The following is a 72,089-nucleotide window of genomic DNA, read 5'->3' on the forward strand; positions in this document are numbered from 1 at the left end:
TGATTGATGGAAATTGCCAATGAAGTAACTCGTCTGTCACCGATTCATTAATTGAATTGACTAGATACTTGTGTGCTGATATGTGAGGAATTTAATATAAAAATGTAGTGTTTCAATAGAATGTGAACACTGAGGAAGGTCCTGCGTGTCCTTCCAAAAAGTGCTCAGTGCATGTTAAAATCAACATTGATTTTAACATGCACTGAGCACTTTTTTAACTTTAGAAGAATAAAGAATACTTGTATCTCGGGATGAAAACCTTTTATTTGGATACATAGCAAACGAATTTCAATAATTGAGTGTTTTTGGTGTCTTTGGTGGATTCTATTATTGACTTGAAATCATGTTACATGTGAATGGAACCAAGTGCATTTTTCTCTTTTGACACTAAATCTCATTTAAGCACATTTACTGAACAACTGTTTCATTTAAACATCAACATGTGTGCGATTTGTTTCAACGGACCAGTTTTGATGTTAACACTAAAAATGTTAGCACAAAACCAGTCATAAGTAGCACGATATATTTGCAGCAATAGCCAACAATACATTGTATGGGTCGAAATTATCGATTTTTCTTTTATGCCAAAAATCATTAGGATATTAAGTACAGATCATGTTCCATGAAGATATTTTGTAAATTTCCTACCGTAAATATCTCAAAACTTAATTTTTGCATAGTAATATGCATGGCTAAGAACTTCATTTGGACAACTTTAAAGGCGATTTTCTCAATATTTTGATTTATTTATTTTTTTTGCACCCTCAGATTCCAGATTTTCAAATAGTTGCATCTCGGCCAAATATTGTCCTAGCAAACCATACATCAATGGAAAGCTTATCTATTCAGCTTTCAGATGATGTTTAAATCTCAATTTCAAAAAATTGACCCTTATGACTGGTTTTGTGGTCCAGGGTCACAAATAGTCAACCCAGGCTCATTGGAAATATGTGCCTCTACATACATTTCTGCAACACCGTAATTATGTACCTTACTGCACGTTTTGCGGCAGTTTCAAAGTGAAATGTTCAGAGAGTGGCGCTAAAACACACGTTTAATACCCCTGCTAAAAAAACAATAGAAATCCAATAGAAACCATCACAGGAATTCCAATGGTTTCCATTAAAATACCATTATAAACCATTAGCATTTTCCAGTAAAACCATTACAAAATTCCTTTTTGTAGTGTGTTTTGGGCATTTTTCCAATAGCGATTTAACATCCCACCAATAGAATCCATCACATACCAGTAGACACCATGTTTCCATTAAAACCAATACAATTCCCATTATAACCAGTAAATCCATTACATTTTCTATTGTGTTTTGGGCAGGGTTCTATTGTTTTTTTTGTTTGTTTTTTCCAGCAGGGACGTGACCGTGGCACGTTTTTATTACGTTGGTACAGGCACGTATTGCAGCGTTTTTATTATGATGATTAATTATGATTTAAGTTTTGCGGTCGTATAGAATTTAAATATCCAGTGAGTGTCGCTAAAGATTAATGCTCTATCATGTTGGAAATGTCCCCTATACCAAACCTAAACCTGCCCAATAGTGATAACAAAAGCAAAAGTAATATAAAAACGGATTCGCTGCTGCAGCCATGCTATTTTAACTTCCTTCTGCGGAAGAACCGTTTTGATGAACCGTAGTTTCACGGGATTCGTTCTGGAACTTTTCAACGCCGTATCGCGTGAGCTACCGAGTAAACTTACTGAATTAGAAAACTCATACATATGAAGCTGTATATGTGACATACATGTGAAATGTATGTAGAGGCATGTATTTCCAATGAGCCTAGGTTGCAACTAGTCTAATTTAAAATTGCAGCCTATTTATAGTGATAATAATAAAATAATTATAATATAAACAATTTAAAATAATTAATAATAATAAAAATGATTCATAATCAGAATCTATATAATAAAATAATATTTTGTCATTGCATATATTTCATGTTGAACATGAAAATGTATGTTGTCATAGAGAGATAGTTGTCAATGGAGATTTGTGGACACAGTTAACTTTTTATAATTGTAGCTTTAAAAAAGATTGTTTTTACTTTAAAGTAAAATGGTTAGACCTTTGAGGCTTAATGATCCACTCTGTATAGGGAAGATAGGTCCTCAGTGGTATGTGGTTTTGCATGTTTGCTGGTGTACGTATTATTTAATTTTATTGAATAATTCCATATCACATTACAGACGTTTTCATTATTTTCCATTACCTATAGGTCAACTGAGTGGAATCATTCAATATGAATTGATTTTTTATTACTATTATGACATCCTTTTAATTTAAATATTTGCCTATATGGATATTCATATCTTTCAGATCTATTTTATTTTGACAGGTACTTGATTAAATTGTCAAAATGAATAAAATGCTGAATTATACAATGTAACCTTTAAATAAATAAATCAATTATGATATTATATGTATTTCTACATTACATATATTTACATCATCCTGTACATGTTAAAGTCATTTCTAAATATGTTGTATTTAAAAAGTAAATGCATATTGGGGCTTTTTTTTTTTTTTTTTTTTGCATTTTTTGCATTTTTTGTGCAAGTAACATTTCTATAAAAGTAGTTTGAATCTCATATAATTCCACCATACACAAACCCTGGGTTACAGTAAGCGGTTGTGTATACATAAAATGATAGATAGATAGATAGATAGATAGATAGATAGATAGATAGATAGATAGATAGATAGATAGATAGATAGATAGATAGATAGATAGATCCTTGAGCTTCTAGAGAGTCTAGTGAGATTGATTTATAAGCAGCTAGACTTCATTAAAAATCAGAAAGTGTTTTGGCATCACTCATGCTACAGGCTGCACCATTACAAGCCAAACATGAACATGTTCTTTCAACTCATCTCCAAAAACCTAAACTTAAGACTGCTTCTAACATTAACATTAACGTAACATTAAGACTGAAAATGTTAGTGAATGAATTTCAGTTGTATAGACAATATATTCTCCACATAGACACACAGACCTGCCCACTGCACCCTGTTCAGGACAGTGTGTGCTGTGTGTGCCTTTATGGTTACAGGTGGAGGGTTTCTGTGCTGAGGGGAAAAGGGCAGCAGTCAGCAGTTACTGTCAATATCAGCGGTCAGTCGTTAAAGGTCAGCCTTACCCGTTCCAATCTATCTCTTCTTTTAAGCCAGATCATAGCAGAGTAGTCCTGCTGCTGGACGCCGCTGAAGATGATGTTACCCTGCCGGGCGAGAGGCGTGGAGAAGAACCCTGTTTCGGGTGGAGCCTTCATCACTGGACCCTCTGAAACAAATCTCCTATCTTGCATTTTTCCTCTTCGTCAAGTATCCAAATACTCCTACCTTCTCTCCATAAGATGTTCACCCCAAGTAGTTCGGTCCCCGAGGAAAAGACTCTAAGCCAGTGCTAGCAGCAAACGCTGTTGGAGTCTGTGCTAGACTGAGCCGTGTCTTGCAGAGAGCCTGATTTCTTTGGATTTCATCCACACACAAGCAGAAAGGGGTCTCCCTGTCCTGTTGGGAGGGGCTGGCAAAGTCTGGGTGGGCATAGTGACTGAGAAAGTGTGTGGGAGTGGATGCATAGACCCCACATCCTGCACCTGGTACCCTCCCCTCCACTCAGTGCGTTCGTGGTGCTCTGATGCATGACTGTGAGTCCAACACACTCACTCGCAAGTAAAAGCATCAGTGCATATTAAGTCAGAAGTGCTGCGGGCAAACTCAATAAAGTATTCATTTGACATCACCCAGAAGTTCACAGCCGTCTGCCTGTGTGCTGCACACTCATTCAAAAAACAAATACCCATCCGTATTATTGGGTGATGAGAGGAAATGATTTTGTAATAAAACTCTACACTGGAGGAAGCAGTTGTGATTGCTTTTGATTGCTTCATATTTCCTCATTTGTTTCATGCGCATTTCTCCCCGGTGATCAATGAAGTACTTCAATCTATTATGATCCTTGAGATAAGCAATATGTCAATGCAATACTAATGAAACTCATAATGTAAGCAGCAGTCGTGTTGTGAAGCAGAGTCCATCAATAGAAACAGATAAAAACAAACAACACTGACAAAAATTTGTGTATGGACAATTTTCACTCAGAAACTGCCAGAAGATTTCACACATAATTACAAAGAAACGACAACATTGAAAACATATAGTAAATTTTGAAGTTTGTGGTAAAATGTACTCCAATAACTATATAACAATAACTTGAAAACTCATTTTGTACCACTGATAGAAAAGACCAAGACTGTTTCTAGAATCATAAAAAGTAGTGTAGACATCTAGAAATTGATTTTTGTAGTATTTATCATTCAGGCCTTAAAACAACTGTATTTAAGTTCTCCCCTTGAAATATGAGTTTCAAAATCATTCAGGTGGTACACTTACTTTTAATGAAGTGAATGGCTTCACTTTCTTTCATTAGCTCCTGCAAAAACGTTCTGAGAGTTCCAAGTTTGGTGAGCGGGTACGAAATTCCGCGAAAAGTTAGGATTGCTTTACGGCAGCAACAGCTATAGGACAGTCCTATTTTTACGACAATGCATTTCACTTAACTCTAGGGGGCTCCAAAGTCGCAAATATAGACAGAACTACACTCGGTTGCTTTAAAATCAACATCAAGCTACATTCACAACCGATTGAACTTCGATAGTTTGGTGTATTTCTGAGTAAAACAGGACATTCAACAAGCGAAATGTATGGCGGCACAGTAAATTGTGCATTAGAAAATGAATAATAGTTCATTTTCATGTCATGTTTGACTTGAAAAGATAAGATCAGAGCTTATTCCGAATATTTTCTGTGATCTCTGCTTTATACTTAGCTTTCTAACTAATTTCTTCAGGCTGTGGTCTTTCCCACATGCTCTACCATGAATACTAATTCCTCCTCCCTCGGTCCGTTAGCATAATTAAACCAATGACTCAGCACTTTTTTCCCACTCTCTGTTCTCCTGAAACACAATCAGACCCTCAGCAATAACTGCCCATCGACCAAATGCACAGAATATGTAAATGTACTGTCCCTCTGCTCTGTGTAACCGAAATCCTCCGGGAAGACGTGTGTCTTTGTGAGCTGCTGTTTGAATGATTTGTCGTCGTGATTATCAAACACTGCGGAAAAGCTGTTATGTAACAAACATAAAAAAATAAAACATAGGCCTACTCTGCGCAGTCCGTTTTCACACATTTCTCTTTATGAATGTAAAATAAGACTCTATGAGCTACAGTATAAAGGGCTATGCTTTACTCTGAGATATTAGCAAAAAGTCAGTTAACATCCTTTTTTGCTCCAGCACCTTTCTGTCAAATGCAGGGCTAGAACAAAAGAGAGGATTAAGGAGTGCTATATATCAGGACTACATTACCTGAACTAAAGCCTCATGGGATTTTAAACTTAATTTATTTTAATAGTCTTCACAGAGCACGACGTGCAAATCGGTCTTGCCTTATCTGTGAATGTGAAGTGAATGTGTGTGTGTTTATAGGGTCAAGACTAGGATAAAGAGGCCAAGCAGCTTTATGTGCTATCACTTATGCTTTAACCCATTCAAATGTGACTTAGTTTTGAACTATGCATATAGATAAGACAGTTGTCTAATTCATTAATAGGTTCATTATTAAAGTCAATTTATTTCCTTAATGCAACAGTTCCAAGCAAAACAGAAATATATATATATATATACATATACCTGCATGTGTGTGTGTGCAAAATTCTCTAATTAGGAAAAGGTTGAATCTTATATAAATAAATTATGACATATATAAATAAATTATAAAGCGTCCAGGGATATGAAAGTTCTTTATTAAATCAATATTATTAGTTTTACATTCATGTGTAAACACCACTGGTATGAGGCAGACGGAAGCTAAAAGGAGAGAAAAATTACCATGCTACCTACCTAACCAGATGGCCTGCAAAGACATTTGACATAAAATGAGCCGTTTTTCAATCTGTCAAAAGTACCCAGTTCACAACACTCATTTGAACAGGTTGATTCATTGGCATGTGCAAAATAACATGATGTTTAACATCTACATCATCGGATAATGACCTTGATAATGGGCACTTCGTGACATAACAAGCTTGATCGACATCTGGGTAAATCCAGGCCCTCCTATTGGCTATCACATGGCAGAGACAACTTGTGTATTCCTAATTGGTTATTGTATATTCCCATATATGAAGAGGGTATCGGAGGAACATGGCAACTGTTATAAGGACTATAGGTATGCAGTAACATTATAATCTTAGGTAATGAAAGGTATGCAGAGGAATGTTTTACGATTAAGTTTACAAAAAATAATCAAAGTGCTAAAGATCAAATTGAAGGACTGGTCCAAATAACAATGCTTGATTTTTACACTTCACAAATTAGACTGGGTTGTTTCTAAGACTGCAAAAGAAGAAACATTAAAAAATGTATCAAATATAAAGGCCAGTGTAATACACAGTTTAGCTTTGTCTTGACATATCAGTGTTCTCATAAATCACAAATTCACTGCAGCAAAACAACTGCGAAATTGTTTTTTAGATGATCATTTTCGGTTAGTCAACCTCAATGTCTAAAGATCTGATTACACAGCAGGTGTATTTAAATATTTGGCAGAAATTGGCTTTAAATATTTTGAATTAAATATGTAAAATATTGGTTTTTGGTTCACTGCTATGTAAACAGGGTCCAAAAATTTGATCACACTTAGTACCAATGGCAAAATGCCGCCATGGAAATGTTTGCATTATTTTTTATTCAAATATACACTATTATGTTCAAAAGTTTGAGGTCAGTTAGATTTTTTTTTCTGCAAGAAATTAATACTTTTACTAAGCTAGGATGCATTAAATTTATCAAAAATGACAGTAAAGTATCTATTTCAACTAAACACTGTTCTTTTAAACTTTCTATTAATCAAAGAATGCTTAAAAATGTATAACAGTTTTCACAAAAATAATAAGCAGCACAACTGTTTTCAACATTAATATATTAAGAATAAGAAATGTTTCTTGAGAATCAAATCCACACATTGATTTTTTTTTCTGAAGGATCATGTGACACTATAGAAGACTAAATTAATGGCTGCTCAAAATTCAGCTTTGCCGTCAAAGGAATAAATTACTTTTTAAAATATATTACAATAGAAAAGAGTTATTTTATATTCTAATATTTTATATATGTTTTACTGTATTTTCGATCAAATAAATGCAGTCTTAGTGAGCATGCATCTGTCAAAAACATTCAACAATCTTTATGACCCCAAACTTTTGATTGGTATAGTGCCTATTGACAATGGGATTTCACTGCATATTTGTGACAGAGAGCACAGGCCATTGTGTCACTTTGCTTCTTAGTTTAGGTTTAAATATTCCACATATGTGTCTCCACATGGAGTTCTAGAAAAACAAGAACTCTATGCATCCTAGATAAACTTAAGATGGAAAATTCTCCACTGAGGTAAAAGTTGTCTGACACGTTTCTTTAGTACATGGTTTGATTTGAATTACATATTTTGTTGCCGTCCAACTGGTCAATTTAATGCTTGGAGAGTGTTAATTTTGAACCATTTGAATAAGGAGTTTGGCTCAATATGTGACAATACACAGCATGACCTCAGTTTTGAGTAAATCATAGCTCAGCGCTTTCGCATTTCACTTCCTGTTCAACAGTCATGTGCTCAGTATCTTCCATGGGCACATCTACAGTACTGCCGATTATTAAAACGGACACTCACAATAATTAATACTTGTGTGCAGTAATTCTGGCTATGGGGTGTTACAGTTGACTGATATTTCAAAATATTTTCTTTAATTATTGAAAATACGTACAAGGATACATAGAATTTATGAAGCAAACTTTTAAATGCAGTGCCATATAGGAAGTTTTACAGCATACCTCACATTATTCACATAAAAGATCTCAGTGTAAACTGTTCAGAGTAATTTAGCTTTGATCAGCAGTGTTCTGCTCTTTGCTCCTCTCCTGCAGGCCAAGATCTCGTTCTGCGACCTCTGAATAGGCAGAGGGCAGTGCTGCCGTACTGGTGGATACATCCACAGCCTGGTTGCCAGCTGGACCTTGCGAGCCAGGACTAACTCTGTTCTCAGCCATCAGTGGACTGGTCAGACCCAGACTGCTCAGAGCATCCAGTGTGCCATCAGGGTCCACCATTATATCAATCACTGGGGATTGAAAGTTAAAGATAAAGATATTTAGTGAGCATCTTTTCTGATATATAGTCATTTACCAAGACAACTAAGGACAATTAATCATTCAGTCAAATAATCAATAAATATACAAACAACAATCCATGGATTTATACTCCTTGGAACTTTTCAGGATTGAGACTCTCGATGGAGAACAGTATTTAACAGCTTTTAAATTCAAGCACTTTATATGTTTATACTCTAGTGTGCATACAAAAAATAAGCGCAAAACCTAAAGATTGTATCTTTCCTTCCTTGTCCATGTCTTCATAGTAAATCATGTATATAAACTCAAATGCTACATGCTAAAATACTTATTACTTTTAAATTACTGTTTCTCTAAAAGTGTCATTACCATTGCAGATTAACTAGCAGTCAATAAACTACATAAGAAAGTTTTTTTTATTTTTTTTTTAAGAAATTTTAAATTCTAGTTTTAAACATTGCAACTGTTAAAATAGAATGATTTCTGAAGGATCATGTGACACTGAAGATAGGAGTAACAGTTACTAAAAATTCAGTTTTACCATTTTAAAATGTATTCAAACAGAAAACAGTTCTTTCAAATTGTAATATTTCCCAGTATTATTTTTTTACTGTAATTTTAATCAAATAAATTCAGCCTTGGTGGGCAAAAGAGTCTTCTTTCAAAAACAATAATCTTACCCACTCCAAACTTTTGAACGGTAGATTTTAATAATAATAATAATAATAATTTATTTATTAATAAATGTTTTACAGTTAACAAAAACTTAGTGGTTTGGAAATGATGCCAAATAAAGCTCTCTAAAGGCTGGAATAAGCAGAATGACTCAAAATCTGAACAGATTTCAGAACACTAGGCATCATGCACCTGCTGACTTTGTAAATGGTTGCAGAGAAAAACTGGGCAACATTCACAAAAAAATCGAGGATCACACACTAGCAGACTTTCAAGTAAACACTTTCAAATGAGGAAAAGGTTTATTATAGTCTACCTTTATATATATATATATATATATATATATATATTTATTTCAAAAATAGAAAGAAAGAAAAAACACTTTTTCACATCACGCTAGTTCACAAAGTTACATGACGCTAAATACAAAAACATTTTTTTGTTGGGTCTCATGAGGATATTGCATGGCAGACATTAAAAGTATGAACAAGACCAGAACACCTCAGTACTGCTTACCTAGCAGCTGTCGTTCCACTCTCTTCAGATTCTGGAGTATGGAGGAAATCTCCTGAGAGTGATCAAATAAACATGACTCAATAGAAAACCATCAATGGTTGCCAGAACGAACATATAAGGAAATCAACTTTTTAAAACTTTTTATGAACTTTTTTTTTCTTCTTTTTTTTTTTTAGTAATGTAGCTGTAGCTTTTCATTTCAGTTTCATAACACTGAGGTGATTTTGGTTAAAATCATTAAATAAATATTATAGTGGTGTAACTCGAGAATGTTCAATGTTCAGTTGAATGTTCAGTCCAACTACTTAACAGCTTCTTTATTTCAGAGGTTCCAAGAGTTCAGTTCAGGCCAGCCTGCATTACAGCATTAGATTTACTGGCCTGTCACCGAGCAGAGGTGCACCTCAGGCCTAATCTGAACGGTGACAAACCATGAGTCAAAAGCTCAGTCTAATTAAACTGAGACATCCTCAGCTGAAGCGGCTGTGATGTATGAACTCTGAAATCTACCAAAACATCAGGACAGCTTCACCGTCAATGGATGAAAAATCAATGTCGTTCCAAGAAAAACAACAACACCTGTGCAAGTCCTCAGACCTTTACGTTTAAATGGATGTGTAAATGTCTATCTATCTATCTATCTATCTATCTACCTATATGTGTATGTATACATTTTCATTCTATTTATTAGCCTGAATTTGCAACCATGTTACTTGCAACACACTCAATTCAAGAAAAATTATTTTTCTTCTTTAATTTTATTCATTGTACCCAAAACGACTTACAGTGACTTACTTTTATCTAAAACAACAAACGAGAAAGGTAATTCTAAGATAGATTTATGTATCCTATGACCTATTTTTCTTTCATTTTTGGGATTATTTCAAACTAATTAAATATTTTATTTGATGTCCTCAGTTTGATGATCAGTGGCTTCTGCTTTCTCACCTGATTAGAGGTCTTGAGGAGAGGCACCTCATTCTCCGCCTGCAGTTTGCTTTCAATCTCTTCCCACTTTCGGTCTTTGTCTTTGAATAAAATCCTGCATGAACAGTAATAAATCAAAATGTGGCCTTCCAAAAGACCTTCCAGAACTAAAACTATGAATGCTGCACATAATAAAAACATATCAAGTCAAGGTCAAAGATGCAAATTATCATTGTCATAAATATTCCCTGAAGACAATTTTAACTTGCACATAAAATGCATAAAAAATTTAAATCATTAAAATATTTGTAAAAATTATTGCATAATCTTTTTTAAAAATAATTGATGATAGTAAATTAAGGTTACATTCACAGTCTTTATAAAAACTAAAGCTATGCACATTTTGTGGGGTGCAAGAGCAGTGTACCTGATTTTGTTGGCTGTTTTTTCCATGGCCTGTTTGATTTTTGCTGAGAGCTGGAAGACCGATGCCAACAGCAAACTGTCCAGCACACCCTGTGAATACAGAATAAGCAGAGAGTGGCACTTTTGTTATGCTGTCACTGTAAGAAATAAGATACATTAAGAGACAAGTGTCAAGACACCGCTTTCTAATATAACAAAAAAAATAAACACAGCGCCCCCTTGTGGAACATAAGTGACAAAATAAATTGGAGCTTCCACTAACAGATATAATCATGATGTTAACCAACAGGGTACAAGCTGTAAGATTTTTGAGATTCAGAAGATTTACCTCCTCTCTGCTCCAGGTCCTGCGGCGGATGGCGCGGGAATCCTGACTGCTGATAGCACCGCGAGATCTTAGTTCCACACCTCTACCACTGATCTCTGGAGCACTGCCCAGAACATCCTCAAACCCACGGTCCTCAACCTGAGAGAGGCAGCAAGATGATCACTTATATCACTGATTACACACTGTAGTGGTATTTATTTATTTTCAATATTAAAAACGTCAAATATACATCTGAAAATCCAGTGTTTAAACAACGTTTGAATGCACTGCTGCTAAAGCATGTCCACATGCATGCATTATTGTCCTCTATTCTCAAAATAACAGCATTGAATCATGATCTCTTAAACCATCAACATGCCAGCACACATTTAATTAAATATTGAATTAATTCTGTGAACAATGCACAGTATGCAAAACCAAAATTCTTTCATAGCCTTGTCGATATGTATTGATATGGATCTCTTCAGGCACCAAATAATTAAATGGTCCATATAAATATAGAAGGCTCTGGTAATGATGTTGTTGTATTCTCACTGAAGCTGCGGGAGCAGAGGAAGGACTAACGGAGTCAATCTCTCCAGCAACGTCATGGATCTCACGCGCTAACATGGCCAGATCCTTAGCCAGGTCTTGACTGATTCTGTAACAATCAAAAGAATCCAAAGATTAATGATCTATATCAATCATTTACTAGATCAGTTCTTTGTATTATGAGTAAATGTAGATTTTGCCTGTAATACAAAGGTAGTTGCAGTAGCATCACTAAAGGTGAAGAAGCTATTAGTGGTATTTGGAGAGGAGAGAGCAGAACAGGATCAGGAAAGGACCTGCAGTGCTGCTGCACCATATGTCGGATCGCTGCCCACAAGGCTACAGATCTGATACAAGCTATTAGTTTGAGTTTGAATCAGCTGAAGTTGATCCAACATACACTGCTGTTCAAAAGTTTGGGGTTAATAAGATTTTTTTTTGGTAACACTTTGCAAAAGGGTTTATTAGGTAATGCTAATTATTGCAACGATAATTAACTAACAATGAGCAATACAACTGTTACAGTATTTATTCATCTTTCTTAACATTAATTAAAAAAGTACAACTGTTCATTCATGTTAGCTCAGGTCCATTAATTAAAATCAACAAGACAAAACTTTGGATTTGAATAATGTATAAGTAAATGTTGCAGTTAATATGAACTGAGATTAATAAATACTTTGCCAGTATTTTTCATTGTTAATTCATTCAACTAATGTAGTTCACTAATGTTAACTAATGTAACCTTAAAGTGTTACCAATTTTTTAAAGACATTAAAAGCAAAGATGTGTTAAATTGTGTGACAAAAGTGACAGCAAAAACGTTTATAATGTTAAAAACATTTCTATTTCAAATAAATGCTTTCTAATCATCTAATAATCCTGATAAAAATGTATCACTGTTTCCACAAAAATATTAAAGGTGCCATAGAATGGAAAACTGTATTTACCTTGGCATAGTTTAATAATAAGCTTTCTGTACATGGAAATGACATACCGTGAGCCCCAAACACCATTGTTTCCTCCTTCTTATGTAAATATCGTGAATAAAAAAGACCACTGAAAAATAGGCGAATCAGAACATAACACTGACTGTGACGTAACAGTCGGGATCACTAATAGTTACGCCCCCAACATTTGCATATACCCAACCATATTCTAGGCCAGCCGCCAGCCGCCAGCCGCACAATCAGAAGTTCTGTAGGTAACGTTATTGTGAAGAAACAAGCGAGGACAACAGCGAAAATGGCAGATCATAGAAATAAATGTTATGTTCCAGGCTGTGCAGGGGATGTGAAGTGCAGGGATGGGTTGGTGTCTGTATTCAGAAAGGCACGGAAAGCAAATAACACGTTCTAATAAAATAATGCGAGCCACTAAAGGGACATGGTTAGCTACATTGCAGAACATAAGATTTCACATAAACAGAGTAAGGAGAGATGACTGAGGATGATGGCTTGATGATTTGCAGATCCTGAGCACCACTGACAAGCATCTGATCTTGTCAAATGTGTGGTAATTACTGCCGCTCCATAGTATAAACAGAGTTCGTGCAATCGCGAATCTCGAAAGCGAAAAGTGAAAGTAAAAAGCGATCATGCATTTGAAAGCGGTTTCAGTGCCCAGCATATTAATAGTGGCTCCCTGATGCCCGCATTTTATATACAGTATAATTACCTGACGATATAACTGCGAGAGAAAGTATTGAAATATATATTTTCCTCCCTGTGTTTCCTTCCTTTGGGCTACTGAAATGAGCCGTACTGTGAAACAGCCAATCAGAGCAGAGCTGAACATTATTATTCATGACCCTTCCAAATGAGCCAATAACAGACCATTTCATTCTAGGGAGAAATCCTAGGGTTGTAAATGCACATGTAAAACCATTTCTGGTTTTCATTTGCCCTTACCTAAGCCACACACCTTCTATGTAGATATCAGAGAACAATTTAAAATATTGTATCAATGCATTCTATGGCAGCACAACCAAGACACCAAAATGAGAACCAAATCAGCATTAGAATGATTTATGAATGATCGTGTGATACTGAAGAATGATTTATGAATTATCATGTGATACTGAAGACTTGAGTAACGGCTGCTGAAAATTCCATTTTAAAATATGTTAAAATAAAAAAAATAGTTATTTTAAATTGTAATAATATTTTACAACTGCCGTTACTGTATTTTCAATAAATGCAGCCTTGGTGCGCATTAGAAACTTCTTTCCAAAACATGACAAATCTTACTGACCCCAAAAGTTTTTTTTTAATAAACAGGCAATTGAACAAATCACTTTTTATGTAGGCCTATCATTGTATTTGAAGCTAGTTCTAGCTTCATCTTAGCTTATCAAATTTTTGTGGTTTGTAGCTATTTTTGAGTAGCTTGCCCAGCACTTGCTGTTATTACCTGGCAATTTCCTCACTGTGGGCGGTCCAATCTCTCATGTAATCATCCTGTTCTCTGCTAGACTGGTGTCGTAACATGGAGATCCCTCCAGGGCTGGGTGTTGCAGGGGCTGAACCCCCTAGCTGTGTCACCCGTGGAGCCATTGGACGCAGGCGAGTGTGTTGAGTGGGGTGACGGTTGGATCCATACTCATCCTCTGAGGTAGAAGCGTATTCGATAGGTACCCTGCGCCACCTTCCACCAGCTATAAGGAAGACGTATAACAGAACAAGATTGTTTAATTTGAAACATTTTCAGCCAATTATCCTTTCTAGTACATTTTTACCCAAAAGTCTGACCTGCAGGTGTACTTTGAACATATGGAGTACCAGGACACTTATCGGGCAGTTTGGAAGCACTATTAGCTCTTGCTCTGGGGACTGCAACAGAGGAAGAGGACGCTGTAGAGCGGAGACCAAGCCGTAGTGCACTCTCTGGGGCAGGGCGTGGGACGAAGCCCCTAATCTTGCCTGATGTAGCCTCTGAGTCACTCCGAGCTGAAGGAGAGCCCACTCGTGGCCTCCGTGGCTGGGCAAGGGCTTCAATTCGAGAGAGGGTCCTGCGCCCAGCTGAAGGCCTCGATGCAGAACTGGCAGTAGAGGCCTCTGAAGCAACAGACATACGATCGACATCAGCGAGGTCGGTGTCAGAAGCTTCGCCCAGTCGTGCACGGCGAAGAAGGGAAGCACGTGTGGGTCTGGGTCGTGGAAGAGTGGTTGGTTTAGAGCTGGCAGGTGCAGGAGCTACAGTAGTCTTTGCTCCTCTGGTTTTGCCACTTGTTGTCTCTGCCTTAGAGCTGGTATTACCCCGGCCCTGAGGTCGTTTCACCGAAGCGTCCTGGGTAAGAGAAGAGCTCAAGTCATCGTCTGTCAGGTCAAGAGACGTCCAAGCCCTGGAACTAGAGGTTTGAGCTTTGCCTTTTCTTTCTGTGGCGCTGGTGTTTTTATTGGTTGTTTCACGGCCCGGACCTCCGGCTGATCGTTTCCTTTGGGCTGTCTTACGCCCTCCTTCGCCTCCGGCTTGGCTGACCGTACTTGTCGTATCAATGTCAGATTCAGGTGATACAGACCCCTCCAGGGAGTAGCTCAGTGGATCTGCTAGGTCTGATAAAGTGGTTTCCAGAAAAGCAGCCACAGCCTCTGAGTCTTTTAGCATGGTGGCAGCATCAATTCCCTCATTGATGACTCCCATTTCCCTGGGCTGGGTTGAGGCACTGGGCCCATCGATGCAAGGTATGAGCTCTAGGGGAACATTAGCACTCGGCCGCTCCACTGTAAAGCTCTCTTGCCTCAGTAGCGGCTTCCCTGTCTTCTCTCTGTCCTCATCTGCTTTCTTTCGTCTCCCATCATCTTGTTTCTTCTCGATATGTCTAGCTTGAGCTCCTTGTTGACCAGCTTTACTTGGGATTCTGGGGGGAGTTGGCTTGTTCACTTTGGACCGATCTATGTCTGTGCTCGCTGAGGTCATTCCTGAAACTCTTTGCCCCATTTTAGAGATTCTATTGAGCTGATCTACTTTCTCCTGAAGTTCTAGATCCTGTTTCTCTGCTGAAGGGACTTTCTGCCTTGATTGGCTCCGTGTGCCCTCAGGAGCAAGTGGATCCATAGCAGAGTCTTCAGAGGGGAGCTGTGGGAGGGTCCTTCTTTTACGTTCAGATGCACTTATATCAGCTGTTGAAACAAAAGAAAGTCTGTCAAAATCTAACTGTAATACAAAACCAAAGTGTTTTAGATGTTTGACAGCCCTTAAACCTTTTTCATCTGAGGAAAGCATGGTGGGTTCAGCCCCAGATCCCTCAGGATCAGTCCGTATATGACTTGCAGCTAGACTAGCCCACTGTGAGACCCACCTTGGACCTCCTACTACAACCAAGTCATCTGGTAGCACCTTAAAATAAGAATGGACAGCAAATGTAATTTTTTATTTTTTATTTTAATCTGAGAAAAAAATGATTGAGACAACTTAGAAAGCTTTGTTGTTCCAAGAAGACTACTTGTGTCTTTTGAAACAGATATCGATGACAGTTACAGAATATCTTCAAGGATTTTATAATGTCTTCAGAAAAGTCCAGTTATTACTGATGTACCTCTGCACCGACATAACCAGCTTGTCTGGTTTCCATTGCTCCAGATCTTGGACAGATGGTTCCTCTATCTCTCTGGTGTTTTGGAAAACGCAGTTTAGTCAGGGCTTGGTTATCCTCCACCCCAAAAACCTAAAACATTGCACACAGCATCATTATTGCATATCAGCAACTGACTGAATGCTGTTTTAAAAAGGATTACAAGTCTTATCACTTTTGACATCTTCAAGCATAAAAGAAAACATAATTTCTAAGCTTCTGCAGGTCTACCTTATCAATCATACGCCTGGCCTCTTCCTCCTCAGCATTGCCATTTTCCAGCTCAATGGTGTAGGTCCCTCTATCGCTTTGGTCATCTATATGTCCCCTATTTGGAGTCTCTTGAGACCCAGTGCTTTGCTCTTTGGGCACGTTGGCTTTCTGTGGCGAAGAACGGTGAGCTCTTTTGCCAACTTCACCCCCTACTGGTGCCATCTTTTTAGCTGCAGATGATGGTTTGTGCTGGAAGAGATCTTCCCTCCCACAGAAAGGCCCTTCTGTCCTCTGCACGCCCTGCCTTCCTCGGTAAAGCTCCTGCAGGAACGCCCTCCGGCTACTGACCTGCTCTCCCAGTGCATTCTCTGAGTCACTCTGTGTGCCATCCTCATGTTTACTGCCTGAAAAGAGGAAGAGAAACATACAGAAGGATGGTCGAAAGCACGTGACCAATCGCTTGTGACTGCAGGCAATGGCATCTAGAAGGCATTTCGTCATTCATAGGTCAAAGATATTCCTCTCATTTTTTGTCAGAATCTATTAATTTATTCAAAAACACACAAAAATGCAATTCTTTCATGCAATAAATTATTCCTCATTTCTGAACAAAAATTTATTTATCTTTTTAAAGGGTGTCATTTAGTAAAAAAAAAAAAAAACTGTAAAGTGACACAACTGTCCTGATATTGATAAAGAATGCTTCATAAAAATTAAAATAAAATAAAAATAAGTAAGGAAGTAAGTTGTTTTTATTATTTTTTAGGAAAAACAAAACTGTTAGACTATTAACTACTGTACAGAGGACACCTGCAGACCTTCGTGGCTCTGTGTTAAAGTCACATAAAGTGACACATTTCAGTCTCTTAAAATATAAAGAAATAATATCCGTGACATTTATGGTAAAATTGCGGCAGCCGTGGTTAAACTTTACCATAAAAAATATGGTAGCAACATTTTAGGTTTTACAGACTTAACTTAAAATCACATTTAAAAAACAGTATTTCATTTACTGATATAATATTAATATACCAACGTACTGAAGTACCAAACCCTATTTTGTACCAATGCAATACACTGACAACCACCAAAAGAAGGCAGTGATGATAAAGTCACATGATAAATCAAAGCTCATCACAAGCAGCTCTTTTACAAGCTGAGAAGGGAAATATTTATATATAGAAGGTGCACAGTGTCATTCTGAATGACTCATTCACACAAATACTAAACACCATCATGGTGAAATAATGAAATAAACATGCATTTAACGACATTAGATGTAAGATAAAAACCTAATAGTACACAGCTGATAAGAAAAAACTAAGGGGAAAGTTATTTCGACGGAAAAACATCAAATATGTCATGCAGGAAATTGTGGGAATGTCAGTTTATGGTTTTTCACTGTAAATTATACAATGACTTCCTTTTCACTTCCAAAAACTGTTTTAACAGTATCTTGCTGTAAAATTACATTAAATATAATTACAGTTATTCACTACAGAAACTTACTGTTAACCAATTAATAGGTTTTTACTGTAGCATTTTTACAGTCTTTTTACAATCATTTTTTTACAGAGTATCAGATCATTTGACTTTTTTTAATGACAAGACAAGGTTATTTCCAGTTGTAAAATGTCATGTGGTGCAACTCATCAGACAAGGTAATGATATTTATGTTATAAATTGGTATTATGTATTATATTATACATTATGTTACATATTATATTTAAAATTTATCATATTTGATGAAATATGTGTTTTAAAACATCTAAATACTTTTATTATTAATTTCTCACCCTTATACACAGCATCATACAAATAGACTCAACAGTAACTCCTCACTCCTTCACCTTACCTCTAAGACTCCTCAGCTGAACCGGCACATCACTCTTCACGCTGTCTCCATCATCCTCAGCAACGGATTCCGAGCGAGCCAGTGGCAGCTCATTCTGTGCCAGCCAGTCTGCCACCTTTACCTCCGCTGCCACCATGGCAGCCTGCAAGGCACTCAGCTCCTCCCCTGCCCCCGATTTCGGCCGCTGTCGATGGTCTTGAGATCCCTTTGAATTTCGCTCTTTGCCCTTCCCCGAAGCCATTGTGTCAAACTCTATAGTGAAGGAGGCATGTCCATGTGCTCCGCCCTCTGACGCAGGGATTGTGGAAGCTGAGGCAACTGCCTCTAAACTAGTAGGAAGGCTTTCGCCAGTGTCTCCCCCTACTGGAGGAGTCTCCTTACAGGGGATCTCAAAGTAGCTTGGTTCCTGGGTCCCTAAATTCTGCATTGTAGATCCTGGCCCTACCTGCGGCTTTGTTGCAGTGTCCTTATGGCCTGCATGAACGCATAGTAAAATCAAATTCATGAAATCTGACCAAATGAACTTGACAACAATGTACACTCTTTTAGAAAAAAGGTACAAATGCTGTCACTAAGCCAGTACCTTTTCAAATGGTGCACCTTTGTGCCATATGTCCCCCTAAAAGGTGCATATTAGTACATTACAGGTACATATTAGTACCTCAAGTGCACATTATTATGTTAAAGTGTTAGTTCACCCAAAAATGAAAATTGGCCTGTGTTTTACTCACCCTCGAGGCATCCTAGGTGTATATGACTTTATTCTCTCAGACTAATCCAATCGGAGTAATATTAAAAATTGCCCTGCCACTTCTAAGCTCTATCATTGCAGTCGGCGGGTGTTTCTGTTCCACAGTCCAAGAGATGTTAAATAAATCGTGTGCATCCACAATAAATGTGCCTCATATGACTCCGGGACATGAATAAAGGCCTCCTGTAGCGAATCCACGCGTTTTTGTAAGAAAAATATCCATATTTCAAACGTAATAAACACTTTTCTCTCACTTCTGCTGACTGTGGTACGCGGGAGCCATTCTGGGCAGATGACGTAGAACGTATGCGTCGCGCACCTCTGAGATAGTCTGAGATAGTTTGTACTTCTAATCCGTGACCGGCATTTTGTTTTTTTCTCTCTCTCCGCGTTGGTCACTAATCATGCAACGCCGACGTCCTACGTCATCCGACCGGAGCGGCTTCCGCGTACCACAGTCAGCAGAAGTGAGAGAAAAGTGGACTTTCTACAGGAGGCCTTTATTCACGTCCGGGAGCCGTGTGAGGCACGTTTTATTGTGGATGCGGGCGCTTTATTTAACATCTTCTGGACTGTGGAACAGAAACACCCGCCGACTGCAATGATAGAGCTTAGAAGTGCCAGGACAATTTTTAATGTAACTCCGATTGGATTCGTCTGAAATAAGTCAAGTCAAGTCAAGTCAAGTCACCTTTATTTATATAGCGCTTTTAACAGTACAGATTGTGTCAAAGCACTACACAGTATCAAATTGGAGGATAGAGTGTGTCAGTAATGTACAAGATTAAACACTCAATTTTCAGTTAAAGGCATTTCATTATTGAATTCAGAGATGTCATTGTCTAGCTCAGTTTAGTTTAAATAGTATATGTGCAATCAAATCGACGATAATCGCTCAAAATTAAGTAAGTCATATACATCTAGGAGTAAAACACAGGATAATTTTTTATTTCTGGGTGAACTAACCCTTTAATACTACATAGTAGCTTTTAAAAGGGTACCAGACCAGTGACACCTTTTGTCCCTTCTTTGAGAGTGTATCTTACCTGCTTCACATCTAGCTTGTTTTTGCTCAGAGGCCTTTGCATCGTGCTTCCCAGAATTTTCATCATCTGCGTCCCCGTCACCCCACCAAGATGGCTGTCCATAAAGAGGGGTTCCTCTGTGGACCACAGCTATGTCTCCTGTTGAAATTTTGAGTTTGATAAGCTACGTGTAACTATTTGTGAACTCACATACAACCCATCTTCTACTCACCTGGCACTTTCTCTTCTGGTTTTGGTGGTGGTTCTGAAGGTCTAGCCTCAGCATCTTTTCCTCCCTCTGCCCCTTTGACCTCTGGGCTTTTAGTAGTTTCCCCTGATGGCGAAGGCTTCTTGGTTAGCTGAAGCTGACTGGTGAACTTTTCGTGCTGTCCATGAAGGTGAAAGTAAGGAAGTCAAGACAGAATATTAGATACTGTCCTATAGGCCTGACTCATATTAATCACAATTTGACAGAGATTATATCAAGCCTTGAGTCTGTAAAATGTTTTTGAAATAAATCTTATATGCTCACCAAGGCTGTATTAATTTGATAAGATACAGTCAAAACATTAATATTGTGAAATATTATTACAATTTAAAATAACTATTTTGCATTTTAATATATTTTAAAATGCAATTTATTCTTTTGATGGCAAAGATAAATCTCAGCATTATTGCTCCAGTCTTCAGTGTCACATGAAGTGTCACAAAACCCCCCTCCCAGCATTTATTTAAAATAAAAAAGTTTTTGAATATTATAAATGTCTTAATGTCACTTTGGAACAGTTTAATGCATCATTGCAGAATGAAAGCTATTAATTTCTTTAACTTAAACCTCAAATTTTTGAATGCTTCTGTATTACTGCATTTTTATTACCTTCAGTGCTTCCTCTGGAACATGTAACTCCCCACGCACAACGGTAAATAGGTTGGTATGTAAGTTGGGTTAAGGAGAAAACAATGTATACAGTATATAGAAATGCAAATGCATCAATATAATTGGCCCAACCATTATTACACAGTACACTATATAGGCTACTTTTGTCTTTGCATAGCCAATATGTTATATTGTGTAACAAATCAAACCAAACAATCAAAATGTGATTTATTTCGCACATGAAAGGATATCATAGCCAAACCGTAGCTTGTCACCCATTTTCAAAGTAATATACTGCTGTTCCTGTATACGTACATCATTAACAAATGTCTACAGAAGAGAAAAGGAGGTCAGCTTTCACCATATGTTTCCATCACACCAGCGAAGACAAAATGAATATCTATTATGAATGGACACATTTCTCACCCCATTCAAGCTTCCCAGGTCTTTAACTTTATGTTCATCCGTAGCTACTTCATAATTGATGACAGCATGCTGTTTGTCTACACTACGAGACTGGAATTTAAAGAAAAGATAACACATTATGGGAATAAATAATATACTGTATAACAGATTCATGGATGCTGGTTGTAGGTGAAGGTGGGCTGGAGGAAATTATGTTTGAATTCTGAGTCTAAAATAAATGATCACTTAACTTGTTTGGCATCAGTTTTCTCATAAATTAAAGAAAAAACTGTTTTAGTAACAAGATTGATTGGGAGTGCATGACACATTTGACTGGTTTGCCTACTTTTCATGGTATGTTCATTTTATCTTAGATAATGTGATATGTTAGATAAAAGCTTCAGAACACAAAAGTCATGGGTGACACCAAAGTGTACCCTGTTTGAGGAATATATGCACAGTTATGGATCCAGGGAGAGCTGACTCTAACTTTGAAAGGACAATGACATGATTCTCCTGCTTGTGTATGAGTAACAGTGATCAAGTTACCTGTAGCATAAGCTCACAGTCGTCCCGTCCCACGAAGATCATTTCCCGGGGAAGGCGGTGCCTTGTTCCCCCACCACTCACCAAAAACCAGGATGTCAAACTCATCTTGACTTAACCAGGCCTCCTCTTTTCCTCCTGATCTCTCTTTAGGTCATTCTGTTGACAGGTCATAGAATAACCGTTGCCAACATTGACCAGTAAATGAATTAGACAAGCTCAACTCAACTTGCGTTAGGTGAATATAGAGGAAATAAAGTAATGTACACTATATTGCCAAAAGTATTGGGTCACCCCCATCTAATGAACAGGTTTGACTACTTTAGTAATTTCCATGAGTACAAATCTTAATGTTTAAGCATATAATGATATTCTAGGGAATTGTGTGCTTCTAATTTTAAAGCAACAGTTTGGACAGGACCCTTTTCTGTTCTAACATGACAATGCCTCTGTGTATAAGGCAAGGTTCAAAAAGAAATGATTGATTTAGTCAGTGTGGAAGAACTTGACTGGTCTGCAGAAAGCCAAGTCCTAATCTGTTTGGTGTTTGGTAAAAAAAACTCTTTATCAAACACCAATGACTTGTCCATACACTATATGGACAAACGTATTGGGACACCCCCTTCTTTAGAACAGAAAAAGGCACTTCCAAAACTGTGGCAACAAAGATGGAAACATAATTCATGTATTTAAAAATTGTATTTCCATCTCTGTTGCAACCGTTTTGGAAGTGTCTAAAATGACTGTACCCATATGTACAAGTCATTGGTGTTTGGTAAAGAGTTTTTGGCTCAAGATCTGCATTTAAAGTCACACCAGAGGTGTTCAGCTTGGATTAGGACTTGGCTTTCTGCAGACCAGTCAAGTTCTTCCACACTGACTAAATCAATCATTTCTTTTTGAACCTTGCCTTATACACAGAGGCATTGTCATGTTAGAATAGAAAAGGGTCCTGTCCAAACTGTTGCTTTCAAATTAGAAGCACACAATTGCCTAGAATATCATTATATGCTTATACATTAAGATTTGTACTCATGGAAATTACTAAAGTAGTCAAACCTGTTCATTAGAAGGGGCTGACCCAATACTTTTGGCAATATAGTGTATCTACTGTACAACACCAACACCATCAACTACATATGAGCCTAGTCTTAACTATAAGACAATAATGGAACCATACATAAGTTTGTTTTATTTAAAGAGTAGTCTATGAGGCTAAATACACCCCGTGGAAGTGAATTCCTCCGTTCCTGAAAAAAATTGGATAATTTATTGCCCAGCACCAGACAAGCAGCTGACTCCTCTAACAACTTAAACAATGCACCTCTCTCTTCTTTATGGCTTTAAATATTTTGAGCAATTATAAATGTGCCTTTCAACCAGTGAAGGGGAATGAAGAGAAACTAAAATTAGTGGTGCTTACCTAAACCCAATAACAACGTGCTTAGTAACAAAACCACCCCGAGAATCATTTTCCCAAACGATATTTCAGCAATCACATCACCTGTTGTTTATCTAGAATCAAAACGTTGGGAATGGAACTTGTTATGAAACTGCAGTTGAATTAGCCTACTTTCCACAGAATTCTAATTCAACTTCCTGTTGGATGAGGCCGGTTCAATTTAAATTCCAAAATCATGTTTTGAAAGGGAGCCACCAATAGCCTACTGCAGGCTGACCAACCCTGGGACACTGCATAGTGAAAAGTGATATGACCCAATATGACTGTATCAATCCACAAGGGACAAATAAGTGAGCATGTCAAGAAGATGATGCATCAGAAAAATTAGACCAATTATCAATACATTTTCATTACATATTCCCGTTGCTGTAATGACAGAACTTCCATTCTCATTTCTGTAATGCTAAAAATGTATAAATAAATATAAAATATAAATATCACATAAAAAAGCTTCGTACGTCTGATTTTCTTTTATTGAAATGTAGCGTGGTTTTTTAGCCTTTGAGCGTAAATATTTAGGTTAGAATCACCTTATATGCATATGTGCACCATCATCATCATCATCATCTAAAGAAGCAGCGCATCGTTTGCGTGTGAGCGGAGCGTCAGTCTCCGCCTCTGTCTTCAAGTATTGGCCTTGTTCTGCACCGGTAATGACAGATCTGATGTTTATTCTAAGAGACAGTCCCTCCCCATACACCCAGCGCATATTTTAATATACGCTTCTCATAACGGTGCGCTTTTATTTACACTATAACGCTCGTGAAGAGAGGTAGCCCATATATCGACGCAAGTATAGGCCTAAATATTTTTAAATAAGCGTGCTGCTCTTTTCATCACGCATCAGACGCCGTTAGAGACCTCAGTCCGTAATAGGCCGGATCGCTCGCCTCTAAAGCTCATGACAGCCAATTACTCATTTCCATCATGCAAAATATTTGCTCTTAAAATTAAAACCGTATATGTTCATTAAAATTGTGGTTAGTGTATAAAACACGGTGCATCACTTACCTAATAAATCCCAATGTATTTATTCCATAAATGACATCCGTCTGCTCTTGTGCGCGGAGCAGCGCTGCTCTGCCCATCCCAGTCTGAGGTGCAGCTGCGCGTCTTGACGCACGGTGGCGCTGCGGTGTCAAGAAAGAACAAGATGACAAGCGCTCCTTGTGGTCAGCATGGATGATTTTAATCATATGGTTATGCTCACTTGTGTGTATGCGTTTGTCAGTGTTTAGACATAAGAAATTCATGCAGAATTATAGACGGATGTTTTATTATTTCAACAATTTTTCAATGTATTATAAACAAGACCTAGAGACTTGAATAACAACGCCAATAAATAAACAAACAAATAAATAATAATAAATATATACAATTAAACAAATACAACACGTTTATAAATAAAAAGTAAAACTAATAATAATAATAATAATAGATCATTCCAAACCTTCTCAATATAAAACAACGTACAAAGCGACAGTGTGCTATTCTTACTAATTGTTTTTGAAAAACAATTTGTAAAACAATACAACAGCACGGAATCAACAAAAAATAACAATTATTATTATTATTATTTATTTATTTTTATATAAAAAAATGTATGTTTATTGGGTTTTACTGTTTATAGCCTATATCTAGATCATTCCGATTCTTCAGCTATTCGCTATTGGTGAATTACACAATAAATAAAAACTTTTTGTATTAACCGAACACTAGATGGCGAAATTGTACATGACACATTTCCCCAAATGTGTCAATAATAAACCCTATATCCTGCCTATCCAACATGATTTTTCATTCATTTCTATTTCTTTGACACTCCATGGATTAAAACTTAGGTTTGTATTTTATTTTATTTTATTTTATTTTTTTTTGCCATTTATTTGCTACTAAACTTTTCCTAAGTAATTTCATCACTTCATCAGGCCTCTTTCATACTATGCAACACCTGATTCATTAAACACTTCTAATGATCCAAAGCACCTTTTGATCGAAAGGCTTCTGTTTAAATGTTTTAAGTATAATTTTTGGCCAAAATATAACCGTGCCTATGGATTGAAGAGTAAATGAAAAGCAGCCAACAAGTGTCCAGCATATGTGGGAACTCCTTCAAGACTGCTAGAACAACGCCAAGATGCAGAGTTTGCAAAACAGCAGGAACAGATAGATTTGTTAAGGATTATTACCCCCAAATAGGCTAAATAAGAACGAAAGGCACTGTTCTCATTCACTTATAAGCAGTGCAAAAATAAAAAAATAAAAATAGGCTAAATAAAATTAAAATTGCACAAGATGACTGAAAGTTTAATGTTTTTTGTTTGACTTGTGCTGAACCTTGATCAGGCTACATCTGCAAAAGTGGGCAGCAAATATAAATTTCTCCAGTTTTCTATTATTAACAAAACAAAACAAAAAAAAAGATGCATTTTATTTGAAGACCCCTTCATGCATTCATGTTTTTAGTTCTACTCTAAACAGACACCCGTACCTCTCTCTCTCTCTCTCTCTCTCTCTCTCTCTCTCTCTCTCTCTCTCTGCCCATTGGCTGCTGGGGTCTATGGTTCACATGCAGCCCATCATTGGTTTTTATGAGTCTCACCCCCTCCCACTCGCAGCCGTCCTCCTCTTGCCTGTGTTTAGCAGATCCATGTCCATCATCTACCTCTGGACGGTCAAGTTTGCTGGCACGTCACGTCCGCACTTGAACTTGCAGCAGCTCAGGGGGCTTCGTTTACTTTCCATTCCCGTCTTTTAAGTTCTTCTCCAAGAAGCCATGAAGCCCAACGCGAGCGTCTTGCCACTACACGCGCGTCTTCTGTACTATTCTCTATAATTCATGTGGGATACCCGATGCATCGCTGAAGAAGATTTTTACTCTGGACTCTCTGAAGACTCTGGCTCTTCCCGATGTGAACCCAGCTGAGACCGTGTCCAACATGTCTCGCCGCAAGCAGGGCAAACCCCAGCACTTAAGCAAACGGGAGTTTTCGCGTAAGTTCACGCGGGGAGTTCTTCTTTTTCTTTCTTGATAGCTCAAAATTCATTTGATATAAATAAGTTTTTTAATAGAGTTCACGACGGTGCGTCTCTAAGATGGAACGAAGCGCGTTTTGCTGTTGAGTTGTGCTTTGTAATGATTCACAACTCGTGAAGGTTGGTTATGCATTTGTGTGCATATAGTATGTGTGTGTATATGAAGTTAATTAAGCGTAATTTGATAGCATTTAAATGATTTTACAAGGAAAATTCCGCTCTAAGCTCACTTTTCCTTGAGATATTTTAACAGCCCAAACTAGAGCTTCCCTTGGGCTGTAATGTTAGGCTTTCAATTCTAAAATTTGTTTTGTATGTGTATTAGATCATTACGATTATGGGTAGGCTAGCATGTAATGTTTGTTTTCAAAAACTAAACAAGAGCATCTAAATGCTGATTTCAGAAAATGTTTTTCTTCTCAACTTCCTCCTTCGGTTCTACGATTTTTCAAGAATTGAAACGGGAATATAAATATCGAATGTTTGTTATTTTGTTATTCAGTGAAAGAAGGTTTGTTATTAAGTGAAACACAATTTATCTTTTTTATACTTACTTGACACTGTACATACAAACCTGGTTTATGCATCTATCATGCCAAACCTGTTATAACCCCCCGGCGACGCTCTCAAAGCACCTCAAGTCTTGCGCGTCAAAACCTTACAAACATAAAAAAACATTATAAATGAGAAAATCTGCATGTACTCCACATGAAAGTAACGTTTACGCTTGATCTATCAGAGTTTGGTTTCGTGCCTTTATTTAAATCGCGTTTGAACATGTTCTAAGAGCACCGATATGGCATCGCGTAACACGAGTTGCAATGTGTAGCCGCTAGGGGGCAGAAAATTAACAAATGATGGTCCATTCAATTTGAGACGCTACTATGTGAACTTGAACTTGAGCCCAGCCTTCTCTCGTTTATAAGGTGTACCCACACATCTCCCCTACAATATAAATGTACAGTGTTTTTTATGAAAACATTGGTTTAGAGGACATGTGGGTCAATGGCAAACCATGTCAGAGATGATAAATAGGAGAAATCTGTTTAAGTTCTAGTTTAAAACACATGTACCATGCTCTTAGATATGTAATCTTTGTATTCATGTTGATTTAACAAAAGGTTTAAATGCTAAAAAAGTAGCTATCAAAATACCTTCCTTGCCTGCACCTTGTATACACGAGGGTATACCTTTTTTAAAATATATATTTACATATTCAGATGAAAAAAAAAAGCTGATGTCATTGACCCATCATGTTGAAACAAGTATAAAATGTTAAATCATTTGACATAATCTCAAATGGTTTAACAGTGGTAGTGATTTTGATATGTTATTTTCCAAATGTTATGTTTGCAAACTCGCCTGATGCTTCACAAGAGGTTTGAATTACACCTGTTTGTCCAGTGCACGGTCTGATCCAAGGCTTTGTTTCCAGTTCATAATGATAACACAGAACTGTGCATCTTCCAAGTACGTTAAAAGAAAAAAAAGAAAATACTGGAGCATGTTTTAGTCTTCGTCAGAAACTCATGTGTTTTCGCCCCCACCTTTTGTCCCACATGACCTGACACAGAATTAGGGTTAACCTACCACCGATGGCAACAATCTCCCTCAGCCCAGTTCAAATGCATGATGTGGTTTTGATTGCTCTTTCATATGTTCTGGCTGTCCTTCTGGGAACTACCCCACATACTCCCCTCAATAGCTAACCTCAGTTCAGAGGATTCCAGCACTTTTAACTAAATGGGTTCCAATCATCTTGAAGTCAAATTAGAATCTATTTTTTGATTCTCTGAGGTGTTGGGTTCATTAAGACGTGAGATTGGCAGGATAATGAACAGGGTCATGCAACTAAAGCGAGCAACCCCCTCCTCTTTACCATTACTGGGCAACCACTGTTTTTCTCTCTGTCTTTGGTTTCTCATCTTCTCTGCATCTGCCTTTCATTGACAGTCAGTATTCCTCTGATAGAAGTGTCAGCAATTCAATAATAGATAGATATCGATGTCTCCTGGCACAAATGTTGTGCCGATGTATTGTAGCACTGGAAAATGTTACGAATATGAATAGTATTGTGTCTAATCAGCATCCCAAATAACAGAGATCTTTCTCAGAACTTTAGGTAATGTTTTGGAAAGGTTTTCTTAAAAGTTATGAACAAACGTTTATAGAACATTTGTTATCTAGTCTTTAATAATGTTTTAGCGCAAAAGCATTGTTTATACATCGTTCTTGGAATGTTTTTTTTTCCTGAAATGTTTTAGTTGGATGTTCGTCTAATGTGTTTTTTATTACTGTTACTTCTTGTTTCAAAGAATATTCAAATGTAACGTTATAATGTTTGCAAAACTAAAAATTTGCATTTGTCTGACCAATACAAATGTAAAAAACTGATTCAGAAATAACGTTTTTATAACTTAAAGGGAACGTTAGCAAAACGTTTTTTTCTACCCGACTAAAACTGTGTAAAATCAGTCGATATATTTCCATATGACATATAACACCTCTAACACTACTGCAAATTTCAACACCTCTTCCATTTATATGGAAATGAATATAATTATCACTTACGGTACATATACAATTAGCACTTACCAAGTCCTTAACAGGTTTCAGTATGGATATCACAGGAAGTTGTTCTTCTATCTCTCACACATGTGTTTCTCCTACCGTAGCCGAGCCCGTGACGGCAGATATCCCAGAGGACGGGGAAAGCCATCCCGGATCGGAACCATCCACCCCTAAAGGGGATCAGGACCTCCTCACCTGTGGTCAGTGCCGCTCCAGGTTTCCTTTGGCCGACATCCTGGTGTTCATTGAGCACAAACGCAGGCAGTGTCAAGGCCGCCTATGCATGGACAAAGGTTCAGACCTGCCACCGTCGCCTCCACCCGCAGGCCTGCGGCGAGCCTGTGTCCCAGTGGAGGTGGCAGTTCAAGTTTCGCCCCATGGAGAGGAGCATTTAGCCTCCACGCCGCATGGATTACGGCCCAAGCAAGAGAATTTAACAGGTAGAGTACCAGATGTTTGGGTTGGAGAAAATCTATGAGAGAGTTTGCAAAGTGGAAACTTCTAATTGGAGGGCCTTGATGGATAACACGTTTCTACTGATAGCTCATGGTTTTACAGCTTTCCACTTTCCGAGTTTGGTCCATTTCAGGAAAAAAAGTACTTGAATATATAGTAGATGAAAATAGTGTTTTTGCTGTCTGTATGAATGGACATTCTCTCAGTTCTTTCATGTGGCTTTCGCAGATGTTGCTGCTTTTAGTGTGGTTTTCACAAGGTCATATCTCACTCCAGTAAATGTATAGCTGCAGAGTGGTACATTCATGCTGATAAAAAAGAAAAGAAAATCATTTTCAGCTGTCCAAGACAAGGCCTGCCATAGATTGTTAGTGAGTCTAGTCATTTTTATAATTATGAGAGAGCGTTTCCCTTTGCACTGACCACAACGTATCCGGAAAGAAGAAAAACATGCAGCACATATTATGATATTATGTAGCAGTTATGTATTTACAGTACCTCCTCTAGTATGCAAATTCATATTTTAGGCTTGCACTTTAAAATTGCTTCCACTGGGATTCTATTTCAGCTCGGATTGTGGCAGACAAATTTTTGTTTGAATTACGATTACATTATAATTTTTGCAAGTTGCTGTTTGTCTTGAGGTCAAATGATGATGAGGTTTGTTAAAATGTCTACATGTTATTTATTTTTATTTTTTTGATGGATTAAGAAGTATGGTGACTATTTATTTTACAGTGGGTATATTTGCATGCATACATTTTCATCAGTCTGCATGAATCCAGTCCAATTTCAGATTGTGAGGTTCTGTTTTTATGAAGCCTAAACGTTTACATGTGCATTACATGTATTCTAAACAAAAGTTCAGCACATGCCAACCGGAGAAAGCAACTGTGATAATACCACCAGATCTAGCATGAACATAATTGTCAATTTTTCCATGGTTTAAATATTCATTCTCATCCACTGACCTCACATTCATATGACATAAAACATATGTAAACATATGTATCATGGCACAAGGAATTTATCAGTTTTATTTCAACCTCAGTTAGTCAACTGAGATTTATGCACAAAGGCTTTTCAATCTGATTGAGCAGCTCAATCTTATTATTAATGTATTATTAGGGTGCAGGTGTCCTTGTTACATGTCCTATAGTAATAACAGTAAATTATGCATAATTGCATGCAACTAACCCTAAAACAAACCCTAATCTAACCATATAGTAAGAACATGTTGGTGATTAATAGTACTAATTGTATAATTAATTACACTGAATCAAGGACGACGTAAAATAAAGTGCAACCGAAAGTAATTTTTATGTACCTCTCAGGACATTCAGTGTTTGCCCGTCCCGGTCCAGACAGGTCACACGCTTTCACCGTTACATGTAAAGCACATGCGTGATCTTCAGTTTGTGGTCGCATCATGCAAGCAGATGTCCGTCACAACAGATGGAATTCTGTATCGGCTGTAAATGGTGAATCCGTTAAAGGTTCACGCTTGGAGAAATTTGCATGATAAACAATTTAAGATATGCATGTGGACACAGCAGCTTTTAATACCCCCCTTAACAACACCCCATCACACCCCCATTTTATTCAAGTCTGAATGCCCCCGAGCGGCCAGACGATGAGCTCAGGCAATAACCCCCTTCTGCAGACCTCCCTCCCCTGCCCCCTTATCTACTATCTCTCTGGGGTTATTTTCTTAAGTACATCCATGTGAAGCCATTTTCTCTGAGGCTGATATAGGTGATCCAGTCTCGTATTGTTGTTTAATAAGCGCTGTGCCGTCTCCTGGTCCCTACAGACTTTAGAAGCGGCTCTTCATCATGCAAACACAAGGAGAAGAGCTTTGATGATAACGGTTATATTTTATTGTGCTGATCGTATTTACATTGCACGTTAACTGTGTGTTACTACTAAATTGTGGTGAAATGGACTCTTTCTGTTATGTTATCCGGTGTCTTCTGGTGTTCTTGGCCTTGGTGTCTTGATGTCTTTGGCACCGATCCACTATTCTCTAACCGGAGAGAGTTATGGATCATTAGCTGGAGGAGAGCAAGTGGAACGGGAGACAGGAAGTTTGGGGATCCCCAATAGTGCACCATTACTGAGAAGCTTTACAGGCTTAGATCAAAAAAAGAAAAATCAGAAAGACAAATCTTTTTAATATCTCAATATTTTTTGTCCTACACAGCAAAGAAAATAAATGGAGCAAATAAAGATTTGTACTGAAGTCTTCTACTTTTCTTCTGAGAAAAAGACCCCTGTTCGACTCTAGTCGAGTTTCGGATGTTTCTCATTGAATTTTTCAAGATCAAATTATATGAGCTGCTATCCACACTCATTTCTTAGTGCTATATTCTTAGTTTGTCTAAAATGGACTCATTTATCTCAAATTTTATTTCTTTAAATGAATTTTAAGAGAAACATCTGAGATGAAGTTAATTTAATTGACAACTAAACTCATCAACCAATGTTTTCCTGAGTAGTTTTATGCTGATAGTGATTGAATATTGTTTCTTTAATATGTCATAGAAAAAAAGTGTCTGATTGGTTTATTTATGAGAGTCTGAGCAAGAGTGCATGTGTCTGTGTTTGTGTGTGGTTTGCTGAGCCTGTCTCGACGCAACATGACAGCGCGTTTGACTTGGCAGACACTGCCAAGGGGTTCCCTTTCAGTGGGCATATGGCAGGACATTGGCACAGAGCAGGCGGGAACGTGTATTGTGGTGAAGTTTATATATTTGTAGCTGACATGGCATTTCAAGAACTAACAGCAGTGTCCTGCAGTGTGACATGCATTCTATCTTGCATTTTTACATTCTTGTATAACTATTAAACATGCAGGTTTATGACCTCATTAATTGAGGGACTATATGGAACATTAGTACAATTAAAAATTCCATTTGTCACAACACAAGTGCAAAAAAGCTAATAAATGCTCAAAATAATAATAATAAACATTAAAGGGTGTCATTTATAGCATGCAAAATATACAGCTTGCCTTATTCATATAGTACATTGAAGCAAATTTTGTTTGCCTAACAGAGCTTGCATGAAAACACATTTATTGTAGACACACATGCACACATCTCCATGAGGTTTACTGACTGTGTTTTGGCACACAACTCTTTCAGCATTAAGCTATGCAATCATCAGATCTGTCAGGAGCACATGATATTCTGACTCACCTGTGTGTGTGTTTGTGTACAGATGTGTTTGTGCGTGAGTGTGGCCAGCCAGCTGAACTGTAGACACTTCTATTTAGTGTTTGCCTTGGGAATACAAAACTGCCTGCAGCTCTGTGTTGATATATCGTAGGTAATATAAAATATACAGTACATGCTTTACACTGTACTAGCTTTGATTTGAGTTTATTTTTCACACACACAAAAAACAAACATCAAAAATGAGTATAATGCCGTGTGCGGTATAAAGTAAATTATGAGAAATGGGTAAATGTGCTCTTCTAATAATCTATTTAGGCTATTTCCTCTAAAAGAAAATGTTTCATCCATGCATTAGTGTGTTTTTTGATGATGTGCAGCTAATTTAGAGAAAAATGTTTTGCTGTTTTGATTCTGGGCATTTCCAGGACATGGTATTGTTATAACATGGTGGACTCAATATATGTGTGTGTGGTCTGCAGCTGGTGTGTCTTATCTGTGTTCTATAGAATGAGATAAAGACCCAAGAGGCCCCTCACTGTCTGAGTCTAGGGTCATGGTTCCCTGAAAGTCTCTCTCTCTCTCTTGTTGTCTGTCTCCATCTAGATTTTATTTTTTTCCTCTTTATTCACGCTTTTGCATGCAAACTCAATTTCTTTTGGGTCAGTTGGTTGCAGTGGAGTTGAACGACATCTGTAGTTTTGCTACACTGTGAAATAGAACACATTTTGATGCAGGGAGGAAAGTCAACATCAATGCACATCTGTAAAGATATTTAAGACTCTTAAATCAGGTTTGACTCTGAGCGTTGGACTTGGAAATGACTATAGACAATGAATAGGAGGGCAAATAATCATTTAATAATATGTCAAGACATCAGCTGTGTAAAGCACAATTCAAGTAGTTCCGTAAAGAGCCCGATTAATTCATTCAATTCTTTGAACTTGAGTATTTAATTTTGCTCTTTTACTGCAATAGAAGCACTGAAGTGGAATGTAACAAAATGTTTAGTCTTTTATCTTGGGAAACATTCTCTCTCTCTCTCTCTCTCTATCTCTCTCTCGCTCTCTCTCTGAATCTCACTGATAATATTCTGTGGCTCATTTGAATTTGAAGCACTTCTTTAATCTTCAAAGCCTTGATTGCTTTATGAATATGCATGGTACATGCAGACTTTAGTTCATTACCTTGTTGTAAATTCTAATGACCATTAGTCCCTCTAGGTAATTGCCAATTATTTTGCATATTTGATTAGCCCATTATGAGTTCATTCAGTTGATATGCGTCAGTTGAAGAAGGACTTAGTCGCTAGAGAAATAAACAGAGCAGAACAGAGCTGTGCACCATTAAAAGATTTTAAGAGTCTTTTATTCTAAGTCTCACTGTTTAAAATAGTAACTTTATATAACAATGAACATTGCATGAAATGTAAACAAACATCTGCTGGATTCCTATGTAGCAGTCATGAGCCAAGGTCATAAATGATTGATCGCTCCAAACAGAATGTAGTTGGATTAGTGCTACATGATGCCACATAATGGATTATTTAGTGTTTCTAAAACATTAGCAACCGAAAGGAGATTGAGGTAGCTTGTTGACATGTAATTCAATGTGTGCCATGATGAATCTTTCATGTGTACATTTGGTCAACCATGATAAATTTGTTTGGGTTGAATTACACAACTATACTATTTGAATTGTAATGTAAGACCCCATACATACTTTATGCAAGTATGTGAACATAAACGCTCTTTATTATGCTAGTTTCATTTCATGCCGAAATATCTCAGACCGTACTTTCCACTTCTTTTTGTCAAATACTGAGAAAAGTAAAGTTAACATGCTTTTAGCTAGCTACCTGAATCATAACACATCTGATTTAATGTCACATTTATAGTTAACTCTATCGCCCCCTTGAGTACCGGTGCTCACAATAATGCAAAAACACATTAAGTAAAGTTTGCTGTCAAAGCATTTGCATTTGTGTACTTGCATGTAGAGTTTTGTAGACAAAACATTAGCTTACTTTAAGTTTATTCCTACACTGTTACTGTGAGACAGACTCACAGTACATTTAAGAAATCAGCACCTGTGTTTCATTTTCAAGTGAGATGCACTGCAGCTGGCGGTACCTTTATCTGCCCCATCACAGGTGCTGGCTCTCCTCCGGAGCCTGACTTAACCCTGTGTCTGTGTCATGGGGTGTGAGAAGAGGCCGGCAGGGAGGCCGGCGGGGACACAATGGGGGAATTGTGCTCAGGGCGGGGGCTCGGAGGCTGAGGCAGCCCTGGCTGTGGCCAAACAGGTCGGGCCAGACAGCATGATAGATGGCTTTGTTTAAGGGTCCCGGGGTGGGGCCTGAACTTGAGGCACTTTGTTTATCCTGAATAGAGCAGGGGGGAAGACGCCGGAATGATCTATGTCTCGCTTGCTGAAGAGCTTTAGAGGGAAGGAGACAGGAACGGAGAGAACCATCCACTAAAAAAGTGGCCAAAACAAGTCAGGAAATCAGACAGATGGAACGAGAAATTCAGTTGAAAAATAGTTGAAGATTACACCAAAAAAACTTCACTTACTCAACTGTATGTCATTCTAAAGCTGTCTGACAGACTTCACACAGCTCTCTTCCATGCATTGAAAGTGGAGGGTGACCAAAACTCTAAAACACTATAAAAGTATCATAAAAGTAGTCCTAACATGCACATAACTTAGTGCATGTTAGTCACCTGCATGTGCTTCTAAACCCATCTGACTGACATCGTTGTGTAAAACTCAAATATAGAAGTTTAGATCAATATTCATGCTGCATTTTTTCATACATGTAATGTAAATGGTCCCCAAAACTCCAAAGAGGGCAAAAAGTAGCATACAACCATAAAAGTAGCATAAAAATAATCCATATTAATTATTAATATGATAATTTGTGTGTTACTCACCCACATATCCTTCCAAACCCGTCTGAATGACTTTCTTCTGTCGAACAAGAATATAGAGGTTTAGATCAATGTTCATGCCACTCTTTTCCATACATTGAATGTGTATAGTGACCAAAAATCCAAAAAGTGCTACAAAGGACCGTAAAGGTATAAAAATAATCCATATGGATTATCAGTATGTTAATTTTGTGCCTGTTACTCACCCGCATGTCCTTTCAAACCTGTCTGCCTTTCTTCTGTAAAACCCAAATATAGATGATATAGATATAGATGTTCATGCTGCACTGTTCCATACATTAAACATCAATGGTAAACAAACTCCAATAAATTCCAAAGGCAAAAAAAGGACCATAAAAGTTTAATAAGATAAATATTCCATATAAATGATCATTATGGTAACTTACATAGAACAGACCAAAAATCTTTGAAGTTATTTACTGAAAATTTTGTTGCTACAGCCATGGTCTCTGTTCACTTTTTATTAAATATTTATTGTTCATTACAGCTTGAATTGTCTGCAGTAAATGTCACCTTTTGTGTTCTGTGAAAGAAATAAAGTTATACAGGTTTTGTTTGTATTTATAGATGAGCTGTTCCTTAAAAAGAGTAACAGTTAGTAAGAAGGAATGAGGTAAGGGAAGAGAAAGTGGCTGAGAGAGAGCAGTGCTAGCTGAGCATGTGTTCTTTAGGTTAACAGAGGGTCAAGTTGAGAACTGCTGGAGGGGGAAGGGCCGTCCTCTCACCCTGATGGTGGCTGTCCATTTCTGGATCAACTTGGCTGAGCTCCAGGTCTTTTGAATCTGACTAGACGTCGTGTGCACACACACACACACACAGCCCTCATACCTGCTGCCTGTATATCAAATACCACTAGGTTTTTTTTTTTTGTTGTTTTTGTTTTTTTAGGCCAAAGGCAAAAAGAGGAGCTGACTTTTGGACTGGTTAGAACCGGTTGGCTGGCCTTGTCTTCACTTGCATGCCTGTGTTGAAGACAATTCACAAAACACATGCGGACACACAAGAAAGAATACCTGAATGAACCTCTTTTGAGAGTGCAGGACAATGGAGAGCAGGATAGTTGAGAGATATACATTGTGAATTGAATACGATGGGTGTCATGAAACCGTTCAGAGCTATAGTGCAGAACAAGACAAATGCAACACGATCAAGCTCATCAGAAGTGTGAAAATCACACATTTGTGAAAATATCTGTTTCACATAGAGATGGATAAATATGTTCCTTTGCATGCTCTTCACTTGTCTATCAGTTGACCCACACATTTGCATATGTATTTATGCAGATTTTTGAGGGGGCTCTCACACACAGCAGGGGTCTCTGAGTGTCACGGTTTCTCAGAGTGAATTTGTGCGTCTTTGTGTTCGATTCTGTTGGGTATGTCTATGTGTGTGTGTATAAATACGATAGGGTATGTTGCTCTGTTTTCTCAGTCTATCTGTTTTCTCGATCTTTCTGTTGATGTCTCTTTTTCACATTCTCGGTTTCAGTATGTGTGTGTATATATATGTCTGCCATACTGCGTGTCCGACCCCACAAAGTGGGCCACAACTCCCAGATGGTGCTCTGTAGCTTTGTTTGGAAAGTGAATACTTGAGCTGTAGATGGCTCATCAATATCCACTCTGAATGTGGAGAGATGCTAGCTATACATTCACCATGTTCTCTTTTTGCAGCCGTACATGAATAGTTTTTAGTTCTTTCCCATCTCTGTTTATGTCAGATGTGATTTATTTTGTGAAAGTGTGGGTTAAACTAGTCAAGGCCATCCACATCATAGACGGAGGTCGCTCACATGTGCTCTCCTTGTCCATTGACTTCTTCCTCCATTCTGAAGAGCTCAGGAAACAGCCACTATGGTGGAGAAATTGTTTGACCTTTCACTGTTACTGCTGCTCCCTGACAGAAATGCAACTGTGGAATTACTTTTCTGAGTCAAAAATCTAAATGTGTCCTTGAGTTTTTGAGTTTTGCTTTTGGAAAACATATACATAAAAGTCTTGGCAATCAGCTTGGAAAACCTAGATACCATGACCTCTGAACAGTTGACCTAAAAAAAAAAAAAAAAAAAAGGTCATCATTTAGACACTGAACAACGAATGAGTCAAATGATTTTCTTTCTTCATTAAACACTAAAGGAGATATTAGGAAGAATGATCACATTCAAAGTTCACACTAGCCTATTTCTCTACAACAAAAGGTGATTAAATCCAAAAAGAAAGCACTGTAAAAACAGAATAATGACTGTGTTCAATTAAAAAAATATGCCTCTGTAACGGCAAGTTTGGTGTCACTGAGGGCAAAAGTCATTGGTTCTTGCTTGTCACATGGCAAATTGGAATATATGCAGGTCAAACAAGATTACAGAGTTATGGCAGAGGGAAAGATTTTCAGTGAGCAAAGACTTAATTTTTGGTCAGTCACAGAAAGCTATCACTTTGCTTTAGAAAACTATACACAAAAATCTAGCACATCATTTGTATGGACTATAACTTGTGGTCAGCCAATATATAAGCCAAGATTTGTCAGCAGAATTCTATTTGGTGTCATAAGTGGGACTTTTATTTTGACAGCACTGAAAATGCAGTGCCTAAAAATATATGCTAGCAAAAAGTTGCTATCTAAAGTATTTTTACAGTTTATTTTACAATTGTCAAGTCTTTATTTTACAATGGTTTATATCTAATTATTTTAGCAAATATTATGTCCAATAAATCTAAATTTAATTGTAATAATTGTTATGCTTGTGTTTACTATCTTAAATTAAATATTGTGATATTATATATATATATATATTGGCTTAATATCGTCCATCAGCCACACTGATTTCGAAGATTTCTGCATCGGTCATCAAAAAAATCTATATATCGGTATGACCACTACATAGAAAATAGCATCATTAAAACATCTCCTTTCATGTTTTATAAAGTCTTTAATTATGTTTAGTCTGTGATTTAATGCCTTTGTTTCTTATTTGTCTTTGACATCCCTTCCTTTCATTCTTTAGCTCCGACAAATATAATATACAGTGTCCAGAAGTGCTATCTGTCTAGCCAGGGAGCAGATGTCCCATCATGAGCCTGTAGCGTCTCACCCCGTCAGCTGTCAGCGGCCTGAAACAATCTTTGAGCTCAGAGAGAGCATCGGTCCAATTAAAGAGGTTAATTTGCTTTAGCACTTATCTGTCCATCGATGTATTTCTTTCTGTATCAGCCTCTCCTGCTCTTCTCAGAACAGTCTCTCATTCTTTTGTCTGTTTGCTCTCCTCTCTTTCTCTTTCATTATAGCTCTCATACAATCCCATCTTAGACCCCTTGTCTCATAGTCTCTTTCTTTCCACTGTCTTCTCATCCCTCTTTATGTAGTTTGTTTGCCTCTCTTGCATTTGAGCAACACACCGTGGTGACATTACGGCTGTAGCAAATTGAGCACTTGTAGAATGCAGGCATGAAACCGTCACAAAGCTTCCATTCAGCGTCTTACTGACTGAACATAAAGGCCCATGACAGTTTAAGTGGCGTGTTGAGTTTGCATGTGAAAGCGTGTCTACTGATGTTTACAGCAAGAAAGAGGGTTTGATGAGAAGGTTGAAACAATGCATGTGTGTGAAACCCAGACAGACAGTGATCGTGGAGAAAATCTGTCAAACCTTTGAACGGTATGGTATAAATGTGTTGACATGCATAGATCGGTGCACTTTATTTGGCATGTGATGTTTGTGGGCCTACATGGAGACTCTTGTAGCCAAACTATTCTGGCCAAGAATTGTCTAGGGAACTGAACGATCACAGTTTTTACGAGCCTTTTAGAAGGGCTGGTTTAGAATCCAAAATCTGTCCAAATCTAAACTCTGATCCCCCGTCTCCCATTGCTCTTGTCATGTCATTATCGTCTGGATGAGAATGGATCATCTCCTCTGTCCCCTGCCCTGCTCCGTGAACCCCTGCCCTCCAAGCCTGTCAGAGTGAACTATCGCAGACAGACACACACAGAGACACTGTCACATACACAAAGACACATATAAACCCAGAGGCCCGTCACACTGAGAGGACAGATGCCCTCGTTGTGGTGTAGAGCCTCCTCAGGATTTTCCTGTCATGTATTAAGAAGCAGAGTACACATATGGAAAAGATGGTTTGCAAAGAAAATCAATTTGTGAGAATTCTAGTTTGGAACATTTTGGGACTTCCTGAAGACATGTTTTAGCAATTAATGTTGCTTTTGTTGAGTCTATTTGACTTTGTGGATCAAAATACTCATCGGTCCTGACGCAATCTCCCTCATAAAACTTTGTTTTATAGCATACTGATGGTATCAGATGGTAATACCATAGTGCTTTGATATTGAGCTTGGTACTGAATCAGAACCATATTCATGTAACATGTTACTGAACTGGTAATCTGAGGCAGAGGTTGCCAACCTGGGGGCCAGGGTCCACTAGGGGCGCTCAAGTAAATTATTGTTAATATATTAAAGTGATGACATGCTAAATTGAAATTTAAAATTAAGATGTAAACTAAATTAATTAAAATATCCACTCATAACTGTTGTTTTTAAATTGTATTAATATCAATACTCATTTCAGTTCATTAAAAACCTTCATAATTATTGCAGAAGCACTGGAAATATTGTAGCTTACAGTATATTGTGTTTGACTATGTGGAACCTTTGAGCCTAAAAGTTTGATAATCATACATCTATACCAGGTATTTGATACTAGAATCACCATATTGGAAGTCAAAATTGTGGCATTACATGCCACAAAACAACAGAATAACTATATACATCTAAGTGCAAGTACACCATTTTTAAAGACCCCATGAAATGACTTTACAGGCGCATGCGTTGACATATTTCCTATTTAAAGTTAGGACAAGACATTAAAATCCCACTTTTAAAACCAGTCCAGTGGTCTTTAATTTACATTACAAATGTGAATCATTATTTGTTCTTTGCTACTGCAAGTCATGTAGTCATGTATAGATGGTGTTAGCGGGAGAGACGTTCTCATTCTAGAGTGCATTTGATTGGACAAAAATTTATCATTTTTATGTTTGTAATGCAAGGTGAGTCATCAATATTTTTGGTCCATTTTTCAAGACCAGAGAGATTTTAAATGCATATATCTGTTCAGTTTGTCAACTTTTAGGAATACATTAGCGTAATAATGACCTCTAAGCTAACACAAATGAACTAAACGCAACCAAATCTCTTCTGTGCCTGTATGTAATTTTCTCTTAAAATACTTTTAAGTCCCTCCAACCGTGAGGAGAAGCCAGAAAGCTGCTGAACGTCTGTTGTGCCACTCTGTCAAATACTCTTCCGCTTGGCTCCACCACTCACTGAGTTGTGACCCTTGACCTCAGCGGGGCCGTGTATATGTACGGTCTTGCCAGCGCCTCCCTGGAATGTCTGAATTTAAGTGCATAGCTAGAGATGGTGTGTTGTCCTACAGCTGCCTGAGTATAAATCCTGCTGTCACCAGAAGGCCAAAGCTCTCCTTCGGTACCCCTTTTTTCGCTTGTTGTTTCTATCACTCTCCTCCACTTTTCACTCAGTCACACAACTTTACTTAACCACACAAGTGTCTCAAACCAGAAATCTGTGCCTCCTAAGGAAGGAATAAGGAAGCTTTTGTGCCTTTTTAACGTCTTCAGAGCTCATTCACGGCCGTCGAAGGAGTTCTAACTGTAACCACACACACAAATGAAATACTCCCACTTGTAAACAGGTGAAAGTAGACAACTGGTTCACCTTGTACTTTGTGAGGTTAAAAAAATGTTGTTGACATCCGTTTACATGAGCTGGAAAACCTGATGAAAACAGCCCCCTCTCTACGACCTCTGACCTCCCACAGTCTTTCAAAAGTATGCACTGTATAAGAGCTGTGAGCTACAAGGCTCCAGACAGATTTCTGGCAAGAGTGCACAGGTAACATTCCAACTCTAGTCGAAATTCCTGAGATGTATGTTGTTAAAAGGATGATTCATCTGTTGCTATAGGTTAATTAATATTCAGTCTTTGCGATTGAAATGTGATAGTGGTGACAGATAGCATTCTCATGCCATCTGCCTCAATTTTTCATGACTACATGAACCCAAAATGTTGTAGCTGATTAATTTACCCATGAAAAAATATTTCCTATAAGCAGTTTTTCACAATGAACATCCATCCACATGGCATTTTGATTCATTTGTAGACTTTGATTTACAAGAGGCATGTAGGCCTATGTTCAGTTGTTATTTGGATATTAAATATGGATTTTCAATTTGGACATGCGAGTCAAAACCGAGCTACAAATATTTCAAGCCGTCTCTTCATGTGAGTGTGTCATAACAAACTCTCATGGCAATTCATAAAAAACACAAGTTTCCATACAAATCTCAGTATGAATTTATACGAAATTGCCATTTCGTAAAATAGTTCAAGTTGGTCGTAACCAGCCATGATCACAGCAAGCTACAATTGTTTCATATCGCTCTGTTGTTCTCCTTTTGAAAGAGTCAGGACAGAGTGCGGAATTACCTTTCGTAGGAAATTTGTTTTGCACCTAGTTGGACCAGTGCTGGGGGTAATGCATTACAAGTAACGCAAGTCACATAATCAGATTACTTTATCAAGTAAAGTGATGCATTACTTTTAAATTTATATATATATATTTTTTTTTTACTTTTTGAAATAAGTAACACTCATTTCTCATTTATTTACTGACAACTTTCCTTTCCCATGCCGAGAGAAATTGGGAGTGAGGTGCAGAAGCAGAGGTACTTCCTTCAGCCTGAGGCTTATTAATTTCACATATGAAAAGTGTGAAAAGGGCCTTTATAGTTGCCAAAAAAATTACAAATAAATAGGCTAGGTTTTGTTATTAAAAAACAAATAAGCAAGCTTAGCCCGGCCCAGGTGACAAGAAGTAATACAAAAATAACATAATGCATTACTTTCTATAAAAAAATAACTAAGTAATGCAAGGTATTCATTTCAGAATTCACTGGCCGTTTTAAACAGTTTCCTCATTGATGCTAAAGCAGTGGCAGTTTGCAGAACTCTCCCATCTGCTACCGTACCGCGATGCAGATCAGAACATATGTATCCAATTAAGTAGCAAAGCAGAGAGCTGGAATCCAGCTTGATGTCAGACAAATGAAGAATTGGGGTGAGTGTGGCCTGTCTTAGCCAAGTGATGGTTGCATCCATCTTACAGAAGCTTATTGATGGTAAATGTTATGTTTCAGAGTGTGCTAGAGCTGTTATATTTGAGTTAAAGAGGGACTGGTAGTAATACCATGTCTGATTGTATGTAACAGCTGCTTTTGGCTTTCGTAGCCCCTTTTTTTTAAACGCCAGCTACTGTAGCTAATGTCAAATTCAGTTATACTAGCGCGGTGTAGCTTTTTGCTGAACCTTTTCAGCTTCAACTTAACCTTTATCTTATAAATGAGGTGTGCGACTAGTATCACCAAACGGAACTGCAAGAATAAAACTCCATCCATCATTCACTGGTTGGACCATTAGATACTACTGGTTGAGATAGCAATGCAATAGCAGTTTGGGGACTCAAACCACAAATTATGTAATTATAGTTGCCTTTATATATCAAACTACACTGAAGAAAATTTGGTGGTGAAACAATATTTACTCAGAAATGTCTTGTAAATTTCACAAGCAATTACAACAAAATGGCACATTGAATTAAACATGAAATTATTAAGCAGAAAGATTGAAATAGTTTAAAAAAACTTTGACATTTTTTTTTTACCATGTATGAATGACTTAATTATAGTTGTCTTGATATATTTAGCCAGGACAGGAGAAATTAGTTCATTTAACTCTAGCTTAATTTACTACATTTACTACTTGTGCCCGGGATGCGCCAGATGGGAAGCCTTAAATATTGACCCCATGGCTGTAATGTGAATGGGGAACACTGGTCTTTTTGTACTGGTCCCAGTACCAGAGCTCTGCCTGAGGGGGGCTTCCTGAATGAATCCTCTCACTAGACCTGACTATCACATGCCCGTTTAAGCCTGTAGTCCTCTCATGGATCAGGAGAATGCAAAGAAAGGGACAGGATGACTTGAAATAATCTTTGTTGAGCAGTGTGGAAATGTTGGCATGGTGGTAACGTTTAGAGCTATACTGGACCTCTCATTGTACACTATACATCAGTGCAGAAGGCCAGCTGTGTTAATGGACATTCAGGAACTCTTTAGAGAAACAGTTCTAAATAAAGCAATAAGCCACTCAAGGCCATGCATTACATGGTTAAGGGTGTTGTTAGCCTTGGCAAGAAGTGGAGTTATTGTCAACGAAAACAACAGATATTTAATGTTTAATGCACAGTTATGTGAAGCAGGATTTTGGATCGATTACATTTTATAATGGACGGGGCTACCCAGCGCAATGCGATCGACAAAAAGGTCCTATAGGTTTGTCCTGGTTGTGGGGGAAAAAACTCAGATTTACATTAGACAGTTTATCTCTTCTTCTCTGTTTTATGATTCCATATCTTGTTAGGATGCACTGGCTGTTTTAGGATGAATTTCACAAAAACCATTTGTCCTTTAACCACAAAATCATATTAAATATTTTTCATAAAGAAATTGAAGTCTTTTTTCAGGACCTTTAAGTTTTTTTGCTTTCTTAACTTATTATTTTCATGAAAAAAGCAAATTTTCCCACACATTATCTGTACATAATGCAATTTCGCTCGAGTTGTTTTTTAATATCTACGATTCTCAGTGGTAATCTGTAATACAGTGACATTTGAAGTTCAATGTATAAAATAAAGGCAGTACAACAAATATTGCCATGATGATGATATATAAATACTTTTTACATGTGCTTAATTGTCATGAATCTTTAAAATAGGCTTCAATTTCTATAAGCAAAATAAAATATCTTATTTATTTTGTTTTATTTTGAGATCTTTTAGAGATATTTTCGAGGTTTTTGTGACATTCACTCTTGAATGTTAAAATTCTGTTTGAGGTTGCTTTAACTGATTTACAACAGCTTTTGCTCATCCAATCAGATTTTAGAATCAGAATGAACCATTTTCTAATGATTATTTCATAAGAAGCAGATTATTGCTTGTAGATATTTGCTGGAGTCAAACTGTCTCAACCATATGTTCCCCTCTTCACTGGTTTTCAGACTTCAGTGTTTGCTCTGTCTGTGGGACAGTCCTGTATGCTAACAAAACTTCCACCTCTGCCCTGTGCAGACTAGTCTAGTTCATCTTTCCCAGTAGCCACCTCTTTCTTTTTCTCAGACTGCCACCTCCCCCAGCCGATCCCTCCACCCGTCTGTGGGCTTTAAACGCCATCCCCTTCACCTCTCCGTCTGGTCCACTCCTTTTTGTCTGCCCGCCTCTTTAATGTGCGTTGCTAAGGTGACTGCTGACCCATTGCTTGGCGCTCTATGAGAGGCCCCATTCCAAGATGGCTACCCTCTTAGACAAATTTCAATTTGCAGTGGGGGGTAGGGTGTGTGTCCAGCGCTGGTATTGAGATCACTGGAAATGAAACTCTTGGACCAACACATGTTTATGGGCACTGACAAGAATATACCAGCTGCCAGATGAACGCATTCTTTCTTGTGGCCAAATACGTTTTTCTCACCTTGTCCCCAGAGTATCCATATGGCACTTGGAGCATTTCATTACATTGATTTGAATATGAGAATAATCATGTCTAGATTAAACTAGGGTCAGGTGTGAGGGCACAGATGCTTGAGTGAAGTGTAATTATTTTCTGGTAAATTATGCATAATTGTAGTCTCGTCGTAGTCCTCAAATAGTAAATCTTGAACGTGTTTTCATGGTGCCAAATGTTCTGATCTGGGCCTTTTAAGCACAAAGTTCAAGTCTTTGGTTTCACATTGATGCTTATCTTTGTGTATTTAAGAAAAGGACTGTATAATAAAGGGTCTGAGTGCTTGTGCAGTGACTTGCATGTGGTGCTCTGCGATTCAGGCATAACCTGATATAACCTGAAGTGCAAAGGTTGCAATTACACCATTTCTGTGTATTTTTATCTGTAGCCGGAAAGAAATCTTTACACATGGTAGATCTGCAAATATACAGTATATATATATATATATATATATATATATACTGTATATATACTGTATATTTGCCACTCTGTACACCACTCTGTATTTGAAGTGTTTTTACTGGTCAAATTGGTTCTTGTCTGTGGTCAGGCGCTCAATGCAACACATTGAGTCTGACCAGGACAAAAGGAGAATAACTGAGAAAGAATGAAAGAAAAAAAATGCTATTTGGTATGAATGGAATTATGTTATACTATGTATAATCACATAAAAATGCATACGAGTCTTCAATTTATCCTAGAAAAGGATATTTTGCTGATGCTTCAAGCAGACACAAAACGGTTCTTTTCTGCCCACAAATTGTTCTGCCAGACCTCCCCTCACCTTTTAGCATATCACTAAAGAAAATGTGATTGTTGGCCATGTGCTGAAAGGAACAAGGTTGAAAGTAATCAATAAGTCGGCCTCTCAGACAAGGCCACCAAGTAATAGCTGCTGTTGGTGAGGTGGGTGTTTTAAATGTCAGCGACGCAGGATGATTATATGTCTAGGGAGAACACTTCCCTTATTTTAGGCTGTTTTCACACTTTGTTTGATTGCTTGGTCCAAACTTAAGTATGATTTCTTTCTTTCTCTCGCTGCCCTGCACTTCTCTTGCACATATTATTTTGGGGCACTACTGTATTTGTCTTCTTGTTAGATTTAGCAATAAATTGGAATGGAATGGCATTTTGTTTTCATCTGCTGCAAATGCACTGAAATACATGCAAAGAATGTGAGCTGCTCTCTGAATGCAATTTGCAATTAGTATTTCACTACTACAAGTTAGGGCAGATTGCTTTCATACCGGTTACTGTGAACTTTACCCTAGACCCACTTAAGAAGTGGATTTGTTGTTCACTGGAGTTCAGAAAACCCCTTTTAACACAAGGTGTTAAAAGACAGGAAATGCTTGGGGTGTGCTCTCTGTGTTTGCTTGTGTATGCAGTATGAAAGCTAACAAGATGACCAAAAATTAGCTACACCTTTATCCTTATTTTTTTGTCATGTACATTGGAAGTCCTCAATACAGTTTGCCAGTTATGCTTTATTGCTGTACTAGTGATGAGGAACATTATACATTGTAATGATTGTTGTCTTATAGAATAGCATGTATTTTTAATTCTTCAAATATAAGCATTGGCCTGCTCGTATGATTCATGCGATAATGGTATATGATTTAACTGGAGTAAGCATGAGAATAGACAGGCAAAGAGTGGCCTTTTTATGACGGAAAATCTCCCGAGGAGGTCAAACCCCACACAGGTGGCAGCAATTAACTGTAATTTTTGCAGATTGTAATGATCCATAATTTACCAGCCTCCCCCTTGCATCTCTTATGCAGTAAAAAGTGTTTTGATTGGGTACAGGTTTTTGTTCACTCTGGCCTTTGTGTCAGATATCTCAAAGACAGGGAAGGCAGTTTACATGTGGAGTGATGTTCATACAGAAACTGAACAACCTTGCTTCGAGTTTGAAAGGCTGAGTTTAGCCTTTACAGTTGTGATTTATCATGTCAAGATTTTAAGGTAAGAACATAACTGTATAAATAATAGCAACGTAAAACATTTTCTAATACATTGGATGATGGAGGTAGTGGCTAAAGCTCAGGATTGGAAAGTGAAAGGTTACTGGTTTGAGCTTCACAACTGTGCCACTAAGCAAGGTACCTAAACACTTGCTACTCCAAGGTGACTGTTCTTGTAATAAATGTGCTAGTAAATGTGTGTGATCAACTGCTACTTGCTTGCTGCCTTTCTATGGAGAGATCTTACTGAGCCTTTGTAGTAAAATAGGAACATTTCCTAAATGGACAACTAACCTTCTCCCTCTGATTTTGTCTTGCAGAAAAAGATGAGCCCAGCAGCTACACATGCACAACTTGTAAGCAGCCCTTCAGCACGGCTTGGTTCCTGCTACAGCATGCCCAGAATACCCATGGTTTCCGAATATACCTGGAGAGCGAACCTGGAAGCCCGTTAACTCCTCGGGTGGCCTCCGCTCCAGGCATGGGTGGTGACTGTGCCTCGCAGCCACCACTACATGCAGCCCACCTGGCAGACAGTAGTCCCTATAGCCTGATGAGGATAGCCAACAGAGATGGGCCCTCGGTTCCTAGAGAAGGCCGATATCCCAGGACACCTCCGCTCTTTAGTCCCCCACCACGGCATCACATGAGCCCAGACGATCTAGCTTTGGCCCCCCACCACCCAAGCGCCTTTGACAGGGTAATGCGTCTGAATTCGGTACCCTTGGATTCCCCATCTATGGACTTCTCGAGACGACTACGGGAACTAGCAGGCAACTCTGCTGGGTCCTCTCCACCCATGTCACCCAACAGGCCTAGCCCTATGCAACGGCTACTGCAGCCATTCCAACCAGGGGCATCTCATTCTCCTTCTGGATCTCACTCAACGCCTACTCAACAAACTCCAACCGTGCCAGCTGTGAAGGCAAAGTCTTGCGAGTTTTGTGGAAAGTCCTTTAAATTCCAGAGCAACTTAATCGTCCACAGGCGTAGTCATACCGGAGAGAAACCTTACAAGTGCCACCTCTGCAACCATGCCTGCACTCAGGCAAGCAAGTTGAAGCGCCACATGAAGACTCATCGGCACAAATCCTCCTCTACTACCTCCAAATCAGATGATGGCCTTTCAACTGCCAGTTCACCAGAGCCAGGCACAAGTGATTTGCTAAGCAGTGCCACCAATGCTCTGAAATCTGTGGTAGCAAAGTTTAAAAGTGAGAACAATGGCGTGATCCCGGAAAATGGACAGGAAGAAGATGAAGAAGATGAGGAGGAAGAGGAGGAGGATGAAGAGGAGGAAGGGGAGGAAGAGGAGGAGGAAGAAGAAGAAGAAGAAGAAGAGGAGGAAGAAGAGAATGAGAGTGAGGCCGGCGAGAGGAATGATATCAACTTTAGCCTGAGCCTAGAAGCTGCACGTCACCATGAGAACAATAGACAGCGACACAACAAAAGTGTCGAGGGAATTCAGGATTATCGAGATGCCCTAAAACTTTACAAACGAGGGGACCACCGATCAGCTAGTGAGCCAGGTGGGGACGACTCCCCACAAGAGTCTGATCAAGTCAACAAGGGATACTTACCCATTGTAAATGGAACAGCCTCCTACCCAAACGATGACCTTTCAAGGAAACTTCTTGCCGGAAGTCCAGAATCTGACAGCCCTCTCTCCAAACGCATCAAGGTGGAAAAGGACCTTGACCTTTCAACTCCTACAATCCCCAACTCAGAAAACGTTTACTCACAGTGGCTGGCTGGATACGCAGCGTCGCGCCAGCTCAAGGATCCTATTCTCAACTTTGGGGACTCAAGACAATCACCTTTCGCCACGTCTTCTGAGCACTCCTCGGAGAATGGAAGTCTCAGGTTCTCCACTCCCCCTGGGGAGCTAGATGGAGGGACAGCCTCTGGGCGCAGTGGCACGGGAAGTAGGGCCAGTACACCGCACCTTCCCACTGGTCGACCCAGCTCCAAGGATGGTCGACGTAGTGACACATGTGAGTTTTGTGGCAAGGTCTTCAAAAACTGCAGCAACTTGACAGTGCATCGGCGCAGCCACACTGGCGAGAGGCCGTACAAGTGTGAGCTTTGTAGCTACGCCTGTGCTCAGAGCAGCAAGCTAACACGGCACATGAAGACGCATGGACAGACAGGCAAGGACGTTTACAAATGTGAGATATGCCACATGCCTTTTAGCGTCTACAGCACTCTGGAGAAGCACATGAAAAAATGGCACAACGATCGGCCCTTAAGCATTGAAATTAAAACAGAGTAAACTTTATGATGTCTTTCGCAGTCCTAGGAAAAAAAAAAATATTTAAAGCACAGCGTCAGTTAATTATGCTGGCTGAAAATTTGTCAAAATGACGCAAGACTCTGAGCCTCTCTAATGTGCAATAACTAAATGTTTTGTACTTCCTTTCTTACTGGTTGGCATGTTTTCGTGTGTTAGCTTGATTGATAAGCATTAGCTGTGTTGCTGTTGTTTCTGTCTTTTATCAAACAGGACATTTCATGCTGCAAACAATTCATTTTTACATATCATACCTAGTTGTATTTTGTCATTTAAGCCGTAATCTTTTGACTACCTACATTCACACTGGGGTTTACACTGTTCATTAGGGGTATAGACGAACTGTAGGGTTACCGACGAACGTTTAAACGGTAACATTTTACTAAAATACTAAAATTTTTATTGTTGCTTGTGAAAAAGAGTGCCTTGGGTGTTTAAAGCATCTGTGGTTTCTGCCATTTGCCATAAGCCTGGGGATATTATTCAATGCAAAATTAGGTTCTTGCATCAAGTACCTATTGTGAATTCGCTAAATGCAGGAATCCAGCATATGTTCTTATGTATATCATTTACTAGTATAACATGTTGTGTTTCTTTAAGTATGATTCTTTTGTTGGCATGTTCATGCCTTGGTGAGATTTTACCTTGTGTTTTGGTATCAAACGGCCAGGTACATTAGTAAGTTTTCTTTTAACTTAGGGTCTCAATGTTTCTTTGGGTTTTCTATGAAGGTTTTTTTTTTAGAAAGTAGCCCTGAAAATGTGTTTTACTCAGTAGATAGCCAATTAATTGGACTATACTGATACATTTCTATTTGGTGCATGGAACAAAAAGCATATTATGTAAATATGTCAATTTTTATAAACCTCATTTCTTGACAGGGTCATCCACGAAAATTTAACAAACAGTCCCTGAATAAGCTGTTAAAGAATTGTCTGGATTGAAAATCCTTTACATTTCAAATTAAGCTCAGATTGGCTAGAAATAGAAGTAGTTTAGCAACACCAGTTTTAATGGAGCAATGCAGGAAGGCATTTCAGGACATTTACACATTATTGATGAAAGTCTGAATACTTTACAGTTAACTTGTTGCGTACTTCCACAACGTTTTCTTTTATCCTACATTCTTCAGTTTCTAAAGCTATGTACTGTATATACCCCTGTTTATTAGTAAAGCACTTAGCCACACTCACATATTTTTGTACCCGTCGAGTAGACATTCAGACTTTTTATTCTCTACATTATCCCAGTGAATTTTATGAATAGCACTTGCCACTCAGCCTAAAACTCTGTATCTGTCCTGCTAATCTACGGGCAGGTGGTTGAGTATAAAACGAAACCGCTCTCCAATGGCACAAAAAAACCTGCACTGTTCAATTTTTTTCCTGTTTACAAGAGACACTTAAGAGATATTTCCTCTCATACAACAAACTTGATGAGGTGTAAACATATGTGAAATAGAGTTAGATTAGAATCGTGGTCAGCAAAAAAAGACTTAAAAGAAGCTTAAAAAGAAAAAAGATAAAGACGACTGTTCATTTAGAGGCTAGACTTTAAATCGGAACAGTGTAAGTATGTTTATCTCAGTGAATATACTCCAAACCCGCTACTTAAACAGCCATTTTTATTGTACTTTTTAAAATGAATTAATAATTAAATGTTTTGGGGTTTCTTTTTGTAATACTATGGTGTTTTTAACAGGAAATTAATTTAAAGTGTTCCATTTTTTTTTTTTTTTGCCGCTCATCTTCATTTCTTGGTGGGTTATAATGTACTATGTAAATACTAAATGTTCTGTGAATTTCTTTTTCTTCTGATTCTTTTTTTTCCCCTCCTTTGGCATACACAGTCCTTCAGGATGCATTATAATGAGATTGTAGGAGTACATTTGACATTTTATAGGGCTGACTTATGGTCTGTCAAAAGCTATTGTGACACACTTCAGTTTGCCATGTCAGTGTGTAGAGAAGATCTGGATTTAATTGTTCATCAACAGTAGTCAAGATAGTATTTATATAGAGACTAGAATTCCAGACTGTTCCTTGTTCACTTTAAAGGTACAAAAATGCCTGTAGTTGAGCTCAGCATGCTGCCACCATTTTGCGTTTCTCCTTAACTTGGCAGGATAATATAGTGAGAATCATTTTAATGTATGGATCTTGAAAATGAGTTTCTAAGAAAAAGCTATGTGGGGGTTATACAGATAAAAGGCTATACAATGGTCTCTTGACGCAATCCTCTTTGAAATAACATAATGATGAGGAACAGGTGGTTTTATGATCTCTGGCCTTTGGATATGCAGTAAAGTTTCATAGTTAGTGGGTTTCCCTCTTTATTTTGAACTGTCCTTGTCTCCCCCACAACCTGAAACATTCCAGTCATCTTTGAAAGAATGGATGTCATATGCAATGAATCAAGAGTCAATAAATACATTTAAAATGCATTTTGAAATACAACTGCACAGTTTGTCTTGGTTTGTTTTATTAATGTCCAGACCCACCCGGAAACTACGCCTACAGAACTCCTGCAGATTTCCACAGAATTGGATTGTCTGTCATTCGTAATGTTCTGCACTTCCCCCTTGCATGTTTCTTTATTGAATATTTCACCTAATGTGATTATGCTTTTAGCTACCAATTTAAGGGAGTACTGTACTCTCAGTTCTGTTTAACACATTTGACCAAATTTAATTCCATTCCTCAATATTTTCCCCAAAATAAACAGAAAATCAGTTTGGGACTTATTATACAAACAAAGTAATTACTGATACTTTTTTGTTAGAGGTTTATATAGTTATTCTTTTCTTTTTACACACTGGTTTCACTACATTGAGCTTTAATAGTGTCAATTTAATTGGATTTTTTTTATTCAAGTGGTCATTGCTCATTAGTGTTATTTTAGTATTATGTATATACTATTATAGTACTTATTACTATTTTGATATTTTGATAATTAGCTTTTATTTTTATTTTATGTATTTTATTTAAAATTTTATATTTGAATTAGTAATTTGGTTATGTACTTTTGTCACGTTATTACATTATATATATATATATATATATATATATATATATGTGTGTGTGTGTGTGTGTGTGTGTGTGTGTATTAAATATTTTTTAAATATATATTTATTTTACTTCTATTTCAGTTTTAATAGCCTTAGTCATTTTAATACTTCAACTTATTTCAGTTACTGGACAAAACAACTGATTTAGCCTTACTTTTAAAAGTATGAACAAAGATATAAGTGAGGGAAAAAAAATGAAAATGTCAAGTTGTTCGAACTAATATACAGGATGCATTTTTCAATGGAATTGAGTTTTTATTGAAACTGTGTGTAAAATAAAAGCCGGTACCCTTTATGCTACGCCACATCCCACATGCGAGTGTATGTGTACACACGAGTATTAACACCAGGTGTGTTTGCTTTGGACCCAGACGAAAAGACGGAAGTTGGCTGCTTTATCTTTTGTCTCAGGCTTTGTGTGGTCATTTGGGTGTCTGTTTTATAACTTTAACAGCCTCTTTTTTCTTTCATTTTTGCACTCTTTGCTTTTTCTTTGTGGATTGACACCAACGTGACAAAGTAATCTCTCTCTCTCTGTCTCTTTATCTATCTCTCTGCCCTTGCTTCAGCTCTTTATGTTTACTGACCTAGAGGTGATTAAAGTCCAGCCTTAGAAAAGGATCCAGCTTTTTAAACTGTTGACAGTTGAGATAAAAGCCCTTAAGACTTGGGGATGGGCACTATGGGTTGTGGCATGTTTGTGTGTATGTGTTTTACGGGGCTTAAGAGCTGAGTCTGCTTTCTACTCCCCTCTTCCAAGTTCAATGTCAAAGGGTGAACAATGGCAGGTCACAGGGATCCTGGGCCCAAACAGAGTGTGCATAGCCTGCATACTTTTCCCATAGCAGGTCCTGACCTCTGCTCTCTGCCTCTCTCCCTCCCTAAAGAATATATTTTCAGGCTCTCAGGGAAGATCTGTCAGTTTCCCTCAGAAAAGAATTGCTTTTGTGATTTGAGACACCTTTAGTATATTATGGGCTACATTTTGTATTTTTCTTTATTTGAACAAGTAATTGATACATATTTTGCCAACACAAGCTCATTGGAAAACCATACCATTCACTTGTTTCCAGCTGAAATGAACACTAGTAGCAGTAAAATGCCAACAATTGTATTCCTTTTAACACAAATTATGATTACGGGGAAGATTATCAATTAATAATGACTTTGCAGTACAATTTGATGTTTGCATCACATAATCAGCTCCATATATAAGGCTTTCCTGACATAGTAAACTTGCTTGGAAGCCCACCTGGTACAGCATTGCACTCGTATATGAGTCCTGTGAGACACGAGTCATGATAAAAGTACAGAGAGAATTGTAGAAGAAAGTAAAAATGACATGCTGCAAATGTGTTTTATCTTGTGTTTACAACCCTATCGGCTGGGTTTAGGGTATGTAGTACGATAAGACAGCAGAGCATTAACCTTTTAGCATCAGTCGCTGGACATTTCCAAACAGCCATGATACATAAAACCAACATAATTAAATGCTGCCACATTCACATTCATATTTTTAGAACAAAATTTAACACGATTTTAAATGCCACTCCCTAAACATTTAAATCTGAAAGTACATAAAACGTACAAGAAACAACATATTATTATTTTGCGGAAATGTCACCATAGCCATGTTTTTCCAATGAGCCTGGGTTGTTGTTGTTTTTTTCGGACTTCATTCACATTAGGTTGTCACCTGTATTTTAATGTTTATTCTTATTAGAGTTTTGTACTGTTAGCTTAGGAACATACTAGCACAAAACTCTATTAAAATCAATTGTGAGAAAAGTCAGCCTACAGCTTTGCGTGAGTAGTGCTATTTGCATGACATTATTGCTTATTTAAAGTTTCCAAATCAGTTCCTTATCAGTAAGGATGCCGCTTTAGAAGGCAGCGGACTTTATAGGCAGTAGAGTTCACTAGGTTTTGGAACAAAGCCAGTTTGTTACTCTCTTGAATGCCCTAGTCTCTGTTCTGTCTTGCCTCAGTGTTTACACTCTACAGGGCTTCGCATCGATGACAGGGGAGCCCCCGTCTCAGGGATCTATGAGGTTAATCCCATGTGTGTGTGTGTGTGTGTATACAGTATGTGTTTTTCTCTAGCAGTAAGGCTGGACTTGTGGACTGGTTGCAGCTGCTTACCCTTTTGATTCCAGGAGTCTCGTCCCCTTAAGATCACACGAACACACAGAATTATCACTTGGCTGAGGTGCTTCTATGTTTGCTCAGACAGAAGTTGAGGACCACTGGATTAGACTGGGGTCTGTGTTTTGTCTAGGATGGAAAAAATGCAGTAAAAGGGGCGCTCCCTCTTTTTCACAAACAGGAACACGCACACACACATATGTCCGCACACGTGTGCTCAGGCAGAGTCTTGGGGGACGTGACCTCTCTCCAATGCCTCCGATCCTGGCCCCTTCTCCTTGGGTGAAGGCAGAGAAAGGTCAAAGGTGATTTTTTGGGGGGCTCAAGATTAAGTTTCACATGACTGAGCACCTTTGTTGAGGCCGTCCAGCAGAAAGGAAATGTCCAGGAGGCCTTCATGTCTGTCTGAGAAGGGCCCCAAAAGCACCCTTCCCCCTTTGGCCTCTTCTCTTCTCTTCTCTTCTCTTCTCTTCTCTTCTCTTCTCTTCTCTTCTCTTCTCTTCTCTTCTCTTCTCTTCTCTTCTCTTCTCTTCTCTTCTCTTCTCTTCTCTTCTCTTCTCTTCTCTTCTCTTCTCTTCTCCTCTCCTCTCTTCTCTTCTCTTCTCTTCTCTTCTCTTCTATCTGCAGAATATGACATGCAACAATTGTCAATGGTGAGATAAGTCTTGAACATCTTGTCATTCCAAAGCTGCATAACTTCTTATGAAATTTCCACACTGCCCTTTTCCATGCAAAGCAAGCATTAATGTCCAACTCTATATTCCAAGTCTTCAGATGTCTTTCAATACTTTGTGTCAGGAAACCAACCTTTTTGTTGGTGTTCATTAAAAATCTTCCCCTTACAAAAGATAACAAATCTAATTTACATATCACCATTAGTTACAAAGAAGACAAAGAACAGCCGTTTTTTTTTCTGGATTCTTTGCATTGTCATTTGAGTATTATTTATATACTATAATAGTGTATGTTGAATTAGCTTTTATTTTATATTTTCAGTTTTTATTTCAGTTTTAGTAATTTTGTTTTGATTTAATTTATTTTTATTTCAGTATGCCAGCTTGAGTTTTGGTTAGCTGCTTAAATTTGGCATTTAACATTTTTTATTTTATTTTTAAAATACTTTTATTTTTAATATTATGCATTTGAGATAACAATAACAACAATGTTTTTTTGATTAAAAGAAAAATCAAAAGAACTGCATTTATTCGAAATACAAATTTGAAATAGAAAGTTTTAACTGTCATTTTTGATTAATGTAATGTGTCCTGGCTGAATCATTTATTTTTAAAAATCATTCTGAAACTAAAATTTTGAATGCTAGTGTATAAGCACATTATACTGTATCTTTAAATACATATATTTGTCCTCTTTTAGCTTAATAGCCATACATGTTTGAGATGATGTAAGGGTGGGGAAAATTATGAGAGAATTATATATTTTTGGGTGAACTATATTGCTCTGTTTGAACATTACAGCCTGGCCAACTTAGCGATGTGTAGGCTCGTCCAATGATGTGAGTCTGACCAATGGCAGACAGCAGGAAAGATTAATGATTTTTTTTTTCAGACATTTTTATCCTAATCAACTGACAATCATATAAGATAAACTTTTTGTCAGTTTATGCATTCCCAGAGAATCAAACCCATGACCTTGGTGTTGCACACGCTATTGCTTTTCACCAATTGCAGTTCTAAATGGTCCTTGCAAACTCCACCATCCAATCAGCACGGACACAATGAAGAGAGCCACCACTGGTGATGTGAAGCATTGCACGCCCTGCCAGATAACAACGGCTGTCCTGCAAATCCAGTAGCAGCAGGTCCTGATATCTGTCTGTGTGAAAACAAGAGGGTCATTTATCGCTGACCTCTGGCCCGGGCGTCTGTGTACAGTTCTGGTGAGACAGTAGGGCGCCAGCTTTACAGCCCTATCAATAACAGAGCCAAAGTTCATTCCTCTTTTTCTTATCGGTTTCATTTTTGAACTCCACCTGAGACCAGACCGGGCAATGTTTAGGTTGACCCTCTTACGGCGTGACCCCCTCACCCCAAAACCGCAAGCTTTGTCGCAAACGGGTGAGAGTCGATGCTGGCATTCATGCATAATTCATCACAGCACCAATAATCCCAGACTGCACCAGGAGGGATGGGAGTAGTTTGATTGGATAGACAAAAAGGGGTGTGTGGGGTGAAAGCTAGGGGGGCAGAAGGAGGATTAGACAGTGAAAATATGCCTTTGATAGCTTTCACAGTCTGAGAGGTCTTTGGTTTACGGTTATTCATATTGTGTCTAATCTAATCTGGAACAATCCCGGTCAGGGAGGGGAAAGCGCTGGCAGAGAGCATGAAACTGTCTTAGCTGCTTTAAAGAGACAACAGAGGCGTTTGGGGAGAGGGGTGAACCAAGGGTTCAGCGCTTCAAAAACCACAGACGGGCGGTTATCGGGCACGATTCTGCAAACAGGACCCAAGACACCAAGAATCATACTGTGACCAAGACACACTTTTACGCAAACATGCATATCCCCAAACACACACACATCAACAAAAGCACACGGACACTTCAGGTGATTAATTGGTCTGCAGCTTTCAGCTCCGTCTGTGGTGTTTGTACAGTTCCATCTTTGTGGCAGCTGGTGTTTGTGACGGAGACACTTTTATTAGCATGCAGAGGACACATGACAATGGACATAAAACAAAGAGAAAGAAAAAAACTAAACTACACAGCGCTAACTGCAAAAGGAAGTGGATGGACACCAGTTTTGTCTGTAAACAAGTACATTCTTTAGCGGTGCATGCTTTGGAAACTATCACTATTATTATTGCTCAGCTAGAGATATGAATATATTCCTAATTCTAACTCAAACTTTGGTTGGTACTTCATATCCTATGGCTTGTTCTTGCATTAGTTTTCTAAGTGATCCAGATGATTAAAACAGGCAGAAAAATTAATGAAGGAGCAGAGAGATACACTACTGTTCAAAAGTTCAAGGTCATTATAAGGTCTCTGATTCTCACCAAGGCTGTATTTATTTGATTAAAAACACAGTAAAAAAAGTAATATTGTGAAATATTATTACAATTTAAAATAACTGTTTTCCGTTTGAAGATATTTTAATGTTTAATTTATTCCTGTGATGCAAAGCTGAATTTTCAGCATCATTACTCCAGAATTCAGTGTCACACGATCCTTCAGAAATCATTCTGATGTGCTAATTTGCTGCTCAAGAAACATCTCTTATTATTAATATTGAAAACAGATATGCAGCTTAATGTTTTTGTGGAACAGAAATTTCAAAATGAGAGCATTTATTTGAAACATTGTTTTTGTAACAATGTAAAAGTCTTCACTTCTGTTCAATTTAATGCACCCTTATAGAATAAAATTATTAATTTCTTTAAAAAAAAACTTTTGTAGCACTTTTTGAACAGAATATCATAGAGACTAGACTTGGACCTATAAGCAACACCCAAAAAAACCTTAACAATGACCCTAGCATTGAGTTTTGTACAAAGAGGCAGCTCTCATCACATTTTCTTTAAAAAATATAGTGTTGACTGACTGTTCTGTGCTTTGTTTTTTCCTTTTACAAGCATTACGTTAAATAAAAAGCATTGTATGATGACATTCATTTTATCTAAAAAAGGAATAATTGTACAAACAGAAAGACAATTTTTCAGGAGTTTAGTTGGTGGTTAGTCTTCAAGACAGCCAGCTGGGCGACCCTGCCGCCCCCCCGCCAAGACACCCCCCCCTCCCTTCTGTCTATGGTAAAATCAGCGGGTCAATAGGTTTAAAGAATATAGAGCTGCCCTGTGTCTAGCAGCAATCTCACATCATAAAACAGTTCACATAAAACGGGACTTTATTGAGATAACATGCAATACAACTACAGTTGCATGAAGCTATGTGAATACTTCCTACCTGTTGTCACACAGCTGAGAGTTTACAATGTTAACATTTTATAATGAAGTTATTTAATCTATGCATGATAAATGCATTTTATGTTTTCGTGTTTGCATGTAGAGTTGTGGTCATCTGATGAACTTGTATGTTTGGGAAGAGCATAAGAGTGACCTTTAAAAAAGAATTTATTAAAATTCCGCTTTTCCCAGACATGCACTGACCTTTCCGACCAGACGAGGCCAGAGGGGAAGGGTGAGAGTATGTGAGTGTGTGTGCGTGTGTGTTTGTGAGAGCGTGGGGATCGTGAACTATGAACCAGCCCTTTTCCCGTTCCCCTGCTGTGGCCCGGGTTTTGCCCACTCCCTCCCAGAAACACACACACACACACACACACACTCACGTTTACCTTGCTGTAAATGAGGACATAGCATAGACTTCTATTGTTTTATATAAACAATAATTTCATTTCTATAATAATCATTTATATAAATAATATATCATGTATCACAGTTTCCACAAAAATATTAAGCACCACAACTGTTTTTTAATATAGATAATAATAATATTTTTTTCCTGAGCAGCAAATCAGCATATTACAATGATTTCTGAAGGATCATGTGACACTGAAGACTGGAGTAATGATGCTGAAAATTCAGCTTTACCATCACAGGAATAAATTGCATTTTAATATATATTAAAATAGAAAACCGTTATTTTAAATTGTTATAAATATTTCAAAATATTATTGTTTTTACAGCATCTTTAATGCAGCCTTGGTAAGCATAAGTATATATATATACTGACCCAAACCCAAATTTTTTAACTGTATAATTTTTAATTACATGCATTTTAAAATTCCAAATTATATAAAATAAGTACTTATAATTCTGAAGAGCAATCCTACATCTAATATATATATATGTATATATATATATATATATATATATATATATATATATAATAAATAAAAATTACTTTATTGAATATTTACTTTATTAAACTTTACTGGAACTTCGAAGATGTTCCAAAAAGGCAGTTTTGTCACATTTAGCTCACCTGTGGGGACAATTTTGTTCCCATAGTATAGTTAAATAAACACATATCTTTACTAACACATATCTTGTTCATTTATTACACATTTTTTGTTGATTTCAGAACACTGATGATAACCTTATCGTGAAAAAAGCAATTACCACCTGATAAAGCAGCGTATCACCCCCCACCCAAGCTTTTTAGAAAACAGCACAATATTGAGAGGTGCAGTGCCCAGCAGGAAAGAAACAAACCTCAATCGATCTGGAATTCCTTTTCACTCGGACTGTCTGAGCGCATCAAGGACCCCCATCCCCCAACACACGCATTTACCTAGCCATTTAAGATTTCTGCATGTGTGTCAGGCCATTGATCAATAGCTGTCGTACCCAGGCCATGTCTTGGTAAGTCTTCCGTGCCCCTCACCCCCAGCTTCCATAGACACCCGGATTATAATGAGGGATCCAGCTTTCACAGACAATCTAGCGGGGGAGGTGTCAGACAGAGCCAAGGACCCAGACGGGGGGCCCCATGCCGGGTCACGCCACAAGGCCAAGGTCTTTGTCCCCACCCCCTCGCTCCATTTCACCGTCGCTTTCTCTATCCCAGCTTCTCTGACCCACAAGGACCGTCTGTGAAGGAAGGGGGGTTTGTGGCCAAATTCAATAATTGTGGTTGTCATTGATTTTGCTTGTGTAGTATGTGTTAAGTTTGTGTCCTTCCATTGCTATGAATCAATTAGAAGCAGGTATTAATGTCATGTGCAGTTATATTCACCTACACAAATTGTTTGAAAATTCACATAAATTTATAAAACACCATTTTATTTGCATACACTTGGCACTTCAAGACATGTTGCACCAGGTCTGATGTCAACAGATAGTATTCGGACAGGATTATTATTATTTCTTACAATGATTGTTACAAATATTAATATGTATGTGATTTCACGCAGTAGTTTGGATTATATAATTATAATTAACTGAAACATCTGAGTTAAAATCTCCACTGCAGCTCTCAAATTCATGCTTCTGCAAATTGAAAACCAGTGCATATGATTATTAAAACATATTATATTTCAGATAATTGACAAAGCAACAATTTTAATTCTTGTCTAATTTAAGTTGAACTAAAATAACAAACTAAATAAAATAAAAGTTATAAAAAAATAAATTAAAAAACGTACAAATTTAACAAAAAAACAAAAACTAATAAAAAGATAAAAACACACAACAAAATTATTAATACTTTAACTAAAACAGAAAACATGCAAATAAAATCTAATTCAAAATATTAACAAAAACTAGGCTATAATATTATAAAAATCATATTAAAATAACACTACCTTCAGATACACATGGGTAATATTTATAATATATTACAATTATATTCTAATAATTTCCCATAAATCAAAGAGAATATTTGCTTAAAATATAATTTTTCAACAATAACCGGGTTGTTAAAATATTTTTTGTTTTACTTAAAACTTACTTGTTCCTTTAAACCATTGTACAATCTCAACATCAGATCAGTTTATACCTTTGTGTAAACAACATGTAAGAAAAATAATAGAAACAAATTTTAAAGTTGGTTATTATCATTCTCCACTTGTTGTTAAGGTTGATTCTCCCTGCTTCCTGCTCTTGTCCTCAGAAGACATCGTGGTCAGATCAGAGCAAACGATAAGAATAAGAGAGACAGGGTTTACCACCACTGATAAAATATAATTGGCAAGTAATAAAAAGATAACCAGAAAACAGAAAGGCCGCACAGACAGAGAAACCAACTGAGAACTCCTGGAAATGATTGATAGTGCTGTTGACACCTTTGTCCACTGACAGCCGCAATCAGCAACTGTGTGTGTACGTGCAAGTGCGTGTGTGTGTGTGTGTACGCGCAGTGAAGCATTCAATCTACCTTTTATGACTATTTTACAACATAAGACTCTTCTGGGAAATGAGAAATATTAGATGTTTTTTACAAGTATATGTTGAGAAGATGATAGGTCTTTCTGAAGGAACTGTCCTTTGGCCAACACACACACACACACAGTCCTCTGGGAATTCAGTATAGCATTTGTCTGCATGTAAAGTTGCTCTGGGGAGACACAGGGGTCAGATGTGTCAACATTTCTGGAAGAGGAAAAAATGCATCTTTGCTGATCTGTCCCTAAAGCCCGAGACACACTGCACAATTTTCGGCTGTCCCAGACGAAAAATCGCCACAATTGTTTCACGATGCCAATCTTTCGTCTGGGACAGCCGAAAATCGTGCAGTGTGTCTCGGGCTTAAAGCGCACACACACACACACCTGTCTTTATTAGCCCATGGCTTTGTCGTATCCACACAGGGTATGCTATGAAAACATAAAACGTGCTGTACTGCATCACATTCACATTACACAGTGCATATGTCATGAACCCTGTTTAATTTCCGCTAGTTTGAAGCTGAATGGTTCAGACTGGTCCGAATGGACATGCAAATCAAAACAATCTTAAAATGAACTTGATATGACTGTGAAAGAGACTGTTTTAACTACTCAGTGTAGTTAAATGAACCACCTGTGGAGTTTACAGAAGATTTGTTAAGTAATGGTTCAAAAAGATGGTGACTAATAATTAATGATAATAGCAAACAGCAGCTAACAGTAACAATAGTAATAAAAGAGACACAAAATGTTATTAATATATCATTACATATTATTAATGCATTAAAAACCCAAACTAAGATCTGGGACTTTACCTCTTTGTTTGCTGTTGGTGTATAAATATACACATTAGCATTCACAGAGATCATAACTTCTGTAAGTTTTTTGCTTTAAAGGAATAGTTCACCCAAGAAAATTGACTTATTGCCATCAGTCCAAACAGCTGATAAAAGCATCATAATAATCTACAAATAAACCACACGACTCCATTCCATCAGTTAATGAAATTGATGAAATGAAAAGCTGTGTGCTTGTAAGAAACAAATCCATTATTAAGAAGTTTTTCACTTCAAACCTTCTTGCTAAAATATAAAATAAAAGAGTCTACTATTCATAATATTGTTTTCTCCAGTGAAAATGTCGTCTGAATCAGGAGAGATACAGATCAAGCACTGTTTACAAGTGAAAACAGTCCAAAACATTTGTAAACAAACATGTCAGTATTTTTTACTGGAGGAAGCATTATTATGGATTATGAACTCATATTTTGGACACTTTAAAGTTATGATGTATTTGTTTCTTACAAACATAGATGTTTATTGATAGACTGGAGTCATGTGGATTACTTGTGGATTATTGTGATGTTTTTATCAGCTGTTTGGATTCTCATTCTGACGGCACCCATTCACTGCAGAGGATCCATTGGTGAGCAAGTGATGTAGTGCTAAATTTCTCCAAATCTGTTCCTATTAAGAAAGAAACCCATGTACATCTTGGATGGCCTGAGGTAAGAAATTTCCAGCAAATATACATTTTTGGGCGAACAGTTACCCCCCAGAGCAAAGCATGCTGGATCCCAGCCAACAGGACCAGACAAGCACTTCTGGAAAGCATTCAGACTCAAAAGCCACTTTTTGGCTGGCATAGTGAGCGGCTGAGCTTCTGAAGTGGTCTGGATCTGCTTAGGTAAATAATGTGGCTTCTTATTTTATGAGTGTGTGGCTTTGTATGTTCTTGTAATTATGTGTCATTTTCTCTCTCTTTTTATCTCTTCCCGTGCACGTGTATCATATTTACAAGAGGTGATATGGCACTTTCCAAAGTTTTCAAACGCTACAACTTTTTTAAGCGTTAGATGCACAAATGTCATCTTCACTGGAGTGAGAAATATTACATCTGTTTAATAAACAAATCACAGCAAAATTAATATAGCATCACAAGTTAAAATTTCATGACTTTCTCATGTGCATCAATAAATCATTAAACATACTAAATCAAAAGTGACAACACTGATATTCAAGTCTCTTATTTTACTTTGTATCACATTTTGCGCAAAATCCTGTTATTGTTAAAAAACTATTATTTTTCGTAAATTTATATTATGTTTTTTATTAAATGTTTTGTGACACAAATAAGTGTTTTAAAATTTTGACAGTGAGAAGATTAAATGGCTAATGTATGTATATTTTTATTAAAAGTTTTGTGTTTATTTAGTCTTTTTTTGGGAAAACAAAAATACACAAATCGGGATATTAACCTTTGTCCCAAATTTTTATGGAAAAACTCTATTTAGTTAAACTCCTTAATTGAATGAACAACATTTGAACACCTTTTCACTTAACATTAGTTTGAAGCAGAAATATTTGAAAAGTTTCTGGTCCTATTTTGTAGCATTTGTGGAAAATGCCACATGATGTTCAACGCTAATTTCTGCATCAAAGATGAAGACTAGCCACCTGCCATTTCTGAGTTCATTTTGAAAGTTAAACTATGAAAGGCTATTCTTCAGCCAGGCCTAGATCTCTTCAGATATTCCCTGACCCCGATTCTGTAAACATTTAATAGTTCACAGCTGTCCTTGACTGAATGGCTGTTTTATATGAAAAGTCTGGCTATGCAAGATTAGGTGACTTGAAGCTCCTCCGTTCAGAGTTGGTTGCTGAAGTGAAAAGCTGAACGCTGTTGGTTTAGCTGTGAGACAAGATTAAATGGATCATTGACGTTGGTGTAGACTGTGAAGTGATCCAACTCTCTCCAGAGGATGAGCCCATCAGGCTAAACAAACACATCACATTCACATTCACACGACAGACACAGTCCGCTTGCTTTAGGATGGGATTTTACAGTTAGGAATGAAAGTGAAAAGTAGGTCTATTACAAGCCAAAAGTTGTCTGTTGTTTACAAAGGAGGAGAAACAAGACCTCTTCAATGATCTTTTGAAATAAAACAGTTCAGTATGTAAACATATTTCAACTTTCAGAGCTTAAAACTTCTTCCAGTCAATTTATTAACACTATTAATGAACATAAGTTACAAACGTGATCATTTCTCATCTGTGACTTTTGTTGCAATTTAAAGTCAGAATGATCATTTTACAAAAAGAGTTCACATGAACAAAACCACTGTGTTGTAATTATCAATATGAAACTACATTTTCTTTAAGATTATTTTATTTTTCTTTATTTTATGCAACAGGAAAACTGCACCAAAAACATTTCCCATCATTCTCTATGGCAACACAAAAAAAGTTTCCTGTCCAAATGAAAACGATTGCCCTTACATTCATATATTTATTTTAATATATATATATATATATATATATATATATAATTTATTTATTTATTTATTTTTTTACAAACTTCCTAGTATTTCTGACATGATGAATGAATTAACATATGACTGCCTACATTTACACACCAACATCACCATAAGAATAAATAATATTACAGCTAAATCCCAGAGAAATAAGACGCTATAGTCAAACAGTAAGATATGGGCAAAGAGTCTTGTGCTGTTCAGGCTCCCAGTATTTAAAATAAATGACTGACATTTATTTTTATCAGTCTGATTGTTTTCTGAACCTGTCCCAATATAATGCAGGCTTCCTCGAAGAGGCTGTTAAGGATGGAAAAAACTTTTATTGGATCTGAATGCAAACCTAAGTAAATATTTGTGACCGTGTCTGTGAAAACCCAGCTAAAGTCATTTTTTTGTGATTTACTGTTTTCTACATAAAATCATTCTGTGAAAATGTAATCTTGATACCTTTAATATTGATTGAGTAAGGCCATGTCAAAGATTGAAATCATAGTTAAATTAAAGGTTGAAATCAAATTTTGATTCTTGTTATCTCATCATTAGATTTTGAGACTTTAGCCTGGATTTTACAGACAGTGTCACATTTTACTCTTTTTACATATGAATATGGTGTTTACACAGACATTTTTTACTTTAGAGAGATTGTAGCAAAAGTTCAGAGAGATGGTCATGTAAAAGTGAAATTAGGTGACAAAAATCTTGATTACTTTTATAAGTGACCCTCAAGAGAAGAAAAATGATATGACCCCATTAAACAATTTTCTGGAAACACTTTTTGTTTCTTATGACTGCAAATGATGTGAAGCTATTAACGTAATTTCGGGAGGGGTACGCCCATCTAATCTTTCAATTATCTTTCCGAGTATAAAAACAGCCTCTTACCATTTCCGTTTTTAGTTCTTTCGGCATCCCTCCACCTCCCCATCTCCTCCTTTATGCATATTTATTTCATTTATCCTTCTATCTATAGGGGGGCTTTCGGAGCTCGAGTAGAATAGTCTCTCTGAGTCCTCCATTGCGTACGTCAAGCCAAATCCGTTTACCACTAATGCTAAGATTATATGGGCACACGAACTCGTGAACTATATTTCTGTTATTCCAACTTATCAATATGAATGTGATTTAGATCATCATTACAAATCACTTATGAATTCTCATTTACCACAGAGACTTATTTATTGTATTGTGTAAATGTAAAAAAGTGGAACAATTCTGGGGGATGTTTAATAATAGCCAGATTTCAGACTTTGGGAGCAGAGACCTGGAGAGGAAACACATGCTCTCTGGCCGGGTAAATAGCATCTTCAATCAAACTCAACCAAACCGAGGCTCCGTTCTAATGACAGCTTTGAGTTTTCAGACATATGAAAGACATTATTTATCCCATAATGACATATAGCAACATCATGTTTGGCGAAGTCTCAGTATTGGTGGTGCAAATAGATATTGGCCTAACCAGATCTGATCTCAACTGCATCTTTGGTCCTGAGGCAGTTTTGTCCAGTCCAAATACTGATCTGGTTTGTCTTTGTCCTGGTGTTTCAAACAAACCACAATTTCTTCCAGATGCAGATGAGACGTATGCGGAAAATTTTTGAAAACTCGTTCACTTTCCCCATTCCAGAGAGAAAGAACACTGTGGAACTGAACTGTAACCATATCATTGGCGTCAATTTTTGCAATGACCAAATTTGTCCCCACTTCATGAAATTAGCTCTACACACTACTGTTGACAAGTTTGTGTTGGTAAGATTTTTTGATGTTTTAGAAGTCTGCATTTATTTGATCGAAAATACAGTGAATACAGTAATATTGTGAAATATTAATACAATTTAAAATACTTTTTGAGTGAATATATTTTAAAATATAATTTATCCCTGTGATGGCAAAGCTGAAAAAAGATTCTAAAAATCAAAATGTGAAAATGCAGAGAAAAATTCTAAAAATCTCCAAAGAAAAAAAAAATGATGTAGGAGTTTTCTTTTCCTTAGTTTTGTAATGAGATTCATTTTTTTAATCTTCTGCATTTTTCATAATATAAAAAAAGACATTCGAATAATTTTCTACCCTCTTTCAAGTGTCATGTACCCAGAACTTTGACTAGATGGCAAAGTATCTAGTCCACACCGCAGCTTATTCTGGTTAAGAATATCAGACAGGCTGATTATTGCTGGTGTGCCTTTAAGGCTCCTATGTAGATCTTCTTTTACTTGTGGGTTTGTTGTCGATTCCAATAGTTTCTAACTGCTCCATCCTTCAATAACAGCATCTGTGCAAAAAAGTTGACTGAAATAATCAGAGACCTTGTTATAAATAAACTTCCAACCCGATCTCATGAAAGTGCGTATAAATACTCCAAATAAAAATGAAAACTCGTGGTACTGATACGCAAAAATTGACTTTGGCGTGTAAATGCTACGCGATGGGTAGGATTAGGGTTGTGGGGTAGATACGTACAATAAGTACGCAAAAACTGCGTATCATATGCACGCCAACAAATTTCGTATCATATGCACGGCAAAGTCCATTTTTGCGTATCAGTACCACGAGTTTTCATTTTTATTTGGCGTACTATTTATACGCATTTTCATGAGACCGGGTTAAAAAAATTATCATCAGAAAGACTATTTTTTCACTGTGGAGGAAGTTCTGAAAGTTACAGTAAGTTTTAAAGTGCAATGAACTCTTTTATCTCAAAAGATCAAGGAAAATTGATTCCTCAAGGGCACAGAGCTGCCACACGTGTCTAATACTTATCATTTAGCATCATTTTACATCATTTAGTACTCACCTCACATCCAACGAGGCTGGAACATGCAGGCCTAGGTGAAACCTTTGTTCTTTTCCATTAGGAGAGCTTCTGATGATTTACTAATTCTATGTGATGCCTTAACCTCTCTTCCTCACACAGTCAATGATGGATCCCCACCAACTGCTGAAAAGCTCTCTTTATTCTTTTGGCGATTTTACTGGAACATGTTGCTCTCTGAACATTTCCGTGACATTGTACAATATTAAATCTGCGATAGCAAAGCAATCATCACAAATAGCTTTGCGTGGAATGAAAGAAACACGGACCGTCTTGGTAGGGAGTTCAAATAAACATAGCAAGTACAGTCAGGCAAAAGCTGACACTGTCTGACTCTTACTGCATCAGACCTTATTAATTCCTGCTCCTTTCCCTCAATTTCACTCATGCTCCACAGCGCAGGGTGAGCGAAAGGACTAGAAGAAGCCTTGGCCGTTTTCTCGATGTTGGTGCTAATGATCCAGCAGAGAGCAGATCCTTTTGAACTCTGACCCAGTTCTGGCTGAGAGCTCAAAGGAGTTACCCCTAAGTTCCTTTCCAAAGCTGTCAATTGATATGCTCTGTGTTCAGCTGGTCTTTTATTGGACGGAAAGCCTCTAGGCCAGCATCACTCTCATTTTAGACAGACTGAAGTCTCACCTCATTGCCAAACACTAACCAGCACACCACTCAAAACTGATTGAAACTAGTTCAGAATCAGTTCATCCAGAAATGGAAATTCTGTCATCTTTTACTCACTCCCGTGTCATTCCAAACCTGCATGACTGACTTTCTTGCAGAAGGCAAAAGTAATGTCACAGTTTTCCATGTAGCAACAATCAATGGGGACTGAAGCTAAAGGAACTAGTGCACTACAGTGAATAATGACATACATTTTTCTTTGTTTCTCACACAAAACTCTTATATGGCTTTATGTAGTAAAATGTAAAAAAAAAGAAAATACTATTTTAGTATTTTTATTTTAAAATTCCACATTTAATTCAACATGTTACTTGCTGTTTATTTGTTAAATTTACTTTGAGTGAAAATAGTTTCAAAGTAAATATTTTTCAGTGCATTTTTATATGGCACTTTTTTGTGGCAAGGATTTTTTTATATATAAATTGAACATTTGAGGATATAATAATAAAAAATATTGTACATTATTTACTCACACTAAAATTAAAATTAAAAATTAAATAATGTCAGAACATTTTGGGTAAATTGTTTCATTAGGATTCTCAGCTGATTTATTTTTTTTAACTTGGGTTAATTTATGAGTTATATATTTACATTTGATTATACATTTAAATGCATATTTTTAAAATCCCTTTTACTTCCACAGTCTTGTGTATTTCTGATTGAAACTATTTAATGAGAAATAATGCAAGGCTGGACTTAAACTGATGCATTAGAAATAGGTTAGATTGTGAAGGTGTGTGTCACATTGAATAGAGCCAGATTATTGGAGCAGTTAAGGAATCATCAGAGAATATCATCAGTGGCAGAGGCAAGTTATTACATTTAGATGGTAGATAACAAGGAAAAACTTTAATTAGCAATAACGGTCGGGCACCAATAAGTTTTGCACAATAAAGCCATGCACGCGCATTAGGAAAGTAAACAGGTCAATTTTGAGTTCATGTTGGCTTTAAAAATAAAGATATATTTATAAATGTGTTCATTCACAACTGCCTTATCATTTTAAAATATTAAACAACCAAACCTGACCTGAAATAATAAAATTGGCTCTTACAGTTTTATGTCCTCCCCACCTGATGAGATTCAGGTTGGCGTAATCCTTCATTTTCATTCTCTCACAAACACATCTGTTTCTTACATTTCTCTGTGTCTATAAGATCCCAGAAGGTGCAGTTAAATTAGAGCTAGAGAATGTTTATAAAGGCAAAATCCCCCTATAATCCAGGGCTGACATGACCCTAATACTCCATCAACCTTGTGCTCCCTCTCAGCATAGTTTGTATCCAGTAGCTGCTCAAGAAAAGATTCTGGACTGCAGCCAGAGATCTCCATTGAATCGTAATCCATGTTGGATAACAAATGTATAAGACGTATTTTAAATATTCTTCAAACTTGTTTGTCAATCATTATTTGTGCAATTCTGTTTGGTGGTGCTATAGGCAAGCATAAATAACGTGCTTGTATCAGATAAATTATGTATTTAAGCATTAATAAATTGCATTGTGCATCTCATGTGGGACTAAATGTTGGAATTATGCATGGAGAAAGATAACAGAATTGACAGTTTTATTTTGACATTACAAGCCTTGTTCACCAGGTTATAAAATTACAAGGTGCTATCTAGAAAGAGATTTTTACATTTGATATTTTTCAGTTATCAGTTGCTCATTATACAAAATCATGGTATCACGCTTTGTTTAGAAAAATTTGAACACAAGTTTGCATAAACTATTGTTACAATACAAATACCAAGTAGTATTATTTTGTAAAATATACTCCAATAATCTTTGTTTACCTTAATATATATATATATATATATATATATATATATATATATATATATAATTTTTACAGTTTATAATGTAAGAAACACAAATGGCATATTTTTGTAAGAGTTTTGCAGAATCCCCTGCTGTGAAGACTTTAAAAACTATGAGGAGGGAAATCTTTAAGGACAGAGATACATGAAATGAAGTAGAGTAATATGGCTCATTTTGTCATTCCTTAGGGCTTCCTAAATTGCTTTATCTATTGCAATTATTTTAAGTAGCATTAGCATGTAGTCACAAATTACCATTTTACACACTGGGGACATATGTAAAGGGATTGAACTACTTATGTTTGGTGGAGATACTGTGTGACATAATACTTGTATATACGGTGCAAACTGTGTTACAGGTCACCCAAAGCCTTTCAAGGCCATTCAGCTATAGCAAAACGTGATGCAAAATGTCTCCAACTCTACAATCGCTTCATTTGAATAATTCCAGCATATTTAACTGCTCCCATGGAACGTCTAATAATCAAAGTGAAAGCTCATCTGGTCATTGATTCATGCCTTCAGGATAGCTGAACTTGGAGGGACATCTCAGTGGACCTGCTTGACTTGAGCGATGCTCCTAGCAAACCTTTGACTCCTTGACACACCAGGGTTCTGCTTAACATGTAGTAGAAATGAGCGATGCATACCTATTTCCATAATTAATCGATAGCGCTGCTGTGAAATATATGCGCTCCCTCATTTGAGTCCTTCTTCGAAATTTTAAGATTGAGAGAACATGTGCTTTGTTTGTCGACCATCAGCTTTTACTAAAACAGCTTGAATAATTATTCCCTGCGATGTATGAGTTGAAAGGCCTCTGTTTTCACTCAGCTCTTGTAAACTGATGAACTGTGACCTCAATAATTGTTCTACATTGTGACTCTTGACCTCAAACTTGCAATAAGAAAACAAAGAGAGTGTACATGGGTTAGAAAATAGCTTGATTTTATGCACACAATCGCTCAGAAATGTAAACAAGACTAATATGTGGAAATGTATCTTTTAAACTAATACGGAATATGGATGAAACTGTAACTATAATCAGTTGTAAATAAGATTTTTAGACACTGAATTCTCAGAACGGTTGTTTTTATAGACAGTTGGTGTATTTTTTTATTTTTATTTTTTTTAAAAGAGATAGCTCAGTCAAAAATGGGCATTCTGTTATTATTTACTCATGGCTGTCACTGAAAAACACCACTGAAAAAAACAGTAGTTTTTATGTCTTGAGCACCATAGTTTGTATAAAATTTAGGATGTTATTCAGAGAAAATCTTGCCCTGCAGTTCTCAAATCTCATTCTCCATCCTGCATATTTGAATTGGCACATTAGGTTCAGTTAAGACAAGAACCAATGCTGTTTGTTCACCAATGAAGTCAAATGATGCATAATGTTATTTATTAATTTGAATAAGATTTCAGACTGAGATTTCAGAGCTTGATAAAGATTATCAGTTGTGGGTGTGTTCTCATATGACTTCAGAAAACTTGGAATATGGTGATTTTAATGTGTTAATAATTATTATTTTACATTTTATTTGATATTATTACTTTATTTTATTTTTTTATTTTAGGGTTAGGGTTAGATATAAACATTTTCTTAGAATGCTCTATAAGCTGCTTGTAATATAATATGTTCATTTGTATAGTATATGTATAAAAATTGCCTGTTTTATTTCACCTTTATTGTTTAATATTTACTTATTTATAATATGTAATTTGTAGTTTTATTTTGTTTATATCTGTATTAATTTACTGTTGTTATTTAATTATGAATAACATACAAAGCATTACCCTGCTTTTGCTTTAACATGCAGCAGTGTAAAAAAGATTATAGTTAAATCATTGTGTTGACTTTATTATTGAGAGGAAGCTAACATTATTAATGTGTCTGCAGGGATTTGGGGTTTAGTGACCCTGTGGTGTCCACTCTCACACTAATGCAACTAAAAACACA

General features: G+C 37.2%; 2 protein-coding genes across 3 annotated transcripts; one reads left to right on the forward strand and one right to left on the reverse strand.

Moving 5' to 3' along the window:
* Positions 1-5,808: 5,808 nt before the first annotated feature.
* Positions 5,809-24,459, reverse strand: cep170ab (centrosomal protein 170Ab). 2 transcript variants are annotated; one of them, XM_058780274.1, is made up of 19 exons: positions 24,333-24,459; positions 21,863-22,018; positions 21,335-21,424; positions 21,157-21,238; positions 20,909-20,964; positions 20,264-20,417; positions 20,053-20,190; positions 18,256-18,729; positions 16,419-16,804; positions 16,152-16,280; positions 15,817-15,952; positions 14,365-15,735; positions 14,027-14,270; positions 11,618-11,723; positions 11,084-11,221; positions 10,757-10,845; positions 10,351-10,444; positions 9,403-9,454; positions 5,809-8,201 (listed from the first exon to the last, which is right to left on the reverse strand). In XM_058780274.1, the coding sequence occupies exons 2-19, from the start codon at positions 21,965-21,967 to the stop codon at positions 7,963-7,965; spliced, it is 4,083 nt and encodes a 1,360-aa protein (XP_058636257.1). In that variant the 5' UTR covers positions 21,968-22,018; positions 24,333-24,459; the 3' UTR covers positions 5,809-7,962. The 2 variants fall into 2 exon arrangements, with proteins under 2 accessions (XP_058636257.1, XP_058636258.1); XM_058780275.1 differs by lacking the exon at positions 24,333-24,459 and adding an exon at positions 23,852-24,284.
* Positions 24,460-25,935: 1,476 nt separating this feature from the next.
* On the forward strand, positions 25,936-51,885 carry bcl11ab (BCL11 transcription factor A b). The gene is made up of 3 exons (XM_058777784.1): positions 25,936-26,315; positions 29,033-29,368; positions 47,455-51,885. The coding sequence occupies exons 1-3, from the start codon at positions 26,261-26,263 to the stop codon at positions 49,404-49,406; spliced, it is 2,343 nt and encodes a 780-aa protein (XP_058633767.1). The 5' UTR covers positions 25,936-26,260; the 3' UTR covers positions 49,407-51,885.
* Positions 51,886-72,089: the final 20,204 nt, after the last annotated feature.

The sequence above is a fragment of the Onychostoma macrolepis genome, chromosome 06, assembly GCF_012432095.1.
Source record: "Onychostoma macrolepis isolate SWU-2019 chromosome 06, ASM1243209v1, whole genome shotgun sequence".
Classification (NCBI taxonomy): domain Eukaryota; kingdom Metazoa; phylum Chordata; class Actinopteri; order Cypriniformes; family Cyprinidae; genus Onychostoma; species Onychostoma macrolepis.

Bases quoted from the DNA above. Each gene is read 5' to 3' on its own strand.
- cep170ab (XM_058780274.1), bottom strand. From the start codon at position 21,967: ATGAGTTTGACATCCTGGTTTTTGGTGAGTGGTGGGGGAACAAGGCAC. The intron at 20,191-20,263 runs GTGAGTAGAAGA...AAATTTCAACAG, and splicing joins ACCAGAAGAGAAAGTGCCAG to GAGACATAGCTGTGGTCCAC. The intron at 9,455-10,350 runs GTGAGAAAGCAG...GATCACTCTCAG, and splicing joins TCCTCAAGACCTCTAATCAG to GAGATTTCCTCCATACTCCA.
- bcl11ab (XM_058777784.1), top strand. From the start codon at position 26,261: ATGTCTCGCCGCAAGCAGGGCAAACCCCAGCACTTAAGCAAACGGGAG. The intron at 26,316-29,032 runs GTAAGTTCACGC...CTCCTACCGTAG, and splicing joins AAGCAAACGGGAGTTTTCGC to CCGAGCCCGTGACGGCAGAT. The intron at 29,369-47,454 runs GTAGAGTACCAG...TTTGTCTTGCAG, and splicing joins CAAGCAAGAGAATTTAACAG to AAAAAGATGAGCCCAGCAGC.